Source organism: Nicotiana sylvestris, chromosome 2 (genome assembly GCF_000393655.2).
Source record: "Nicotiana sylvestris chromosome 2, ASM39365v2, whole genome shotgun sequence".
Classification (NCBI taxonomy): domain Eukaryota; kingdom Viridiplantae; phylum Streptophyta; class Magnoliopsida; order Solanales; family Solanaceae; genus Nicotiana; species Nicotiana sylvestris.
In genome coordinates this window covers 92914502-92986590 of record NC_091058.1, presented here as the reverse complement: position 1 = coordinate 92986590, position 72089 = coordinate 92914502, and the positions used below count along the sequence as shown (strand labels likewise).

The 72089-nt window shown below is 37.7% G+C and overlaps 4 protein-coding genes and 1 long non-coding RNA gene across 7 annotated transcripts in view; 2 read left to right on the top strand and 3 right to left on the bottom strand.

Moving 5' to 3' along the window:
• The window catches only part of LOC104240928 (chloroplastic group IIB intron splicing facilitator CRS2, chloroplastic), a 4672-nt gene extending 4120 nt beyond the window's left edge, over window positions 1–552 (bottom strand). Inside the window, exons 1-3 of one of the 2 annotated variants that reach the window (XM_009795831.2) lie at window positions 422–552; window positions 116–328; window positions 1–7 (exon numbers count right to left, since the gene is read on the bottom strand). The exon at window positions 1–7 is cut by the window's left edge and continues 78 nt beyond it. In XM_009795831.2, coding sequence (XP_009794133.1) covers window positions 1–7; window positions 116–316 — 208 coding nt within the window. In that variant the 5' untranslated portion in view covers window positions 317–328; window positions 422–552. The remainder of the gene's footprint in view (window positions 8–115; window positions 329–421) is intronic. The other variant, XM_009795832.2, reaches the window with a different exon arrangement.
• A 32317-nt stretch (window positions 553–32869) lies between these two features.
• On the top strand, window positions 32870–51268 carry LOC104240149 (plastidic glucose transporter 4). Its single transcript, XM_009794927.2, has 14 exons — window positions 32870–33122; window positions 33419–33689; window positions 34728–34842; window positions 35582–35649; window positions 35865–35997; window positions 36079–36178; window positions 36272–36384; window positions 46379–46472; window positions 46592–46745; window positions 47464–47610; window positions 47694–47767; window positions 49987–50075; window positions 50253–50367; window positions 50856–51268. Exons 2-14 carry the CDS (start codon window positions 33431–33433, stop codon window positions 51036–51038), a joined length of 1644 nt encoding a protein of 547 aa, XP_009793229.1. The 5' UTR covers window positions 32870–33122; window positions 33419–33430; the 3' UTR covers window positions 51039–51268.
• Window positions 51269–51982: 714 nt separating this feature from the next.
• Window positions 51983–55560, bottom strand: LOC104240148 (uncharacterized). Of its 2 annotated transcripts, none has more exons than XM_009794925.2 (4): window positions 55362–55560; window positions 52926–52986; window positions 52602–52815; window positions 51983–52416 (listed from the first exon to the last, which is right to left on the bottom strand). In XM_009794925.2, the coding sequence occupies exons 1-4, from the start codon at window positions 55473–55475 to the stop codon at window positions 52374–52376; spliced, it is 432 nt and encodes a 143-aa protein (XP_009793227.1). In that variant the 5' UTR covers window positions 55476–55560; the 3' UTR covers window positions 51983–52373. The 2 variants fall into 2 exon arrangements, with proteins under 2 accessions (XP_009793227.1, XP_009793228.1); XM_009794926.2 differs by having other exon boundaries at window positions 52602–52803; window positions 55362–55544.
• Window positions 55561–63151: 7591 nt separating this feature from the next.
• Window positions 63152–63637, top strand: LOC138885246 (secreted RxLR effector protein 161-like). Its single transcript, XM_070166167.1, has one exon. It carries the CDS (start codon window positions 63152–63154, stop codon window positions 63635–63637), a length of 486 nt encoding a protein of 161 aa, XP_070022268.1.
• Window positions 63638–66164: 2527 nt separating this feature from the next.
• On the bottom strand, window positions 66165–68694 carry LOC138886361 (uncharacterized). The gene is made up of 4 exons (XR_011405054.1): window positions 68634–68694; window positions 67258–67331; window positions 66955–67164; window positions 66165–66238 (listed from the first exon to the last, which is right to left on the bottom strand). It is a non-coding gene; the product is annotated as an uncharacterized lncRNA (long non-coding RNA).
• Window positions 68695–72089: the final 3395 nt, after the last annotated feature.

The following is a 72089-nucleotide window of genomic DNA, read 5'->3' as shown; positions in this document are numbered from 1 at the left end:
AACCAACCTAATTGACAATACCCCATAATCAAAAAACAAGAAAAATGCATTCTTTGAAGAACAATGTCAGTGAAAGAGCAAATTGAACTTTGGAAGAAAAAAAAAAGTAAATTACATTGTGGCGAGTTCCATGATACTTGTTACCGGGATTTCCCAATCCGACAATTAACCAAGGAGTGTACTCAACCTTAACTCCATTAGGCTCTGGGAGTGAAGCTGAAACTCTAAGCCTTGTGGGAACTAAAGGCTTTTGATAAGAAGGGATTCTTGAATATGATATACTGCAACTTTTTGGGACAGATACTGCTTGCAACATTGACCTGATGACCTTGAAAATAAAACGTACAATTAAAGGTAGCAGAATCGAAAATCAAAATCATAAGTTGGGGAAGAAAAAAAAACATATCAATTCTAAACATACCTCAGGTGGATTCTGTAGAAGAGGAAGGAGGGGAAAGAGAAGTTGTTTTTATTTCAGAAAAATTCGAAGAAAACGGGGGAAATAAAGGATTCGAGGCTGCTGAAGAAGAAGGGACTTTGTTTACAGAGTGACGTTGCCCGCCACCACCATTTATGGTTCTTTTCTTTGGATAGAGCGGATACTTTACGGATATGATATGTATAATTATTAAACGTTACTTAAAAGCATCTACTGTATATTTATTTATTTATTGGTCAAAAGTTGATTCTTTATTATGTGAACAGTATTTATTTACTTAAATTGTTGTAAAATAATTCTAATTTTTTTTTCAAAAAGTATCTGGAAACGTTTATTCAATCAAATAATTGTATTGTATTTCATAAACATGAAAAATAATATTTAGGAAAATAATTATAAAAAAATTATGAACTAATATAATAAAGACATACCAAAAGTTAATAAATAAATACTTTTAAATGAAAGCTTTATTTAAAATTTACTATCACAACAATCTTAGTGGATAACGTGCAATAAATTTTATTTTAATTATGACATAAAATACTTTCAAATTAATGATTTCTGATTAAGAAAAAAGTAATTTTGAATAGTTAACGACTTATTAAGAAAGTTTGAGGATTTACAAGGTTAGTTACACACAATTTCATAAAGTTCTATTAGGCGAGCCCCGTACGTAAGGCGTTGGGCGTGTCCGGGGCGTAAGCCCCGACGGTCGAGGCGTAAGTCTCACAGAACTAAGCCCCACACATAAGCCCAAGGGCGTTTTACGAGTGCCCCATCTCAAGGTGAGTCCCAGACGAGTCCCAATTTTGCCTTTTAAAACAGAGATGCCAATTACTCAAACCGGAGATTGCAAGTACGAAATATCTAATATAAAAGTTTGTGTGTACTTAGTAATTCTTTCAATATCAGATTTTCTAAATTTTCGCCATCCTTTATTCCATTAACTTTGAAAAAGGAAAATACTTTTCATTGTATTATCTTTCAAACTTCAGTATAAAATTACATGATCTCTTCATTGTAAAGCTTTAACAGTAAAAATATAAAAGGTATCAAATGTGTAGTACCTTAACATATGTATTAATAACAATAGTAGTTCAAAAATGTATCTATAGGAAAAGGAGGATGAGCGATCTAAATACTTAATGCTCATAATATCAGATCCAAATACTTAATGCTCATAATATTATTTTAATAATAACTTTTCTCGATTTAACTTTCTTTTCTTTTGAGACAACTGAATGAAACAAAAGATAATGTTTTTTTTTTTTATTTTGCTCTTCTATAAAATATAGTTACTGACAAAATGTTTGAAGCGATATAGCGTTATAACGCTAATGACTAATTTGACTAATTTATTTTTAATTTAATCTTATTTGATTGGCTCATATTTCAAGTATAATTTGACATTCAAAGAAGAAGAATGTCAGTTTTGTTACGAGACTAAAAGCAATTTATTATAAACCTGAACAAGATAATAGAGATAGAAAGAAGGAAGAGAATTTATTTCTTGTTTAATTGTGTGTATTTTCCTATTTATTACAAGACATTTATATAGGCATGAAAAGTGAAGAAAATATGTCATTAAGCATTTGTAAAAATCATGGAGAAGGAGTAGACATCCACCATAAGATTTATCTTATAACACTCCCCCTTGGATGTCCATAGATAATGTGCCTCGTTAAAACCTTATTAAGAAAAAAAACCTATGGAAAAAAAATCCTAATGAAGGAAAAAGAGTACACATGTTTAGAAATACGCCTTTTGATTGCCTCGTTAAAAACCTTTTACAAGGAAAACCCAGTGGGACATGTAAGGGAAAAAGAGTAAAACGCGTATTAACTCCCTCTTATGAGAGCATCAATTCACATTATTGAGCTTTCGCATCCCAATCTTGTACACTAGTTTATTGAAGGTTGATGTCGGTAGAGATTTGGTGAACAAATCGGCCATATTATCAGTTGAACGAATCTGTTGCACATTAATATCGCCATTCTTTTGAAGATCATGTGTGAAAAATAACTTTGGTGAAATGTGTTTTGTCCTATCTCCTTTTATGAATCCCCCCTTCAATTGGGCTATGCATGTTGCATTGTCTTCATATAAAATTGTGGGTAATTTGTCACATTTCAAACCACATTTGTCCCGAATAAGATGTATTATAGACCTCAACCATATACATTCTCGACTTGCTTCATGAATAGCAATTATCTCAGTGTGATTAGATGAAGTAGCCACGATTGATTGTTTAGTCGATCGCCAAGATATGGCAGTGCCTCCTGTGAGCACGTGATTTTTGCTTCGCGGAAACTACTCCAAAAGAAATCGAAAAAGTAAAACAAGTTACCTTCCGGTACAATTTTGAGAATTTGCGTGACGTTTTGATAATTATTCTGTCCGTAAACGCTCGCCTTGCTATAGTTAAAAATACAAAAATACATGTTGCATGCATTTAGGAATTAGTGGTACATTTAGGAATTAATTAACCATAATTTGGTTAAAAGAAAATCACAAAAAATATGCACGTGTATTTCTTGTCATTGTGTGATTTTATTTTTTAATATTGTGTGTTAATTATTATAAGTGTTAAATAATATGTGTGTAATTTTATTTTTGATTTTTATAATTTATTTAGGATTTTTGTTTAATTTTGATAATTAAAGAAAGAAGGAAAATGGGTGAAAATAAAGGAAATCAGAATTGGGCCACCCTAGTTGGACCCAAATCCAGGCCCAAAACAGCCCCCAGATCCGGTCCGATTTGGGCAAGCTTTGAGACGCCTCAGACGGCATCGTATTGGCCCTTTTAATCAGAGCCGTTGGATTAAATCGATCCAACGGCCAGGATTTCATCCCCTTACCCGTTACCTGAACCCGACCCGTTTTCCGGTTCGAACCGACCCCCTACTTATACCAAACGACGCCGTGTTGGTTAACTCCCCTAATCCTGACCATCGATCTTGATTGATCCAGCGGCCAGGATTAAACCACCCACCCCGTATATAAGACCCAATCCATCACCCCACGTCCCAAACCAAATCCCCCCTCGCCTACTGTTCATCCTCGTCCCCAGAAACCCTCCCTCACAAACCCTAGCCGCCTTAGGATTCCCCCACCGTAAACCCGGCAACCACGACTCCGATGACTACCAAAATAACACCCCTGATGCACCTAACCACCCTCATTCCAAATCCGTTAACCATTTACCTCGAATCACCCTACAGCTTCTCGAATCTTCAATCGAAGATTCGAGCAAAAACCTAACTCACCCCAACCAAGCCCAAATTCACACCGTTCATCTTCCTGACCTTCCTCACCCCCTAAATGACCTTGGTTCCGTTCGAATCTAACCAAAAAGGCTCGAACCCCTAATTCGAGCCCCAAGAACCCTAGAACTCAAATCTATGGGGATCTGTCCAAATCAACAAAAGGGACGGGGTCTAATAGACTTTAACCGAGGTGTTCTCAGTTGAGAACACTTCGATTAAAGTCCATTCGACCCCAAAAATGGTCGAGCCCGAGTTCGAGCCTGGGTCAGTATTGATTTCGAATCCCCGAGGTAAATTTTTTCCTTTCTTTTGTTCCCCTATGAATTCTATCTGTTTTTCATGTTTAGTTTAGTTTGTTTTGATTTTTCAGTCAAGTCTGTGAATCCTGAGGTAATGTTTAGTTTGTTTTGTGTGTTTTATTGATTGTTTGTTGTCTATTATAGCTTGTATAGTCGTTTAAATAAGTGTCGTCAATTAATTTGTTTGAAAATTAGAGGAAACAGGACAGTAGCTCATTAATACCCTCCATGTATGTTTGCCAGCACCACATCTGTATGCTAACTTATAATGAACCTGTTGAATATGTTCAGTTTTGTCTTTGAACTAGACTACTCATTCGTTCAGTAACCTCATGATCTTCATAGTCTGCTATGGAAGCCTGTTCATTACTGCTTTGGCCTTAGCTTGTTGACTGTTGACCTGTTTGCATTCTGGTTTTGAGTTGGTCAGGATTGGCTCCCAATATGACCAACTCATACCATTTGATTGGCACCCTTGTTTGATTGAGTTTGAATCATTGGTTGAACTTAGGCTGAGAATTGGGTATAACTGTAGAAGTTTAACATATCAACCTGAAATCAGTGTTAGGCTTAAGTTGATACAGTCAGTTTAGTGATTAGCTAAATTCAGAGGGGTTTATATACTGACTGTTAAGAGTTAGGGTAATACAGTAATATGCAAGGGTTAAGGGGTAATTTTGGGAGTTTAGTAGCATGTTAACAGGCTGTAAAGCTGAGGACTGCCTATGAGTCATTTGTTAAACTTAGTTTAATTGTCAGTGGGGTACATAACATAAGGGCATGGGTTTATTTGAATACTATAACCCCTCCCATGACTCTTGATTAAAAACAAATAGGACAAGCATGGGGAACAATATAGTGGGCATCAAGAAAAGATATTTAGGCATGGGCATTGTTGATTAGTTTAAAGGGGTATGGGCAGAGGGGAAAGGCAGCCTGGGGGCTTGCCATTTCTGGCTTATAAATAGGTTGATTTAGAGTTAAGAAGGGGTTGGACAGTTTTAAGTTTGGATAGAGAAAAGAAAAGCAAAAACAAGGCTGGTCTTTCAACCTTTAGAGGACAATATGTTTTCAGAGTGATATAGAGTTAAGAGTGTGCTGGATTTTGAACATAACAATCAGAGGCTACTGCTTTTCTGCATCTATTTCCTTCTCTGCTTTGCCTGTATTTGTTTTGAGGTGTTGTTGGGCTACAAACTGGGTTATTTGTCTTGGTGTTAAAAAATCTGACTGTTGGGTTGTGTTGCTGCGGATTGCTGTTTTTCTTGTTGTTGTTGTTGCTGTGTATGCTACTGCTGCACTGATCATTCCTCTTCTTCTTTTGCTTTCCTATACCAGGTATACAACTGATACACTGGTCAATGTAGGCTGAAATTTGAAACATGAATGCAAAAAATGAAGAGCTGAAGTTTTTTTTCGAATCTGTTTCAGTCTGCATATTGAACATTAAAGTTGTATGTATAATAGTTCATATCTTCTATTAGGATAATGAGGGTAGTCATCATGTATAACTAGACATCACGTATGGCAACTTAGTATCACCTTATGTATGTATGCTGGTATATAGAAAAGAAGTGATAGTGTAGTAAGCAATATCTGAAATTTTAGTTGTGTTTGTGATTAGCATGTCTTCTAACGCATGTTAAGTATTAAACAGTCAATTGCTAGTTAATCTCACTCCATTTAGTAGGCTGCCTCGCTATAGCTTGCAACAATACCATTAGAATAAAATAACACCAGTTTCCATTTCAACCTCATAAATGTTGGGTCTGAGTCGAGTGAACTAACAGGCCCTTATCGGAAAAGGAATGGCCTAGGTCCAGTCCATACAGTGTGCACTGGGCCTGGGCCCGTAATATCTAAGCGACTGCCCATATACGCGTTCATGTTTCGGATTTTGCAAATCATATTCGGAACCCGACTATAACTAACTTTTAAGCATGTAAATAAAGTTGGATCGTTCTTCTTCTTTCATTATTAGAGATAAACTCAATAGAAAACATAACCACTATAGGACGACCTTTTAAATAAAAATGAGACGAGCCTCGCCAAATAAAACGCACAGATTGCGGGGCCCTCACAAAAATGTATGTGTTTATTACTTAGAACTCGGGATAGGCCATTCAGCGAACTCCACGGCTTTACCCAAAATAATAATACGCTAAACGCTTTAGGCGTGCATTTTAATAAATCTTACCTTCTTAAACTCGGGTGCACATTTATGTGACCCAAATCCAAATCTCAACGGAGTCGAAATGTGTCTCTAATCACGGGTACATTGATTGTGACGTGGTCCGAGATGCATGTCCATGACGTTGCAAATTCCTTTTAAAAAATAAGGATGAGGTGAGCCTCGCCGAATAAAAATATAAAATTGCGGGGCCCTCGGTAAATATTTGCTTTGAAATTGCTTAGACTTCGAGATGGACCGTTTAGCAAAATTTTACGGCCCTACCCAAAGTAAATGATACGCTAGACACTTTAGGCGCGCCTTTAATAATTTAATTTTCTTAAACTCGGGTGCACATTTATGTGACCCAAATTCAAATCTCAACAAAGTTGAAATATGCCAACAACCACGGGTGCATTGATGTGACGTGGTTGGAGATGTATTTCCATGATGTTGCAACTCTTGATAAAAAAATAAAAAAAAATATAATAATGACAAAAGTAGTTAAAAGTTAAAACTTGCACATGCGCTCATAATTATATAAAATCAGATAAACAAGCCAAATATGACAGTGGAGCGACCGTGCTAGAACCACGGAACTCGGGAATGCCTAATACCTTCTCCCGGATTAACAGAATTCCTTATCCGGATTTCTGGTTCGCGGACTGTTAAACAGAGTCATTCTTTTCCTCGATTCGGGATTAAATTGGTGACTTGGGACACCCTGAATCTCCCAAGTGGCGACTCTGAAATAAACAAACAAATTCCGTTTCGATTGTCCTTTAATTGGAAAAACTCCTTCACCCCTTCGGGGGCGGAAAAAGGAGGTGTGACAGCTCTGGCGACTCTGATGGGGACGTCCACCCAGAACCACCGGTTCAGGGTTAGAAATTCGAGCTTAGAATAATTGTTTTATTTGGCTTTGTTTATTATCTGATATTGTCATGAGATATGTGCTTCATATGCAAATGATGTGTGTTACCGCTTTGATATTATTTGACTGTATATATAAACTGTGCCGAACCCTTCTCTTCTTACCTCCGGGGATGCTGCTCACTGGTTTGAGACTCCCTATTCTGTTAGTGTCATACCCAAGTAGAAAGAGGCTCGGTAAGTTACAAAGCCGAACGATCCCGCGGGTCCCCGGTACGTAGCCCCCTCCTCGGCTCGAGTTGTCCGCTCGGGTAAGCCAGTTCTAGAACAAAACCCAGTTTTGAAACTTAGTAAAACATGACTTCATGCCAGATCCCTAGTAGGAAACGTTTATTTGCATCACGTTGCATTTGACTTAGGGGGCTCAACACAGGGGTTGGGCCCGTCTAGGAAAAGCAACCTGAAACAAAAAGACCATCTTGCTGCATCTCGTTTGTTGGCGCATTTAATCTGCTTCGAACTTGCATGTTGACCGGTGGGTGAAAACGAGAATTTTGAAAAATTGAGAGCTGCTCATTTAAGAAAAAATCAATGTCCAAATAATGTGAGAACTCTGCCAAAATTTTGATTTTTGAAGAAAGAATTGGATTCGTGATCTAATTAATTTTTCTTACCCGAACTACGTTGGTTTGATTCTCACCGGATGTGAGATACGTAGGCAACCCTTATCGGGTCCAACTTCCCGTTTTTGCAAAAACGATCAGGAAAATGACAAAATATTTCTACTTTCATAAAAGAGTCAGGCGATGCCATTTTGCGAAAATAGCCGAATGTTCCCAAAAGGAGCGCCGGAAGGCTGCCTTTGCACAAACAGCCGCCTTTGGCCATTCTTCTTACCTTTTGGCCGGTTAAATCCCCATAGCCTTAAAATCTTCATCCCTGAAGAGCTGAAAGGCCGTGTTTGGAAAATCAGTCTTTCTTTTCTCAAAATTAAGGAAAATGGGAAAATTAGTTTTGAGCCAAAATAAAGATTTTGCTTTTTTTTTTTAAATCACCTTAATAAATGTGCATAATGAGCACGAGTAAGAGTTCATCTGGGGCCATTATAAACAGAATCCCTTTGGGCTTACACATGTGGTGGAACGACTTGGAAGAATCAGGGCGAGATACAGTCAAGATATACTTAGGAAACTTGGTTGGATTACTGGACATTGATCCACGATGGGACATTATAAGGGCTTTAATTTCATTTTGGGACCCAACACATAATGTATTTCATTTCTCGGACTTTGAGCTCACACCGGCGCTAGAGGAACTGGCATGCTACATCGGATGTCCTAAAATCCCTATGAGAGAGCAGTATTTTATTGCACCAAGGACCGTGACCATACACAGATTCCTAGACATCGTGAAGATCCGTAGAACTGTACACAACCCAGAGTTATCAGAAGGGTTTTGTAGTTTGGCATTCCTGTACGACGGGTACGGTCATCTTGGAGGGTTCAACAATCCCGAGAGTAAGATCTGCAGCGGGGAAAGCCGGCTGAAATGGGAAAGACATAGGTGTATTGCTTTTATGGTAGCCTTTCTGGGTTTTCTGGTATTCCCTAGAAAGGATGGGAAAATTAACATACAAATCACTGGGGTCACCAGCACTTTGCTCAAACAAGACAACAACACTCTGGTACCGATGATAATAGCAGACATCTTCCGCGCTCTCACTGTTTGCAAAACCGGAGGAGGTTTCTTTGAGGGTTGCAATATACTACTACAAATGTAGATGATAGAACACCTATGGCATCGCCCTCAGTTTCTGAAATATGGGTCATCACAAAAGACTTGTATAGAAGAGTTTTCCACAAGGGTCAACGGGTTCTGCCTGCCAGAAAAGGTCGCTGAATGGGTCACTCTGCTGCGTTCCGTCTCAGCAAACCAAATAGAATGGGCATTTGGGTGGCTACCCATAGATGAGATCATACACATGTTAGCCGCCAAATCTCATTTGTTGTTGATGGGTCTCCAAAGTATCCAGCCCGATGCGCCATACAGAGTATTGAGGCAGTTAGGGCAATGCCAAATAGTCCCAAGGGAAGAGGATCTCAGTAGCCAGGTGGTCGAAATCGGGCTTGGTGGGCAGTTCCCTGAAGCAGTCGTTCGGAGAATCTGGAATGAATGTCAAACCTTGAAAGTAGATACTTGTGTACACGACCGGGCCAAAGGCGAAGTGTCGCCAAAATACCTCACATGGTACAGAAGAGAGCTTGAGCACCAGAGACCAACTAAGAGAGCTTACGTCCAAGACTTTGTAGAATCGTCGCAAGGACAGTGGGGTTGGCTAGCAAAAGAGAAAAAAATATCGGGTCGAGATTGACAACCTAAAACAGCGAATTGAGGGGCTAAAGTACCAAAGCAGCTTGCAAATTGATGCTGATACAGGAGAGAAAAGCAAGTTGACTCAAGAAAACAAGGCCCTGAGAGCCCGAATCCGCCAAGACAGAAAGAATGCCGGTGACCAACAGAAAAATCGGTCCAACGAGAGGTTGATAGCAGAGCTGAGGAGTCAGGTCAGCAAAAGCCGAGAGGACTTGGAGAGATCTGAAGCTTGCATAGCGAGAATTCGGGTCAGATGGGCAAAAGGTACAATGGCCCGGAGGAAGCATCTGCAACAAGTCATAAGGGATTCTGAAATAAGCATCGGACTATTAAGAGAAACGAACTCCACTCTTTAGGAGTGGATCTTTAAACAAGCCCGAGATGCCCAAGCTGACAGAAGGCGTTGTTATTATGTGATGGACAGAATGGAAAAACAAATGGAGAGATTCCATGATCGACTCGCCGACAATGCTCAAGCACTGGGACTGAAAAACCGACGAATAGAGCAATTATTTAGCGAAAGGGACAACATCTGAGGTACGATTGACGAGATTGGGCACTACATTTATATGAGATGCTTGGCATGTGAGCAAATGCCTCATGATACCCTACTCGCCTCTGTCATGGGCTACGTTCACCAGATCATGAATGAGTTGAAAAGCTTACAAAGGGGTCTCCCACCAAAGCCCGCGGAAAGGCCGAACGATGCTTCGCGAGCACCTAAGTTGAAATCCTTAATGTATCCCTAGTTCGAGTCTTGTTTGTTGACTTTATGGGTCCGTTATCTCCCCATATATTGTTTTTTTCTTTTCATTGAGTCATGTTAAGAATTTTGGAATCTGTACTATTGTTGTTCTTTGTTTAAAATAAGTAGGTTGTAATAGCAAATTTTGGTGATGAATTGAATGATTCCAAAAGAATTTTGTGTCATTACTTTGTGGCAGAACTACGCCCGGTCTGATTCATGTGGGGACGTGATACGTACGCAATCCACATAAGATTCGACCACCAAGAAAGAAAAAAAAGAGAAAAAAAGAAAGAAAAAAGAGAAAAAGAGAGGAAAAGAAAGAAGAAAAGAATAATAGAGAGAAAAGCGGGGGGTTCTCAAAACACTTTAAAGGCACAAATAAAGCAAGCCGGGATGACGCATGCGGTTGAAGCAAAAACATGTTAGAAATGGTTAACTGCTTAGGAGCATTGCATCCACAACGTGCGATTACCAAATCTGTTAAACTCTAACGCTAACAAGTTTGTTGTTTTCCACATATACCAGACAGTTAGTTATTAAAGCGTTCTGGCAACACATCCTTATCAAACCAGATCTAAGGGACCTGTACCAATAATCATGACTACTTCAGAAAATAGTGCCGAGGAAGAAAGGCCAGTAAGCCAGTTGCTGAAAGAGGCAATGGAGAAGATAGAGAGGATGTGATTGGAGAAGAATGCGATGCAGTTAGCCTTGGCTAAAGTACAAAAGAGCCCTGAACCACTAGGGCATATGCCGGAATACCCTCACTCCGGCCTTTCAACAAGCCTCCCGAATCACCCCTATTATCAGGGGAGAAGCCCCTATGATTCCCAAGCTCCACCACCCCATCAACCTTTCCCACCACCAAATGTTCCCACGTTTATGGGGCCCACACCAGCCACGCTGCAAAGATTAACTAGTGAGCCATTGTTTCAGGCTCACGATGCACAATACCATCCCCCTGAACCCACATTCAATGCACCAGAACCCCATACCTATAATCCACACTTGGAGGTCCCGGCGGAGATTGAAAAGCCGGCTAAGGTTCCAGAGCAGGATGAGGTAATGAGGAAGTTCAAAAGCCTGAAGCAATCCTTCAGGAGCATGCATAGATTGGGCAACCAGGTCAGCGTGGCCTATAAGGATCTATGCCCTTTCCCGGACGTCCAACTCCCGGCAGGGTTCAAGATACCTAAGTTTGACTTATATGAAGGGCACAGTGATCCTATGGCACATTTGCGGGGCTTTTGTAGCAAAATGAGAGGAGTAGGCGGCAAAGATGAGCTACTGATAGCTTATTTTGGTCAAAGCTTAAGTGGATCGGCATTAGAATGGTATACCAGACAAGATCCCAGCAGATGGTACACTTGGGATGATCTAGCGCAGGCTTTCGCGGGTCACTTTCAATACAATCTCGAGATAGTCACTAACCGCCTCACATTACTGAGGATCGGAAAGAAGCCTGGGGAAAGCTTTCGTGAGTTTGGTTTCCGCTGGAGAGAACAGGCAACCAGGGTTGATCCTCCCATGAGAGAGAGGGAAATGGTGGACTACTTCCTGCAAACGCTGGATCCGACTTACTTTGGTCACTTGGTGACGACGATTGGAAAATCCTTCAATGAAGTAGTAAAGATAGGAGTTATGATAGAGGATGGACCGAGGTCCGATAAAATCCTGAATTACTCAGCGCTCAAGGCAACAACCCAGGCTATTCAGAGCGGCACGGGAGGTGCACTGGGGAGGAAGAAGAAAGAAGAAGTCGCCACAGTTGAGACAGGCGGTTGGTCCAGGTCCGGTAAACCATACCACAACCAACCCAGACTCCACAGTCCAAATTATCCATACTGCCCGCCACAACACTATTATTCACCTAAAGAGCCACACTTCTCTGTGCACCAAGCCCAAACATACACTCAGCCTCCGGTTCGCACGCAATGGCGCGCGCTGGCTCCCCAAAACGCATATGCACCTCCACCGAACACCTACCATCCACCCCAAAATGTCTATCCTCCACCGAGGGCCTACAGGAACCCTCCAGGGGCAGGCTTTGGAGGAAATCAAGCTTCTAGAAATGACAGGCTACAGAGACAGAGAGCCTTTACTGAGTTGGGAGAGACCTATACCGCCTTGTTCCACAAATTGAGGCAGCTAGGTTTGGTGAGTCCTGTCGAGCCTAGGGGGCCAAACCCCCACCCCAAAATTTGGACCGATCAATAAGCTGTGAGTACTGCTCGGGAATGCTAGGGCATGATACCGAAAAATGTTGGAGGTTAAGGCATGCAATACAAGATCTTATTGATGCCAACAAGATTGAGGTCCAGACGCCGGAGGCACCCAACATCAACCAGAACCCATTGCCAGTACACCACGAAGCTCACATGATCGAGTTGGTGTACAAGGGAGGAGAGCCGAGGAAACCCTCACTGACGGTGGTGATGATCCATGTCGCTCCGAAAGAAGAATCGACCGGTGGGGAAGTAGGGGTACAGTTAAAGGGGGAAGATGTCAAACCAGTGGTGATATTAGGGAAGAGTCCATCCACCGCAACAAGGAAACCAGAGCCAACCAAATTAGTAGTATCGGGAGCATCATCTGTGCCCGTAGTTGTTGTGAAGGGGGTCTGCAGGGAACCAGTCATTATAAAGACGGTGGTCCAATTACCAGTGATTGATAGCAAGGCTGTGCCTTGGAAGTATGAAAAAGCAGTGGTAATGTACAAGGGAAAGCAAGTGGAGGAGGATAGTTGTGAGGCGCAGGGACTGACTCGGTCGGGACGGTGTTTTGCTCCCGTGGAGTTGAGAAGGTCCAACCCAGCAGTAGCAAAGAAACCCGTGTCAGAAGAAGAGTCGGAGGAATTCTTAAAAAAGATGAAAGTGCAGGATTACTCCGTGGTCGAACAATTGAAGTAAACACCGGCCCAGATCTCGTTGTTATCACTATTGATCCATTCGGATGAGCATCGCCGGGCCCTGATAAAGATACTGAATGAAGCTTATGTGCCCAATGAAATTTCAGTAAACCACCTTGAAACGATTGCCAACAAAATTTTTGAGGTAAACAGGGTAACGTTCTCTGATGACGATCTGCCAGTGGAGGGCACGGAACATAATAAAGCTCTCTACTTGACTGTCAAATGTGAAGATTCGGCAGTTACTCGGGCGTTGGTGGATAACAGTTCAAGAGCCAATATTTGTCCATTATCCACCCTGAACCGGCTAAAGGTTGACAATGGTAGAATCCACAAGAACAACATTTGCGTCCGAGGATTTGATGGAAGTGGAACAGACACCGTGGGGGATATTATACTCGAGTTGACCATTGGCCCGGTCAAGTTTACTATGGAGTTCCAGGTATTGGATGTAGCGATATCTTATAACCTGTTGTTGGGACGACCATGGATCCACGCGGCCAAAGCGGTGCCATCCACCTTGCATCAAATGGTCAAGTTCTAATGGGACAGACAAGATGTCGTGATGCATGGGGAAGACACTACGTGCACCATGGGAGGCGCCATTGTACCCTTCATAGAAACCAATGATGACAAAGGTCCTTGGGTTTACCAGATTTTCGATGCAGTGTCAGCAAATAAGATTCCCGAGGGTGAAAGCATTCCACACCCCAGGGTAGCTTCCGCAACTATCATGATGGTTTCAGAGATGCTGGGTAATGGGTTTGTGCCAGCAAAAGGCCTGGGGGCTGAGCTTCAAGGGATTGTTCAACATGTCTCCTTGCCCAAGAATTTAGAGACCTTTGGATTGGGGTTCAAACCTACTGCGGCAGATGTAAAACGAGCGCGGAAAATGAAGAAGAGAGTTTGGGTTCTTCCCAAACCAATTCCGCGTCTCTCCAAATCCTTTGTTAGAGCAAGTGCCAAGGGATCACCCGTCCCGAAAATTCTCAGGCCATTGATTGGGATGGACGGGGATTTGAATCAGAGCTTCGAAAGGCTGTTCGCTGATGTCCATGTGATAGAAGTTGGAGAGGGTTCCAGCAGAGCAGACCTACAGTTTGTGGGGCCTAAGGCCAATACCAACAATTGGACGGTTACTCATCTTCCTACCCGGGGGGAGTCCTGGTAGTAGGCTTTGATTTTTCTTTCTTGTTTTTTCGGATTATTCCAGGGTGTAATCCAAATGTCATTTTATTTTTGTAAAGTGTGAACCCTGTTATCCCGCATTTTTAATAAGATTCTCTTTTCTTGTCTCATTTTAATTTTGTTTTGTTCTTTTCTCTTTCTGAACAGTTCTCTTTTTACTGGTTCTAATGACATGGCATGCACAACGGATCTTCGACCTAGTCTAATAAATCAATCTGACTCCGACTTAATTATACAAGAGATCGGTTATGATGATGAGTCCGAATATGACGAGGATGAGGCCTTCGAAGAAATAAACCGATAATTGTGCCAATTCGAAGAGAAACCCAAGCCTAATCTGAATGATACTGAAGCTGTAAATCTAGGGATGCAGATGACGTCAGAGAAACCAAAATCAGCATCCACATTGAGCCAAACATCAGGGAGGAATTAATCAAAGCCCTTATTGAGTTCAAAGATGTTTTGCATGGTCATATGATGATATGCCGAGATTAAGCACCGATCTAGTAGTTCACAAAATGCCCACTGACCCGGCATACCCTCCGGTCAAGCAAAAACTGAGGAAGTTTAAGACGGATATAAGTGTGAAGATCAAAGAAGAAGTGACCAAGCATCTGCAGGCAAAAGTTATTCGGGTCACTCGATATCCCGAGTGGTTGGCCAATGTGGTACCTGTGCCGAAGAAGGATGGGAAAATCAGGGTATGTGTCGACTACCGCAATCTCAACAAGGCAAGTCCGAAGGATAATTTTCCATTGTCAAATATCCATATCCTGATCAATAATTGCACTGGACGCGAGATCGGATCCTTTGTGGAGTGCTATGCGGGGTATCATCAGATCTTAATGGACGAAGAAGATGCGGAGAAGACGGCTTTCATTACGCCGTGGGGAACTTACTGCTATCGAGTGATGCCATTCGGATTGAAGAATGCTGGGGCAATGTACATGAGAGCAATGACTATTGTGCTTCATGACATGATACACAAAGAAATCGAGGTGTACGTAGATGATGTGATCATAAAGTCCTGGTGTCAAAAAGACCATGTAGCAGACCTAAGGAAGTTCTTTCAAAGACTGCGAAGGTATGATATTATGCTCAACCCGGCCAAATGCGCCTTCAGGGTTCCATCAGGAAAGCTGTTAGAATTCATCGTCAGTCGACGAGGTATTGAGTTAGACCCGTCCAAGATCAAATCCATCCAGGATTTGCCACCGCCAAAGAACAAAACGGAGGTGATGAGTCTGTTAGGGAGACTAAATTATATCAGCAGGTTCATCGCTCAACTCACGGCGACTTGTGAACCCATATTTCGGTTGCTGAAGAAAGATGCTGCGGTAGAATGGACGGCGGAATGTCAAGAAGCATTCGACCAAATCAAGGGGTATTTGTCAAATCCACCTGTGCTGGTCCCGCCTGAGTCGGGGAGACCATTAATTCTTTATCTGACGGTCCTAGAGAATTCGTTTGGCTGCGTGTTGGGGCAACACGACATTACAGGAAGGAAAGAGCAGGCCATTTATTATCTTAGCAAGAAGTTTAAAGTATATGAGGTCAAGTACACTCAACTCGAGAGGACATGTTGCGCCCTAACTTGGGTAGCTCAGAAGTTGAAGCACTATTTGTCCTCATATACTACTTATCTCATTTCCAGTTTGGATCCATTAAAGTACATCTTCCAGAAACCTATGCCTACAGGGAGGTTAGCAAAATGGCAAATTTTGCTCATAGAGTTTGATATTGTCTATGTGACGAGGACGGCCATGAAAGCCCAAGCGCTGGCCGATCACTTGGCTGAGAATCCTGTTGATGAAGAATACGAGCCATTGAGGACGTATTTTCTGGACGAGGAAGTAATGCATATAGGTGAGTTGGAATTACCCGAGGAACCAAGTTGGAAGCTTTTCTTTGATGGAGCCGCAAACGCGAAAGGGGTTGGAATAGTAGCGGTACTCATTTCTGAAACAGGACGTCACTATCCTATTACAGCTTAGCTACGTTTCTATTGTACCAACAACATGGCCAAGTATGAAGCATGCATTTTGGGTCTGCGACTAGCTGCAGACATGGATGTCCAGGACGTTTTGGTCTTGGGAGACTCGGACCTCCTGGTGCATCAGATTCAGGGTGAATGGGAAACACGGGATTTGAAACTCATACCATATTGACAATGTTTACATGATCTGAGCAAGCGATTTCGATCAGTGGAATTCAGACACATCCCAAGAGTTCACAATGAGGTTGCCGATGCATTGGCCACCTTAGCATCAATGCTATACCACCCCGATAAAATTCATGTTGACCCATTGCACATTCAGGTTCGTGATCAGCATGTTTATTGCAACATGGTAGAGGAGGAAGTGGATGGAGAGCCATGGTTTTATGACATAAAGGAGTACCTAAAGATGGGGATATACCCGGAGCAGGCCACCAGAGACCAAAAAAGAGCCATTCAGCGTTTGTCAAATGGTTTCTTACTCACTGGAGGAGTGTTGTACAGAAGAACCCCAGATTTGGGATTGCTAAGATGTATAGACGTCGGTCAAGCCACGACAGTTATGGCAGAGGTGCATGCTGGAGTTTGTGGGCCACATATGAGCGGATATGTATTGGCAAAGAAGATTCTTCGAGCAGGGTACTATTGGCTCACTATGGAGCATGATTGTATCAATTTTGTGCGGAAGTGCCATCAATGTCAAATACATGGAGATCTGATTCATTCTCCGCCGATGGAATTGCATACAATGTCAGTGCCATGGCCATTTATCGCATGGGGCATGGATGTCATTGGGCCTATTGAGCCGGCAGTGACCAACAGCCATAGGTTCATTCTGGTGACCATCGACTACTTCACCAAGTGGGTTGAAGCTAAAACTTTCAAGTCGGTAACCAAGAAGGCAGTGGTGGATTTTGTTCACTCCCATATCATCTGCAGATTTGGGGTCCCAAAAGTGATCATCACAGATAATGGTGCAAATCTTAACAGCAATTTGATGAGGGAGGTATGTCAACAGTTTAAGATTGCACACCGCAATTCTACCCCATATCGTCCCAAGGCGAATGGAGCAGTTGAAGCAGCCAATAAGAACATCAAGAAGATACTGAGGAAGATGGTAGAAGGATCTAGACAATGGCATGAGAAATTACTCTTTGCCTTGTTGGGTTATCGCACTACAGTCCGGACTTCCGTAGGTGCAACTCCTTATTTATTGGTATACGGAACTGAAGCAGTAATACCAGCAGAAGTCGAAATTTTGTCCCTCCGAATTGTCGCTGAAGCCGGGATTGACGACAATGAATGGGTCAAAACTCGACTGGAGCAGTTGAACTTAATAGATGAAAAAAGATTGGCAGCAGTGTGTCATGGCCAGTTTTATCAGAAGAGAATGGCAAGGGCATACAATAAGAAGGTGCGTCCCAGAAAATTTGAAGTAGGGCAGCAGGTATTGAAACGGATCCTCCCACATCAGATCGAAGCAAAAGGCAAGTTCGCCCCAAATTGGCAAGGGCCTTATATTGTGACCAGAGTGTTATCCAACAGCGCTTTATGTCTAACAGATATCGAAGGAAGATGCGTCGACATGGCTATCAATTCTGATGTAGTCAAAAGATATTATGCGTAATTTCTTTGATTATGATAGTTATTGGTTCGTTTGTTTGTACTTGGTACTTATTGGATAATGAAATGACGGAGACATTCTTTCTTCTATCCAAACACTTTTAACATTTGCTTCCCCCCTTTGAGCCTTATTTATTCTTTCATACCCCTCTTTTGGAGTCACTAATGGGAAAAATATATGGAAAAAGAAAAAAAAAGAAAAATGAAAATAAGATAAAGGTCATAAGAAAAACAAAGGAATCATGGGAACTACGTTTGACCTGATTCCTCAAAGAGGATACGTAGGCGCTTCACGGCTCGGTCATAGTATGCATAGTGTGCATAGTTCAACATAGTGTAACAAAAAAATAAAAATCCCCCAAGCAAGAAAATTGGGGCAGAAGTTATGTTTTAAAGTTTCAAAAGTGGTTTGATTCCAAGAGTTGTAATGTTTCACCCAGAAGTTATTCTTCGAATTTTTGATAGATTTTCTTTTAACCCCACATAAAACTAATATCGATGTCCAAAAAGACCTCCCGATCAGTATCCGAGAAGTGCCAAGTCATGCAAACGGAAGTCGGGAACAACACTATGATCCCCAGCAAAGAAGAGGATCATAAACTGGAAATGAATTGATAGCCGAAAAGAATCTCCAGAAGAGATAGTCATATCGGCAACACTCCAATCCCCCACTGAAAAAATAAAATAAAATGAGAGAGTTTTATTGGTGAAAACCTTCACGGGCACCATAAGGCGAAGAAAGATGAGAGAAATAAAACGAGAGAGTCTTATCGGTGAAAACCTTTACAGGCACCATAAGGCGACGGGAGCTGAGAGAAACGAGAGAGTCTTATTAGTGAAAACCCCTCGAAGGGCACTATGAGGCGATAAGCTGAGATCGGCAGAAAGAATCCGCATATGGCAAAAATTGGGCGTCTGGTCATTCCCGGCAGATGAGGCCATTAGGAAGATTGATTGATACAAATAGACTGGGTCGATTAATCCGTAATGCACGACATGATCGTTGGGACCAGTCATACAGCCCAGATAAGTTCTTTCCTTTTCTTCTCCCCCAACGTTTGTTTAGAAAGATTTTTCTCTCTTTCTATCTTTTTATTTCTTTGTCTAAAAAGATTTTTTTAGAAATTTGTTTTGAGAAGGATTCTTCAGAGTTTACTACCAGTGGCCAAAATGGTACAAAGCAAAATGCGAAGGGGACAGGCCAAAGTCAAGGCAATAAGACAAAAGGCGTTTGTTGCAAGACCAAATGACAAACCGGCCTAGAAAGTTAAGGAGAACATGGAGAAAAGCTGGAAAGAAACAGTTGAGAAACTTATGGATCAAGTTCCAAGAGGATCCCCAGCAGAATTTCGATAGATCACTAACCAAGTTCCAGGGTGGTCAGACATCACAGAAAGGGAGAAGGAGAAAAGGACAAAGAGAGGACTGATCCGCAGCAAGATAACCCCAACAGTCCTATCCTCAATAACGTTATCCCCAGATGATAACATTTTATGCCCTGCAGTGCTGAGAGAAAATAAACTTTTAAGGGAGTAGTTTTGGAGTTGAAGAGGACTCCCCCAGCATGTTTTGAAACAAAAGAGCAGGGAAGGGATAAATGGAAAACTATCCCCAGTAGAAATATCATCCCCAGCAAAAATATCATCCCCAACAAGCAACTTTATCCCCAACCAGTTTTGGGAGCACAGAGCAAGGGAAAGGGAAAGGAAAAATCATCCCCCAGCAGGAGTGACACGATCACTCACCATGTTAAAACTAACAAAATTTTCTTTGATTTCTACATGAAAATAAAGGTTGATGATGGCAGAAAGACACGCCACAAGGAAGGTCACAAAAATCGGGGCAGAAAATTTTCTGCCGTTGTCAAAATTTTCTCGGAGGAACGAGGAAACAAATTCAAATACTTTTCATGTCTTAGATAAATAGGCGCTCACCTGTATAATGAGAGGAATATTTTCATGTCTTAGATAGATAGGCGCCCACCTGTATAATGAGAGGAATATTTTCATGTCTTAGATAGATAGGCGCCCACCTGTATAATGAGAGGAATATTTTTATGTCTTAGATAGATAGGCGCCCACCTGTATAATGAGAGAAATACTTTTCATGTCTTAGATAAATAGGCGCCCACCTGTATAATGAGAGGAATATTTTCATGTCTTAGATAGATAGGCGCCCACCTGTATAATGAGAGGAATATTTTCATGTCTTAGATAGATAGGCGCCCACCTGTATAATGAGAGGAATATTTTCATGTCTTAGATAAATAGGCGCCCACCTGTATAACGAGAGGAATAATTTTCATAGTTTTAGATAAATAGGCGCCCACCTGTATAACGAGAGGAATACTTTTATGCTTTAGATAGATAGGCGCCCACCTGTATAATGAGAGGAATACTTTTATGTCTTAGATAAATAGGCGCCCACCTGTATAACAAGAGGAATACTTTTATGCTTTAGATAGATATGTGCCCACCTGTATAATGAGAGGAATACTTTTATGTCTTAGATAAATAGGCGCTCACCTGTATAACGAGAGGAATACTTTTATGCTTTAGATAGATAGGCGTCCACCTGTATAATGAGAGGAATACTTTTATGTCTTAGATATATAGGCGCCCACCTGTATAACGAGAGGAATACTTTTATGCTTTAGATAGATAGACGCCCACCTGTATAATGAGAGGAATACTTTTATGTCTTAGATAAATAGGCGCCCACCTGTATAACGAGAGGAATACTTTTATGCTTTAGATAGATAGGCTCCCACCTGTATAATAAGAGGAATACTTTTATGTCTTAGATGAATAGGCGTCCACCTTTATAATGAGAGGAATACTTTTATGCTTTAGATAGATAGGCGCCCACCTGTATAACGAGAGAAATATTTTTATGTCTTAGATAAATAGGCACCTACCTGTATAATAAGAGGAATACTTTTATGTTTTAGATAAATAGGCGCCCACCTGTATAACGAGAGGAATACTTTTATGCTTTAGATAGATAGGCGGCCACCTGTATAACGAGAGGAATACTTTTATGCTTTAGATAGATAGGCGCCCACCTGTATAACGAGAGGAATATTTTTATGTCTTAGATAAATAGGCGCCCACCTGTATAATGAGAGGAATAATTTTATGTCTTAGATAAATAGGCGCCCACCTGTATAACGAGAGGATTACTTTTATGCTTTAGATAGATAGGCGCCCACTTGTATAACGAGAGGAATATTTTTATGTCTTAGATAAATAGGCGTCCACCTGTATAATGAGAGGAATACTTTTATGTCTTAGATAAATAGGCGCCCACCTATATAACGAGAGGAATACTTTTATGCTTTAGATAGATAGGCGCCCACCTGTATAATGAGAGGAATACTTTTATGTCTTAGATAAATAGGTGCCCACCTGTATAACGAGAGGAATACTTTTATGCTTTAGATAGATAGGCGCCCACTTGTATAACAAGAGGAATATTTTTCAGTCTTTGCATTTTCAGGTCTTGAAACCAGCAACTCACCAAAAAACGGAAGGTCGAAACAAGAGATCCCAGCGCACATTCAAGCGCATGAGCCAAAAGGGAGATAAAACAAATCTCGAGAAGAACGGCTTTTGAACATCAAGTTATTTCCAGCATAGCAAAAGCTTAATGAAGGAAGCCATATCCCCAGCGGACAGAACCAGACAATGAGAATTGGTATTCAGAGAAGCAAAAGGCCGTTATCATCCCCGTCAGTTCTCGGAAGAAAGAAGCATTGGAATAGACACAAGCCGACAAGAAAGCAAGGCGTCAAGAACAAATGGAAGATAGATGGGATCTTGTAATCCGTTATCTAGCCTAGCTTCTTGATTTTTCTTTTAAACACGGTGTAATAAAAAGATCGGTAAGCAGTAGTAACGGCATGCAGCAGCAGTAACAGCAAATCGCAGTCCCATGGTAGTCCCAGCCACCAAAACTTCCCGAACTACATTAACCTGATTCCCTTTTAGCCAGGGATATGTAGGAAACCTTTGAAGTAAAGGTTCGGTTAAATCTTTTCAAAAAATGCTTCACACGGAGTCTTCCAACGAGCAAAGTCGCTCGTGTCTGCTCACTTTATCTTTGCACGAAAGCTCTTTGCGCTTTCGGACAAAGAGGGGCAGCTGTGAGCACGTGATTTTTGCTTCGCGGAAACTACTCCAAAAGAAATCGAAAAAGTAAAACAAGTTACCTTCGGGTACAATTTTGAGAATTTGCGTGACGTTTTGATAATTATTCTGTCCGTAAACGCTCGCCTTGCTATAGTTAAAAATACAAAAATACATGTTGCATGCATTTAGGAATTAGTGGTACATTTAGGAATTAATTATCCATAATTTGGTTAAAAGAAAATCACAAAAAATATGCACGTGTATTTCTTGTCATTGTGTGATTTTATTTTTTAATATTATGTGTTAATTATTATAGGTGTTAAATAATATGTGTGTAATTTTATTTTTTTGATTTTTATAATTTATTTAGGATTTTTGTTTAATTTTGATAATTAAAGAAAGAAGGAAAATGGGTAAAAATAAAGGAAATCAGAATTGGGCCACCCTAGTTGGACCCAAATCCAGGCCCAAAACATCCCCCAGATCCGGTCCGATTTGGGCAAGCTTTGAGACGCCTCAAACGGCGTCGTATTGGCCCTTTTAATTAGAGCCGTTGGATTAAATCGATCCAACGGCCAGGATTTCATCCCCTTACCCGTTACCTGAACCCGACCCGTTTCCCGGTTCGAACCGACCCCCCTACTTAAACCAAACGACGCCGTATTGGTTAACTCCCATAATCCTAGCCATCGATCTTGATTGATCCAGCAGCCAGGATTAAACCACCCACCCCGTATATAAGACCCAATCAATCATGCCATACCCAAACCAAACCCCCCCTCGCCTACTGTTCATCCTCATCCCCAGAAACCCCCCCTCACAAACCCTAGCCGCCTTAGGATTCCTCCACCGTAAACCCGGCAACCACGACTCCGATGACTACCAAAATAACACCCCTGATGCACCTAACCACCCTCGTTCCAAATCCGTTAACCATTTACCTCGAATCACCCTACAGCTTCTCGAATCTTCAATCGAAGATTCGAGCAAAAACCTAACTCACCCCAACCAAGCCCAAATTCACACCGTTCATCTTCCTGACCTTCCTCACCCCCTGAATGACCTTGGTTCCATTCGAATCTAACCAAAAAGGCTCGAACCCCTAATTCGAGCCCCAAGAACCCTAGAACTCAAATCTATGGGGGTCTGTCCAAATCAACAAAAGGGTCAGGGTCTAATAGACTTTAACCGAGGTGTTCTCAGTTGAGAACACTTTGATTAAAGTCCATTCGGCACCACATCTGTATGCTAACTTATAATGAACCTGTTGAATATGTTCAGTTTTGTCTTTGAACTAGACTACTCATTCGTTCAGTAACCTCATGATCTTCATAGTCTGCTATGGAAGCCTGTTCATTACTGCTTTGGCCTTAGCTTGTTGACTGTTGACCTGTTTGCATTCTACTTTTGAGTTGGTCAGGATTGGCTCCCAATATGACCAACTCATACCATTTGATTGGCACCCTTGTTTGATTGAGTTTGAATCATTGGTTGAACTTAGGCTGAGAATTAGGTATAACTGTAGAAGTTTAACAGATCAACCTGAAATCAGTGTTAGGCTTAAGTTGATACAGTCAGTTCAGTGATTAGCTAAATTCAGAGGGGTTTATATACTGACTGTTAAGAGTTAGGATAATACAGTAATATGCAAGGGTTAAAGGGTAATTTTGGGAGTTTAGTATCATGTTAACAGGCTGTAAAGCTGAGGACTGCCTAGGGGTCATTTGTTAAACTTAGTTTAATTGTTAGTGTGGTACATAACATAAGTGCATGGGTTTATTTGAATACCATAACCCCTCTCATGACTCTTGATTAAAACAAATAGGACAAACATGGGGAACAATATAGTGGGCATCAAGAAAAGACATTTAGGCATGGACATTGTTGATTAGTTTAAAGGGGTATGGGCAGAGGGGAAAGGCAGTCTGTGGGCTTGCCATTTCTGGCTTATAAATAGGTTGATTTAGAGTTAAGAAGGGTCTGGACAGTTTTAAGTTTGGATAGAGAAAAGAAAAGCAAAAACAAGGCTGGTCTTTCAACCTTTAGAGGACAGTCTGTTTTCAGAGTGATATAGAGTTAAGAGTGTGCTGGATTTTGTACATAACAATCAGAGGCTATTGCTTTTCTGCATTTGTTTCCTTCTCTGCTTTGCCTGTATTTGTTTTGGGGTGCTGCTGGGCTGCAAACTGGGTTCTTTGTCTTGGTGTTAAAAAATCTGACTGCTGGGTTGTGTTGTTGCGGATTGTTGTTTTTCTTGTTGCTGTTGTTGCTGTGTATGCTACTGCTGCACTGATCATTCCTCTTCGTCTTTTGCTTTCCTATACCAGGTACACAACTGATACACTGGTCAATGTAGGCTGAAATTTGAAACATGAATGCAAAAAATGAAGAGCTGAAGTTTTTTTTCGAATCTGTTTCAGTCTGCATATTGAAGTTGTATGTATAATAGTTCATATCTTCTATTAGGATAATGAGGGTAGTCATCATGTATAACTAGACATCACGTATGGCAACTTAGTATCATTTTATGTATGTATGCTGGTAGATAGAAAAGAAGTGATAGTGTAGTAAGCAATATTTGGAATTTTAGTTGTGTTTGTGATTAGCATATCTTCTAACGCATGTTAAGTGTTAAATTGTCCATTGCTAGTTAATCTCACTCCATTTATTAGGCTGCCTCGCTATAGCTTGCAACAATACCATTAGAATAAAATAACACCAGTTTCCATTTCAGCCTCATAAATGTTGGGCCTGAGTCGAGTGAACTAACAGGCCCTTATCGGAAAAGGAATGGCCTAGGTCCAGTCCATACAGTATGCGCTGGGCCTGGGCCCGTAATATTTAAGCGACTGCCCATATACGCGTTCATGTTTCGGATTTTGCAAATCATATTTGGAACCCGACTATAACTAACTTGTAAGCATGTAAATAAAGTTGGACCGTTCTTCTTCTTTCATTATTAGAGACAAACTCAATAGAAAACATAGCCACTATAGGACAACCTTTTAAATAAAAATGAGACGAGCCTCGCCAAATAAAATGCATAGATTCCGGGGCCCTTACAAAAATGTATGTGTTGATTACTTAGAACTCGGGATAGGCCGTTCAGCGAACTCCACGGCTTTACCCAAAATAATAATACGCTAATCGCTTTAGGCGCGCATTTTAATAAATCTTACCTTCTTAAACTCGGGTGCACATTTATGTGACCCAAATCCAAATCTCAACGGAGTCGAAATGTGTCTCTAATCACAGGTACATTGATTGTGATGTGGTCCGAGATGCATGTTCATGACGTTGCAAATTCCTTTTAAAAAATAAGGATGAGGTAAGCCTCGCCGAATAAAAAATTAAAATTGCGGGGCCCTCGGTAAATATTTGCTTTGAAATTGCTAGACTTCGGGATGGACCGTTTAGCAAAATTTCACGGCCCTACCCAAAGTAAATGATACGCTAGTCGCTTTAGGCGCGCCTTTAATAATTTAATTTTCTTAAACTCGGGTGCACATTTATGTGACCCAAATCCAAATCTCAACAGAGTTGAAATATGCCAACAACCACGGATGCATTGATATGACGTGGTTGGAGATGTATTTCCATGATGTTGCAACTCTTGATAAAAAAAATATAATAATAACAAAAGCGGTTAAAAGTTAAAACTTGCACATGAGCTCATAATTGTATAAAATCAGATAAACAAGCTGAATATGACAGTGGAGCGACCATGCTAGAACCACAGAACTCGGGAATGCCTAATACCTTCTCCCGGGTTAACAGAATTCCTTATCCGGATTTCTGGTTCGCGGACTATTAAACAGAGTCATTCTTTTCCTCGATTCGGGATTAAATTGGTGACTTGGGACACCCTGAATCTCCCAAGTGGCGACTCTGAAATAAACAAACAAATCCCGTTTTGATTGTCCTTTAATTGGAAAAACTCCTTCACCCCTTCGGGGGCGGAAAAAGGAGGTGTGACACCTCCACATGTAAATACATAGCCTTTTTGAGATCGAGCCTTGTGTAGGTCAGATAAATACCCAGCATCATCATAACCGACAAGATCAGAACTGCAATCATTGCCATAAAATAATTCCATATCGACAGTCCCTTTTAGCTACCGCAATATGTGTTTGATTCCATTCCAATGTCTCCTTGTAGGAGCAGAGCTATATATTGTTAAGACATTAACTGAAAAAGTTATGTCAGGCCTTGTAGAGTTAGCAAGATACATTAGTGCACCAATTGCACTAAGATATGGTACTTCAGGACCAAAAAGCTCTTCATTATTTTCTTGAGGTCGGAATGGGTCCTTATTTACATCAAGTGATCGAACAATCATCGGAGTACTTAATAGATGTGCTTCATCCATGACCTTTTCTGTGTACAGATTGATGAACAAAAGTCACATTTGCCAAATGTTCAATTTGCAAACCAAGACATAATTTTGTCTTTCCGAGATCTTTCATATTGAATTCTTTCTTTAAATAATCAATTGCCTTTTGGAGTTCTGCAGGAGTTCCAATAAGGTTTATGTCATCAATATATACAGCAAGTACAACAAACTCTGATATTGTTTTCTTTATAAAAACACATGGGCAAATAACATCATTTATATAACCTTCCTTTAATAAATACTCATTAAGGCGGTTATACCACATTCTTCCTGATTGCTTTAGACCATACAAATATCTTTGCAATTTGATTGAAAATATTTCCCACTACTTTGAATTATGTGCATCGGGCATTTTAAATCCCTCGAAAATTTTCATGTATATCTCATTATCAAGTGAACCGTAAAGGTAGGCTGTAATTACATCCATTAAATGCATGTCAAGCTTTTCATGAACAGCAAAGCTAATGAAATAACAGAATGTTATAGAATCCATAACAGGAGAATATGTCTCTTCATAATCAATACCGGGCCTTTGTGAAAATCCTTGTGCAACTAGACGTGCCTTATATCTTTGTACCTCATTTTTCTCATTCCTTTTACGTAGAAAGACTCATTTATATCCAACAGGCTTAACACCATTAGATGTTTGCACTACAGGTCCAAAAACTTGACGTTTCGCAAGTGAAGTTAATTCTGTCTGGATAGCGTCTTTCCATTTTGGCCAATCATCTCTCTATCTACATTCATCGACAAATTTTGGTTCAAGATCCTCGTCTTGTTGCATTATTTCAACAGTAACATTATAAGCAAAAATGTTATTAATAACAATATTATTTCGGTTCCATCTTTTCTCCGTTGAGACATAACTTATTGAGATCTCTCCATCATCATCATTTTCAGTACCTGAACCTCCCTTGAGCTCTTATCATTTGTTATGTCTATGTGGTCTTCTTGAGCTACTACCTCTATATTATGATCACTTTGATCATTTACTCCTTTTCTTTTCCGAGGATTTTTATCCTTAGAACTGACTGGTTTACCACATTTCAAGCGTGGTTTAAACTCAATTGCTTTAATTGATTGTCCTGCCGGGATATCAACTCAAACTGGAGCATTAGCAGCTGGAATATATGACTTAGTCATCCTTGGTAGGTCAGTGAACGCATCTGGTAGTTGATTTGCAATATTTTGCCAATGAATTATCTTTTGAACCTCTTGTTCACATTGATTTGTTCGAGGATCTAAATGAGATAGTGATAATACATTCCAATCTATCTCCTTTCTCAGCTGCTTATTTTCTTCCCCTAATGTTGGGTATACTGATTCATCAAAATGACAAACAGAAAATCTCTATGTAAATAAATCTCCAGTCATAGGCTTCAGATATTTTATAATAGAAGGAGATTCATACCCAACATATATCCCCAACCTTATTTGGGGGCCATCTTTGTGCAATGTGGTGGAGCAATTGGAACATATACCGCATAATCAAAGATTTTTAAGATGGGAAATATTTGGCTCCTGGCCAAAAGCCAATTGCAATGGGGAGACTTTATGATAACTTGTGGGCCTTATCCGTACAAGTGATGCCACATGCAAAATAGCATGACCCCATACTGAAATGGGAAGTTTTGTTCTCATAAGCATTGGTCTAGCAATTAATTGGAGGCGTTTGATCAATGATTCCGCTAGACCATTTTTGTGTATGAACATGAACGACCGGATGCTCAATTATTATCCCAGTTGATATACAATAATTTTTAAATACTTGGGATGTAAATTCACCGGCATTATCAAGACGAATTGTCTTAATTTCAAAATCTGGAAATTGTGCTCTTAGTTTTATTATTTGAGCCAACAATCTCGCAAATTCCATATTGCGAGTTGATAGTAAGCACACATGTGACCATCTTGTAGATGCATCTACCAAAACCATATAATATCTGAATGGTCCACATGGAGGGTGAATGGGCCCACATATATCACCTTGTATACGTTCCAGAAATATAGAGGATTCCATCTTAACTTTAATCATTGATGGTCTAATAATTAATTTTCCTTGAGAACATGCAACACAAGAGAATTCCTTAAATTGAAGAATCTTTTGGTTCTTCATTGAATGTCCATGTGAATTTTCAATTATTTTATGTATCATAGTAGAGCCAGGATGACCCAACCGGTCGTGCCAAATAATAAAATTATCTTGATTAGTAAACTTCTCATTTACTATGACATGTGTTTCAATCCTGCTAATACTTGTATAATATAAGCTAGAGGAAAGAGCAGGTAACATTTCAAGCACATATTTCTTACCCGAATTTATTGTAGTAATATAAAGATATTCAATCTTTTCATTATTTGTAGTCTCAATGTGATATCCATTTTTGCGAATATCTTTGAAGCTTAATAAGTTTCTTTGAGATTTACTATAATATAATGCTTCACTAATAGCCAAATTTGTTCCTCCTGATAGTAATAAATTGGCTTTTCCAGAACCTTCGATTAATCTTGTACTACCGGAGATTGTAATAATATTGGCTTCTTTCATTACCAAATAAGAGAAATATCTCTTATCTCTTAAAATAGTGTATGTTGTAGCACTATCCAGAAGACATATATCATCTTTATTAATCTTGAGTCCAACTGAAGACTGGGAAATTCTCATATTCTTTATAAAAAAAATAATCAAAAAGTACATTATAAGAAATATGAAAGACAAACAAACAAAAAAAAACATTAAAAATTACACTAGGAAGGTAGAGACTAGCAACACATGATGCATTAGGAAACACACTCAAGAAAAATAAACTAGTTGCAAACATAAAAAAAAATGACAACTTTTATTATAGCCTTCATTCCCCAGTAAGATGGTTAGTTCTTCAGTTAATATCCTCAAAGAAGTCTTCAGCTTCTAAATGAGTAATATTTGCTAGGACTCCAAAATCATCATCTTTATATGCAAGATGTGCCTCGGAATCATATTTGTTTGAGGGACCTGCTTCATCATCATTATTTTGAAAGGTCAAATGTGCCTCCATATTATTTTCTTTCTTTCTAAGGGAGGCTTGATAAAGTTTGACAAAATAATCTGGCGTACGACAAATGCGTGCCCATTGACCTCTCATACCATAACTCTATCTTTTAAAGAATTATTTTGAGGATTCTTACGTTTATTTCCACCATGACAACGATAATTATTTCGCCCCTTTCCATGTCCACGTCCACGCCCACGACTATTGCCATGACCACGACCACAATAATAATTTTATCTTCTTTCAGACTTTTGAGTGGTTGTTACCATATTAACTTCAGAAAATGGTACATAACCAGTAGGACGGGCTTCATGATTTTTCATTAAAAGGGTATTATGTTGCTCAGCCACCAGGAAGCATGAGATTAATTCAGAATATTTCTTTAAACCTTTTTTGCGGTATTGTTATTGCAATATCATATTTGATGCATGAAAGGTAGAAAGAGTCTTTTCTAGTAAATCCTCATCATTCACAATTTACCCACATAATTTAAGTTGGGAAGTTATCCTAAATATAGCAGAATTATATTCACTTACAGTTTTAAAATCTTGTAACCGCAAGTGAATCCATCCATATCTAGCTCTTGGCAATATTGTTGCCTTAAGATGGTCATATCGTTCCTTCAAACTGCTCCATAGTTCAAATGGATCATTTAGGGTTAAGTATTTAGTTTTTAATCCTTCATCGAGATGATGACGAAGAAATATTATAGCCTTTGCTTTATCCTGGCTTGATGTTTCATTTCCTTGTATAATAGTATTTTCAAGAGTTTTTGCAGCAAGGTGAATTTCAGCATCAAGGACCCATGATAAGTAATTCTTTCCGGTAATGTCTAGTGCGACAAATTCAAATTTTGACAAGTTTGACATATTGAAACTAATCACAAAATAAATGGGTTAGAAAGAATAAAAATAATTTTTAATGAAAATATACTTCTAAAAAAAATCAGACAACTAATTAAGAAGTTGATCACTTCAAACATGTAGTATAAATAGAAATGTAAGTAACATACAATACATATGTCAAATAAACAAGAATTATAGAGTACATGAATAAACACAAACAAATATATTCAGTATGGTAAAAGAAAAGCAATTTATTATAAACGGAGACTTGAGGAATAACCATATATGGTGATAAGAGTGAATATATTCAAATATTACTCTCCACCAATTGTAAAGCAATTTAAACTACTATATACAATTATTATTTAGTCACCTTAGTTATCACTACTTTATTTTGTTAGTTTAACACACTTAAAATCTATATCTTATATTTTCTTTAACAATAAGCAAGGTAAGAGAATTGTGTAACATGATCAACTAAAATAAATGCTTAACAGTATATGAATTTGTTAATAAATAGCATATTGGTGCATATATATTACCATAAACTAAAAGAATATATAGTGATATACCTGAAGGAGAATCGAACACAACTAGGATGTGATTGTGAAAAATAGAGGTGGCAATCGTGCTGATAACGTGTTATGGTACTAAAAGCATTTTATTATTAACTTGAACAAGATAATAGAGATAGAAAGAAGGAGGAAAATTTATTTCTTCTTCAATTGTGTGTATTTATCTATCTATTATAAGGCCTTTATATAGGCATGAAAAGTAAAGAAAATATGTCATTGAATATGTCATTAAACATAAAAAATATGTCATTGAATATGTCATTAAGCATTTGTAAAAATCATGGAGGAGGAGTAGACATCCACCATAAGATTTATCTTATAACAAGTTTGTCTAATATTCATTATAGAATTCAAATAAGGTGTGTTAACTTCCTTTCAATCAAAATAATATAAAAATATTGAAAAGTTAGAGATATATATTTTTCTAATTTAACGATTCTTTTTTATTTAAAATATTTGCATAATACAAAATGACAATTCCTTTTCCTTTTTTATATTTTTTCTGACGATTTTCTTAAGATGTTTCTTCCTATTCACAAAATGACATTAATTTTCCCTTTATTTTTTGATGATATTTTAATTTTGTTCTATTAACGGAATGACATTCCTTTTTCTTTTTAATTTTTTCGAAAATTCCTTAAAATATTATTTCTGGTTTGACATTTCTAACAACCAAAACACATCTATAAAAAAAATTCTAAATTAAATCAAATATTGAATTTTTTCCCAAATTAAATGTTGATTGTTCTACTTAAATTATTGTGGTATTCAAGCTAAGTAAAAATATTATTTACGAAAAAATAACTAAAGTAGTAAAGAGCTAAACAAAGGGCAAAAATTATATCTCAAAAGAGTTGGCTTCCTAAAAGCTAAGCATAAAGGCCAAATGAACTTCAAGGAGATCCACCTATTACGTGGGCCCCACATTTTCCTTTTCTATGTTAAGGGAAAGTGATGCAAGTTGAGCGCGTGAAGAAAAAATTAAGTGGGACCCACGTGTATTTGGAGATATGTTTGCAATGACCTAATTACCCTCTGACAAAGAGCTTGCCTGATTATTCTTGACTTGGTTTATTTGGCAATTCACTTAAACCAGAAGCTCCTCTCGATTCCCATTTCTAAAGAGTGAGTAGTAATAATAGTAATTTATAAAACTTGACCTCCTTAATGTTAAATGTCAATGGTGGTCAAATTATTGACAATTAAGCTATACAATTACTGACGGGATTTCAGTACTGAAAAAGTTATTTATGTAATAAATAAATAAAAATATAAAACAAAAAGATAAAAGAACAATGCCTAGACATAAAAAGATCTTGGCTATATGAGATTTATGCACAACTTTAAAGCTTATTTTTGGAGGAATTCTATTTATTGTATAGATGTGTATTATGATTTCATAACCTATGTACTCATCTTTCAATGGCATGTTCTTCATCTCTCAGTTGGCTAAGAATAGCCAATACCATCCTTCAAATATCACATGAAAGCAAGTTGTTTCTCTGAAGAATCAATTCAAATAGACATCCACCTAATTTTTAAAATTAAAAATGATATATAAACGTTTAATATATTATATATAATTAAAAGGTAAAAAGTGAATTAATTTGGTTATGTGCGCAATCCGTATGAGAAGTCACTATATGGGTGGGCCGACCCATAAGCTGGACACGGGCCCATGATGGTCATAGTAACGCCAGTTTTACTTCCAAATTTCACGTGTGATGAATCAGCAATGCCGAGAGAGCAGAGCGCCGTCCACGTCACGGCCCGCGACATCTCCAACGCTAACCCAAATCTAATCTGAAATCCAACTGCATTCTATCCATAACCCCCTCCTTCTACTTTCTTCTTTTTTAATCCCCTTTTCCCTTATTTAATCCCTATATTACGATTTAAAGCTTCTACTATAATCTCTTAACTACTGATACTACAATTAACAACATTTTAAATTTGCTAGCCATATTTTTGTGTAAATATAAAAATGCCTACCACTTGGCAATTAAAGAATAAAAAAACAAAAATCAAGGGAATAACAGAAAAAGAGGTGAATTCTCCACCAACTTCGTTGTTAATAACTACAGTAAGCAAACAGAGGTCTGGATTCTAATCGGATTTCCCAAAGCCACTCTTGTCTCAATTACAAGTTTACAAATATATTTTGATCAGACGCACAAGAGAACAAATACGAGTTCAACAAGCTAACTCTAGAAGCTGCTTTGATTTCATCAACTTCATTTCTTCACTCGGCATATTTCCACTGTATTTGATCCTAATTCCAGTTGTTTGCCTTTTCAATTATCAATCTCAATGCCATTTCCCTTAATTGTTTTTTTCATACTGTGGACTGTCGAGCTCTTTAGGTTATCTTTGCTTCAAATCTGGTTTGATTTCTGATCTGTCGTGCTTGAACTGGATAAAATTACTTGTTTAGTGTTGACGATGAAATGAACGTTGTTTGACTGATAATGATGGTGGAATATGGGCGCCTGTGTATTGCTTTGTTTATTGCCGTTTATTTTGTTGACTTTTCCGTTATATCTACGTTTTCTCCGCAGGTAAACATAAAAATGCAAGCTTCAACTTTCACAGTCAAAGGCATCATAGGTTTTGGCCTTCAGAATCGTAGGATTTTACAAGGCTCTGGTGACTTGAAAAGGAATACTTTATTAGCTTCTAGAAGTCTCCGGATGCCGGAGAGAGGTAGTTGCTTTGGAGTCAATATGGACTCTGCTTCCATGGGGATCGAACTTGGCCGTGCTAGGAAAACTGTTCAAAGTGTCTTTGGTTCATCGGCAAAGGCCAGATCACACCGTGTTCGAGCTTCTGGTACATGTCTCAAGTCTCCTTTTTTTAAATTTATTTACTGAATCAACATTATAGCTTCGGTTGATTGTTGTTTGCAGTCACTGCCTTAACTTTCTGCTCCATTTATGTGTGGAATTCTGAATGTCCTTGTGTTTAATAAAAATATGATATTTTGGTATCATTTGTAGAGTATGCCCCTGTTCGCTGACATGTAAGACTTATTGTGGTAGATTTTCTTCCTTGACGAGATTAGGGACACAATGATGGTCTAGTTAAAACTTGTCTCAGCATCTCATATGGACTGTAGGGATTAGCTCTATTGGATTAAACTGTGAGGCAGTTTGTTGCTGTCTTCACTTACAGATCATTTGTGGAACTGCTCCACATTGGCTCAGTTTCTGCTTATACCTGCGAAGGAGCACTAAATTATGCTATGTTGCAAACATAAGGTGGAAACCTGCTCTAACAGTATATCACCACATTTCTGATTTGGTGAAGGGACAAGGATGGGCGACTAAAATTGGGTAATAATTGGGCCTGCTGTTGCTATGGTGCTGTACTACTGGTATGGTGGTAAGGGTTAGTTGTAATTTGGTGAGAATGATCAACTTTAGAAATTGGTGGGTTTCAGTCCTAACTGGTTGCATGCACAGGTTATGAGTAGGAGATGCCATATCCGGTGGATGGTTATAACGCAGGGAAGATTGTTAAAGAACATTAAGTTTTTCATCCGGGATGGAAACCGAGAGAAAAAATACCTTTTTCTTAGTTTTGGATCTCATATCATGAAACAACCAAAACATGTAGGTTTAGTAAACTTAACTTCACTTTTCCACCTGAGCTTTCTGTTCGAGTAGGTTGTGTTTAGGTTTCATTTTGGAAAAAGGAATATTTCTCATTGTTTTGCCATGTGAATTAAGCATCAGTAGAGTATGTTGTACTAAGAATTTTATTGGAATAATAAGCTGCAACCCGACTGCCTCTCTTTGAATGGAAAAAAAAAAGTCCTGCATGGTGCCATGAAACTTGCTAACAATCATGTCTATTGGTGCATGGCAGGAGGAGATATTGAGGATGCAACACCTCTCAAAGTTCAAGGGCAATCATCTGGATCAGTACTGCCCTATGTGGGTGTAGCTTGTCTGGGAGCAATTTTATTTGGGTATCACCTAGGGTATGATGACATTATATTGATTGAAGAGCATTCGTTTACTGTTATTTTGCCTTACATATGTTATCATAGTTGCCGCTTCATTAAGGTAAGGGTGTCCACAGGTTTGGTTTGTTTTACACACCGGTTGGAAGTAGACTGTGAATGCTGGTTTGGACCTACACCATAACCAAAGAAAATGCAATCACAATATTTGCTTAGTTGGTCTTGGTTGCCACTTCAGCTGTTTGATTGTATGAGCTAAAAATTTGTGTATTCTCGTGAGCGGAACTCAAAGTTTTGTTCGTAGTTTGCATCCCCTATCAACTTTTTGAATTTTCTCTCTCCTCATATAATTAGAACTTATGAATTTCAAGGTATAGTTGTAAGTTTTATGCTATATAAATAACAAATGGGGCCCAAAAAGGGAGGCAAACAACTTGCTGAACTTTAAATGGATCCTGATACCTTCTCGATAACAACTGATCCAAAAGATGGGAAGTTGAATGATAAAAATTCTAATGGGATAGGGGAGTGTTTCTACCGCCATACTTAGATATTCTAAAAATAGATGAATTGGTTCAGTTCTGGTTGGCTGTCTGCTATATCTTTGAGTTGGACTGGACCAAACATTTTTAGTTCAGGCATTTTCCAAGCCGGCAAGGGATCTTTATTTCATGAATATTCTAAGCCTTGCAGTTTATACTTGTAACCTCTGTTTCTATTGTGCTATTTAGTGATAACTGTCATTTTTCTGGTTCAGGGTGGTGAATGGTGCCCTTGAATACCTAGCTAAGGATCTTGGGATCGTCGAGAACACTGTTATACAAGGCAAGTTTTAATTGAATGGTTTTCTTATGTGAAATATAGTTCCAATGGACTACTATCCTGTTTTACTGGTTCCTGAGCTGCTGGAAAGGGTCAGTTCCTCTATGAAGCCTATCTGTCACAGAGTTAATGTTTTGGCTGTGTGAGGACAAAGTTTAATTTGGCAAGCCTTGTTCAGATATAGGAGTATCAAACTTTTATTTGATTGCTTTGAGTAGGATGGATTGTTAGCTCAGTTCTTGCTGGCGCCACTGTTGGTTCATTTACTGGGGGAGCTCTGGCTGATAAATTTGGCCGAACAAAGACATTTGTATTGGATGCGATTCCACTTGCAGTTGGTGCGTTTCTGTGGTATGTACCTTAATAGTTAAAGCTACAATGTCTGATCATTACCATTGATAGAAGTATCTGATATGATGTCAAACCTTCCAGTACCACTGCCCAGAGTGTGCAGGCTATGATCATTGGTCGCTTACTTACTGGAATTGGCATTGGTATCTCATCTGCTATTGTGCCACTTTACATATCTGAGGTGTATATCTTACTCAAAGTTACACCTTTTTGACACTATTTCAATGGATTTACTTTTGTTTTCCTAGCATCCTGACAAACTTTTGGTGCTTAGATTTCACCTACAGAAATTCGCGGCACACTTGGAACTGTCAATCAGCTATTCATTTGCATTGGAATCCTTGTTGCACTAGTGGCTGGATTGCCTCTGTCTGGAAATCCTTTGTGGTAATTTCTCATTACTTATGTTCACAGCAGAAAACTTTAACTTTTAAATGATTGGTACATGAAGTCATCCATAGGCCTTCCAAAAGATTTTGACAGAAGAAAATTCCAACAAGATGGCATGAATGATTCTATCTGGACCTGATTAGTCCAGAACCAATAGGCGTCTTAATATAATTCTAGACAAGTTTGAGATCAAAGTTGGGGTAGTTGGCAGAATTTATCACTTTGATGCCTCATTCTCTAGTCTGCTTATGTATCTTCTGTTATTTTTAACCTTTATGTATTTTTCATTCTTTATAGTCATGAATCTTCTATTGATAATATTAAAACCTAAATACATATTAATTTTAGTTCAGTTACTACTGTATTTCTATTCTTAGTGGCAGGCTTCTAAGTTTTTCAAATTTAGTACTTATGCAATTTATTATTTATTTTTTTCCCAAATACTTCAAACTTTGTAGGTCTTGCATTGATTTTATGGTCTTTTTGTCACGCCCCGAACCTGGGCCTGGACGTAACACGGCACTCGGTGCCTGACTACATGTGACTGAGCGAACCAACTGGCTGGCTGAATCAACATGTGATATCATAACATACTATATGCGGAAGATAAACTAACACATGCCGATGTACTGAAAGTCTGGATGATATAAATCAAAGTGCGGAAATACTAATACAATTCTGAAACATATTTGCAGCCAACATGGCTTAACATGAAAAGACTGAGACTCTGTCTAACCGTTACTCTAGTCTATGAAGCCTCTATTGAAGTATTGAAAACACTGACTATCTGTAAATATTAAAAGTCTGTAAAGTAATGATCATGCCCCGAAAGAACTGGGGATCACCAAATAGCTGGTACGAGAATCCTAGCTCTCGGAATCATCAACCTGTAAATCATTACCTGCATCGTGAGATGCAGGCCCCGGGCAAAAGGGACGTCAGTACATTTGAATTGTACTGGTATGTAAAGCAACTGAAAGAATGAATTATAAATGCTGAAACTGAAACTACGCTGATAACTGAGAATTTATAATTGATAACTGAACTGATAACTGGTAATTGAACTGATAACTGATAACTAAACTGATAACTGGTAACTGATATGATAGCTAATAACTGAACGGTAACTAATAATTGAACTGAAAGGAAGTAAGGATATGAATACTCCTCTTCTGAATGATGAACAACCTGTTTATCTGAATATTAAACTGCGGCCTCAGGCCCAATATATCTATGTGCACAAGCTGTGGCCTCGGGCCCAAGTATACGTATACATAACTGCGACCTCAGGTCCAAAATGCATAAAGCATAAATTGCGGCCTCAGGCCCAAAGATGCATAAAGCATAAACTGCAGCCTCGGGCCCAAATACAAGTGTTCAATATTCAGGGATTTAAAATCAGGAACTGAGAATCATGCTGCAATATATGATAGTGAAATACTAAATCACATTGAGTTACATAATACTGGAATACTGGATCACACTGAGTTACATAATACTAGAATACTGAATAGGACTAGACTAAGACGTGTATTCTTGAACTGATTATGAACACTGAAACTTCAACTGTTTATGACATACTGAGTAATCTATACTAAGACTGGGGGCATCAAACCCAAGTCTATATTGAATACGCACTGAGCTCACAACGTTCAGAATGAAAGTCATGAACGAGTTATAAAGCTAGAGAATAGAAGTTCTACAACTATTCAAGGAACTGGGCTTAACTATATTTCTAAGGCAATTAGTAACGTCATAAAAGAAACGTAGTGTAGGGAGAATCATTAACATTCCCAAACATAGAAGTTAGCCTCACATACCTCAATTTCGCCCCTTATTGATACTACAATGATCCACAATACTAAGAACCTTCAATCTACAATAGCAACATCCAATGGAACCCAATATTAGTAACAAATTCCATAACTTAAGCCATTTAGGCATATTATCAAACACTTGGTGAGTATAAAGCTTCATAATCCCTATTAATGGTGTTCCTACACCCAATAACCCATTCTCTTGCTCTTGGATAAATTCTAAAGTCTCAAATGGTTATAATCAATATTATTCTTTATTACCCATAAGGTAAACAACACCCTTAACCAATAGAGTTCCATTAAATAAACATCTTTCACTCTCTATAATAGTTGGGTAATTAAGCTGGGAACTTATGATTTCCAATCACCATACCAAGAGTTCCAATACTTATTCATACTCATTTTCCCTTAATAAATCCATATATGTAAGTCTAAGGGTGTAGAATTACCTTTTTGGAAGAATCTTGCAAAACCCTCCTTTGAGTTCTTGAAGAAATCCCTTGAAGATCTAAGTATTTTATGTGTAGATTTCATCAATACTAGTGTATAAATGATGAAATTCACACCAAGATAATGGAGATTACTTACCTTGACGATGGGAGGGGTTGGAGGTCTTGAGAGGGTGGAGGAAGACCCTAATTCGTCCAAATAAAGTGGGGAAAATAACCCCCGAAGGCTTTATATCAAAATAGGGTCGGGTTGACAAAAAACGCAGATTTGCACAGTCGCGGCGCATGGGGCGATGCATGGGGCGGCGTGGTAATGAAAAATGTGTTTAGAAATGAAATTTGGAGGTGCTCTGTTAATTTACACGGCCGCGCCGCATGGGGCGGCGCGGTTGTGTAAAATTCTGCGCTGTTTTGGTAATTTGGTCATAACTTCTGGTAGGAGTGTCCAAATGACGAACAGTTTGAAGCGTTAGAAACTAGACTCAAAGATCTTTCATTTGATAGGTTGTGTATCACATAAAACCTTATATAAATGTAAATATGCTCGTGCAAAGTTTGGTCTTGTGCGTACTCATTTGGAATTTTAGTCTATCATGTAATTTTCCAACTTGGCTTAAACTTAGATCTCTCCTTGGACCCCAAATCACTTATGATATTCCTCGTACACTTATTATCACATCCAATTGATAATCATCATATTAATACTCATTTAATGCATCCACAACTGATTCAAATTTGCGGGGTGTTACATTATCTCCCCCTTGGGATCATTCGTCCTCGAATGATTATCCTGGCTGTATCTTCGGCTAACTCCGGACCTTAAATGGGTTTGGTGGGAACATGAACTTTCATTAACACTTGCATACTAAACTGAATGAATACATGATTACTGAATTGATGAGATACTGAACTGAATAGGTACTAGACTGAATGACTACTAAACTGACTAAATACTGAAATATATGGAGATTGTAATTTAAGGTAATGAGAAGGTTAGATATCTTTGAAATTTCTCTAAAATACCTACCAACTAACAGAGCATAATACTAGCTTCATCGGGCATAATAATACGCATAACATGATACATATACATGAACACTTGTCTGTTATGGATACGTGAATTCTGAAGTAACGTGGATACATGAATACTGAACTGGCACGAATAATCCAATGCTGAACTAACGTGAATATCTGATCACTGAACTGACATCAATATTTGAGTATTAAGCTGGCATGAATATCTGAGTACTTGGACTGACATGAGTATCTGAGTACTGAACTGACTTTAGTGTTCTAACATAAGACCTGAATACTAGAAACACAACTGTCGTGACATGAGATTTGAATAATGGAAACTTGAATATTATAACATGACACGTGAAATACTAGTGTACAACCGCCAATTCTGGTGAAAACTCTAACTCGTTACTTGCCCGATGCTTCATAGGATCCTATATGACCCGATATATCTGGGATTGAGCTTTCCTTTCTTCCTGAATCTTATAACACCTTTCATAGGCAAAACGTTTAGAAACACCCAATCATCAACTTGAAACTCTAGGTCTCTATGTTGCATGTTTGAATAGGACTTTTGGCGACTCTGAGTTGTTTTCAAATGCTCTTGAATCAACTTGACATTCTCCATAGGCTGATTGACCAAATCTGGTCCCAGCAACTCCACTTTGCAACTTCAAACCAACTAATTGGCAGTCTACACCTTCGCCCATAAAAATCATGCTTTCAAAATGGGCGAGATAATCCTACTATAAGGTCCATATTTACCATCTCCACTAAAGGATGTGTGTGTTCTGAGGTAAACACTTGGTTTTCTGCTGCTCGACTTTCACTTGCTGCCAATTCAGACACTTGGCCACAAAGTCTGCAACTTTCTTTTTCATGTCGTTCCACCAATAAATCTCCTTAATATTATGATACATCTTTGGAAAATCTAGGTGGATAAAATACCTGGAATTATGGGCTTCTAACATCTTCCTCACTCGCTAAGTCCATCTATGGTTGGAACACACAATCTATCATGGTACCTCAAAGTACCATCATCTCCCCCTTGTTAAAAAGCCATTGTCTTATGCATGTGAATCCCCTCTTTCAGCTACAATAAGTAGGGATCATCAAACCATTTCTCCTTCACTTCCCCTACTAAGGAGGAATATGTCCTATTCTAGACAACAACTCTACTATCTTTGGAGTACGCAAATTGAACTCCTAGCTGGGCTAAGCGGTGAACTTCTTTCACCAAAGTTCTCTTATCTACCTCAATCATGAATTACACTTCCCACACTTGATTATTTTCTTAAGCACTTCCTGAAAACAATTATAGTATTGTTGTGAGCTAAGTCACTGACCACTACTCGGAATATTAGAGTCTCGTGCAATGGCACTGCCCTCGTAATACATAACTGTGCATGATTTTATAGCTTATCTATGATCACTTTATCATCAATAACTAAGTTCGGTGGTCATTCTACTCACTTTGTGTTTCTTACACATGCTAGACATATTCCTTGTGGTAATTATACAATTTTCCCTCATTATCGAACTGATTTTCTTTTTCATATCCATGCTAACTATTCGGGTTTCAAATCTCTAACTGGACTTACTGAAAATTTTTGCTTCACCCCTTAGACCAAAGGTCTTATACTTGCGGATCCTTCTTTTTGTGTTGGGATCCAAATAACCTTCCTTATTTTCTGCAATTCTTTGCACTCTGCGTCAATGACGACTCATCTCCCAACTTACTTCTGAGCTAGGAAAAACTAAATTATTCACATAACGAAAAGCTAATATATTCACACCTATCATACACAATCTTAATAATTTAACTCTGCTCACACTGTCAATCTTGGGGAAACCCCTTTTCTATAATACTTAAAGGGTATTCTTCTATAGTTTGCTCTCTCACTGCTAGCTGATTTTTTTCCACTGCCACTGTACTTCGGGTTTAACTTAAACTCTTTGGGTTCTAACATGTGTTTGGTGTTTCAAACTGTTACCCACTCACTAGAGATAACCTGGCTAAGTGAATCAAATTTTACCTCTACTAGCTCTGCTGAAATTGCTAATTCACTATATTTACTCAAAACTTATTTACTATTCTTTTACTAACCACCTGCTAGCATCATATTTTCTTGCTCTACTTTGAATAACTAAGTGAAGCATAAGGTTTATCCTAACCTTCCTCATAATCTGACCATATTCTTTTGCCGTACACTATCATTCTTTTTGAACTATGCACATGGATCACACTTGGGGAAATTTCATCTGTCTTAAATAAAATTGGAATATCTAACCCCAAACTTTCTATACACTTCAAATTCATTACAGACTATAAACCTCCGGCCTAACACATAGTCACATCATGTGAAGGGGAACTGTCATATATTTTATCTCACAATAATAGCCACTTCGTATACAAATTTGCTGACATGGTACTTTCTAGTTCTGATTTGAATAAATCTAACCAACTTAAAATCATTCCCTAAAATTCAATGTCGCCTGCTCTTGGTTCTCATTTCGACATCATATTATTCTTAGCTATATTTCCCTTAGGCTCTTTTCTGTCCAAAACTATAGTGATCAATTCTATGCCTTTTTGGGTTGAATTCTTAACCTGTTACACCGTGAGGTCTGACATGTGGATACACTGCCATACACATCTGATAATCACTTTATGCACCATCCGGTGAGTTTTGGGTCTTAATACCTAAAACATGAGAAGATTTTGCTATAATCACTGTTACTTACATTTTCTTTGAGCATCCATATGCATCACTGTATACTCCTAAGTCTCCAGAAATTTTGAAACACTAAGAATTGAATTGGAGGTCTGGTAACTGAATAACAAACAACTGGCATACTGAATAACCATAAACCTGCTAACTGAAAGACTGTATAACTGGTAACTGAGTTAAACTGATAACCATAGAACATAATGACTACTTTTGTACTTTCTGATAAGGTTATGCTCTAATCTGTACTACTATCCATTGCATCCCACTTTCAACATCCTCTCAACTCTTATTTGTTACCAACATGTACTCCATAGATATACCCCAATGTGCAATTGTCCTCTCTAGAACCATAGGTTTCTCCTGCGCGTCGCTTGGGCATCCAATACATTTGGAATTCGATAGGAAGAGAAGGTAACTGTTCCACTAAGCTTCATGGCACGATCTAGAGTAGAAAGAAGTGAGACAATCCTGAATGTCCTCGTAGTTAACCATGAGTGGCCGCCACACACATATAAAGGAAACTCCACTGGACACGACTTCATAGACTCCCTAGGACTTTTGAACCTGTTGCTCTGATACCAAGCTTTGTCACGCCTCGAACCTGGGCCTGGACGTAACACGACACTCGGTGCCTGACTACATGTGACCGAGCGAACCAACTGGCTGGCTGAATCAACATGTGATATCATAACATACTATATGCGGAAGATAAACTAACACATGCTGATGTACTGAAAGTCTGAATGATATAAATCAAAGTGCGGAAATACTAATACAATTCTGAAACATATTTGCAGCCAACATGGCTTAACATGAAAAGTCTGAGACTCTGTCTAACCGTTACTCTAGTCTATGAAGCCTCTATTGAAGTACTGAAAACACTGACTGTCTGTAAATATTAAAAGTCTGTAAAGTAATGATAATGCCCCGAAAGAACTGGGGATCACCAAATAGCTGGTACGAGAATCCTAGCTCTCAGAATCATCAACCTGTAAATCATTACCTGCATCGTGAGATGCAGGCCCCGGGCAAAAGGGACGTCAGTACATTTGAATTGTACTGGTATGTAAAGCAACTGAAAGAATGAATTATAAATGCTGAAACTGAAACTACGCTGATAACTGAGAATTTATAATTGATAACTGAACTGATAACTGGTAATTGAACTGATAACTGATAACTAAACTGATAACTGGTAACTGATATGATAGCTAATAACTGAACGGTAACTAATAATTGAACTGAAAGGAAGTAAGGATATGAATACTCCCTCTTCTGAATGATGAACAACCTGTTTATCTGAATATTAAACTGCGGCCTCAGGCCCAATATATCTATGTGCACAAGCTGTGGCCTCGGGCCCAAGTATACGTATACATAACTGCGACCTCAGGTCCAAAATGCATAAAGCATAAATTGCGGCCTCAGGCCCAAAGATGCATAAAGCATAAACTGCAGCCTCGGGCCCAAATACAAGTGTTCAATATTCAGGGATTTAAAATCAGGAACTGAGAATCATGCTGCAATATATGATAGTGAAATACTGAATCACATTGAGTTACATAATACTGGAATACTGGATCACACTGAGTTACATAATACTAGAATACTGAATAGGACTAGACTAAGACATGTATTCTTGAACTGATTATGAACACTGAAACTTCAACTGTTTATGACATACTGAGTAATCTATACTAAGACTGGGGGCATCAAACCCAAGTCTATATTGAATACGCACTGAGCTCACAACGTTCAGAATGAAAGTCATGAACGAGTTATGAAGTTAGAGAATAGAAGTTCTACAACTATTCAAGGAACTGGGCTTAACTATATTTCTAAGGCAATTAGTAACGTCATAAAAGAAACGTAGTGTAGGGAGAATCATTAACATTCCCAAACATAGAGAGTTAGCCTCACATACCTCAATTTCGCCCCTTATTGATACTACAATGATCCACAATACTAAGAACCTTCAATCTACAATAGCAACATCCAATGGAACCAAATATTAGTAACAAATTCCATAACTTAAGCCATTTAGGCATATTATCAAACACTTGGTGAGTATAAAGCTTCGTAATCCCTATTAATGGTGTTCCTACACCCAATAACCCATTCTCTTGCTCTTGGATAAATTCTAAAGTCTCAAATGGTTATAATCAATATTATTCTTTATTACCCATAAGGTAAACAACACCTTAACCAATAGAGTTCCATTAAATAAACATCTTTCACTCTCTATAATAGTTGGGTAATTAAATTGGGAACTTATGATTTCCAATCACCATACCAAGAGTTCCAATACTTATTCATACTCATATTCCCTTAATAAATCCATATATGTAAGTCTAAGGGTGTAGGATTACCTTTTTGGAAGAATCTTGCAAAACCCGCCTTTGAGTTCTTGAAGAAATCCCTTGAAGATCTAAGTATTTTATGTGTAGATTTCATCAATACTAGTGTATAAATGATGGAATTCACACCAAGATAATGGAGATTACTTACCTTGACGATGGGAGGGGTTGGAGGTCTTGAGAGGGTGGAGGAAGACCCTAAAATTCGTCCAAATAAAGTGGGGAAAATAACCCCCGAAGGCTTTATATCAAAATAGGGTCGGGTTGACAAAAAAACGCAGATTTGCACAGCCGCGGCGCATGGGGCGATGCATGGGGCGGCGTGGTAATGAAAAATGTGTTTAGAAATGAAATTTGGAGGTGCTCTGTTAATTTACACAGCCGCGCGCGCATGGGGCGGCGCGGTAGTGTAAAATTCTGCGCTGTTTTGGTAATTTGGTCATAACTTCAGGTAGGAGTGTCCAAATGACGAACGGTTTGAAGCGTTAGAAACTAGACTCAAAGATCTTTCATTTGATAAGTTGTGTATCACATAAAACCTTATATAAATGTAAATATGCTCGTGCAAAGTTTGGTCTTGTGCGTACTCATTTGGAATTTTAGTCTATCATGTAATTTTCCAACTTGGCTTAGACTTAGATCTCTTCTTGGACCCCAAATCACCTATGATATTCCTCGTACACTTATTATCACATCCAATTGATAATCATCATATTAATACTCATTTAATGCATCTACAACTGATTCAAATTTGTGGGGTGTTACACTTTTTATCAGGGAATTTCTTTGTGCCTTGTTTTTGGTTTTCCTTGAGAAAGAATTTGAAGTAAAATGATTACTTCTAATCAGCAATGGTTCTAATTGCTATTAGCAGTGCCATACTCCAGCTTTTGGTGCTAAAGCAGAGAGCAATACTCTGTTTCTGTAGTTTTGACATGCAGTGATCTTTTTGGAATGTCCCAGATGCCAAAAATGTTCATGCTTAGGGAATATTTCTCTAAACAACCATTTTGGATATTATTGGAAGCACCAAATCAAGTTGTGTACCTCTGAATTTTAACTTTTGTAATTGAAGCCAGAGCAAGCAGGCCCCCACAGGATTACCTGTTACAACAACAACAACAACAACAACAATGGCCCAGTTAAATCCCACTAGTGGGGTCTGGGGAGGTAGCGTGTACGCAGACCTTACCCCTACCCAATGAGGTAGAGAGGTTGTTTCCGAAATACCTTCGGCTCAAGAAGACGAAAAGAGGCAATAGATCAGTACCATCAAAAGAAACCATGAAACAAAGAACAACATCACCAAAACCAGAAACAGGATTACCTGTTAATGTTATTTATTTGTTTACTTATTTCTGGGCCTTACTGGATATTCTACTTCCATATATCTCTCCTTAGCCAGTTGAATGACTGACTATTTCTTATTGGCCTTTCTAACTGATATCTTTTGCATCTACCTTGTTTACAAATGAATAAGGTTCAACAACTAGTAGTTGCCAGACCTCAGAAACACTAACGAGCATGGATTTGTCTAACCTTTGCAGTTCTTGTGATGATTAAATTTTTGGGTTAATGTTAAATCCATTAAGTTACTTGTCTCCCAATTCATATGTCAGGTGGAGAACAATGTTTGGTATAGCACTTATTCCATCTGTTTTACTTGCGTTAGGAATGGCATTTTCTCCAGAAAGTCCTCGGTGGCTCTTTCAGGTTTTCTCATGAGATCTTTCTTTCTAGCTTGAAATCTTCGTTATGGATTTCCTTTCTACTGCTAAAATCTATGTCGGAGACTTATAATCTTACCTAAACTATTCACTTTTATCTGGCAGCAAGGAAGAATTTCTGAAGCTGAGACATCTATTAAAAGGCTATATGGCAAAGAAAGAGTTGCTGAGGTTATGGGTGATTTGGAAGCTTCTGCGCAGGGTTCTTCAGAACCAGATGCTGGGTGGCTTGATCTTTTTAGTAGCCGCTATTGGAAAGGTATATCTTTGATCGATAAGTATTGGAGATAATGTTGATTATACGTGACTGTTTAAGCGTCTGAACCTCAGTTCTCTATATCCTTAGGTCTAATAGTTTCCTGTCATATTGTTAAAGAACGTACTTAAATTTCTGTACATTTTGTCATATTGTTAACATTTGGCTTTTGGCTGTTATCTTGTGCCACCATTGTCAGGAACTTTTAAACAGTGGTGTGTAGTTCTGTTCTGCTGCAATAAAGAAAAACTGTCTTTCAGTTATTTTGCTTAAGTTCCAAACCTTAATTATCACTGAAGCATAGGTTTTAGTCTGGTATGTGTCTCCTTTTCTTTTCTTCTTGTTATTCCTCGATCAACTTTGCCTTTTTTGTTTTTTGGGGGAGGGAGGGGCAGTGTTTGGGTTTAAATATGTAGAATAATGGGCCTTAAATTCTGTTGTCCTCCTCAATTCGTGACCTTCATAATCTTCTTGGTTGGAAGAGAACTGTTACTGACAACTTAATTATTCTCCAGACAATAAGAGCCTAAGTTTATGCTTGTACGCACACATTTCTCCACCTAAGTTTGTTCGTAATGTGCTATTATCAGTCTATGGTCACTCGTTCCTTAGTTCCAAATGTATTTGATAGTTTGAGCTCCTGATATTTCTGTGCTATATTGTACAACCAAAATGAGACAATTGTACCGCCAAAATGATCTAATTGTTGTCGTCATTGCAGTTGTTAGCATTGGTGCAGCTTTGTTCTTGTTCCAGCAGTTTGCTGGGATAAATGCTGTGGTCTATTATTCCACTGCAGTGTTCCGAAGTGCTGGAATTTCATCTGATGTAGCAGCCAGTGCTCTGGTTGGAGCAGCCAACGTCTTTGGTTAGTCTTCTCCTCAAGAGTTCCGAGAACATCTGTTACTAAGTATAGAATATATTTTTCTAATTAGGTATATATGTATCCAGGGACAATGGTGGCATCCTCTTTGATGGACAAACAAGGAAGAAAGAGTCTGTTGCTCGTAAGCTTTACTGGAATGGTACGTCACTTTGAGTCCTTGATGGAGTTTATACATACAACTTACTTGGAACTGAACTGCCTTAATCCTTTAAGGAGTGATATTTTTACTTTTAGTCGATTATTACATGTAATCTCTTTAAAGATTATGGTAGCATTTGGATGGACGCGCGCACACATATTTACATATGAAAAAACAGAAAAATCTTCATCGAAACAGAACATTCAAAATTTTTGTTTGTTGAAGGACCTTGTACTTCCAGAAGTTCTAACTATCTCTAGCACTAGCAACGTTATACCCTGTCATAGTGTGATGCAATTCATTTACGCAGTAGAGACAGTGACGAATCTTATCGTTTGAATTTAAGTGATAAATAAACCACTTTTTAAATCATTTTCTGTTATTGGTTATGGTTTGTAAGAACCTAAAGAAATGTAAAACTCAGTTTATATATTCATGATCAAAATTGATATTCTTGGTTAAAAACCTTATATCCTTGCTTAGAGGGATATCTAGACCACTTTGCTTGGGCCTGTTTGGAAATAACTGTTTTGATTTGGAAAAAACCAGCCATTGTTTTTTCCCCCATAAAACCATAATGCTAAGTTGGTGTTTTGAGAAAATAATTCTTACAGCACACGACCAGTTCTTCCAAAACCAAATGCAAAATCCTAACACAAACATTGTTTTCTTTAGAAGGAGACCAAATTTATACAGGACCAAACCGTTTTCTAATCCAAATGTCAAATGTCATGGCATTTGATTTCTCTTTGTGAATCTTAGACTTCTAAGATGATAATGTGAAACTTAGAACCATAACCATAACAGAGAATTTCACAGACCTTAACCTACCTCGTAGTTTAAGATTTTACAGTAGCCTCCCTTATTTCGATTTTTCTGTAACAAGATTGATTTAAATGATAGAATATTTCTATTATTCCAAAGATGTCCTTGTGTATCCTTGACTGAAAATGGAGAAGCGTGTAATTCTCCCAATTAATAGACAAACTGTAAGTATATGAACCTATAAAATAGGTTGTGGGTGTGGAAGTTCACACCATGCAGATTTCTCCGCTTCATTTAAGTGAGATGGAACACCATTAGAAGCTAAGGTCCAGTGATTATATACCTTCAGATTTAAATCTTCATTTTTCTCCACTCTATTATACTTGATTTTACCCCAAAGTTTAGGATAATATCAACTAAAAAAAGGACAGCCCAGTGCACAAAGCAGCCCGCATTCACGCAGGGTCCGGGAAGGGACGCACCTCTAGGATAATATCAACTGATAATTGTTTGACGCCTGCATATTTCTATGAATGCCATAGCCATTTCACGTCTTAGTGGAAGCCTTATTGTTGCTCGTGAACGAACTTTGGGCAGTCCATTATGGAAATGAGGAACTGAGTTCAATGTGATATAATTAAATAAGTGATAAGCATCTTACAATTTTCTTTTTCTCTTTTTCCTTTTTGGCTCTCTTAATTCTTATTTAAATTTTCTTGTCGAGTTTCTATATTTATTTTTTAGCACACAGATAGTACTATTTTTCCAATATATATAGCATAAATGATTTTTATTTAAAATTGAATAGAGCTTCTTATTACAAATATAGCACCTAATAATCAAGGTAAAAATGGCGTCAACTTCGGGATGTATAACAAGTTATTATTTGAATTCAATTTCGTTATGAATAAGGAAGTGAACATAATATCTCAACCCATGATTAATGTAAGTATTAGAAATGTAACCTTGATGGATTTGTGAAAATTTTCTATTCAATAATTAATATCCAAGAAGGGCACTTTTATGAAAAATATAAAAATCTTATAATTTCAACAAGTTTTGTTATGAAAAGATCAAAATAAGGAGTGAGTATAATATTCCAAATCACAAGGGAAGTTAGTCTTATAAAGGTAAACTTGAGGTCTTTGAAATACTCCATAACTATAAGCATCCCGCAGAGTAAATTCCAACATGAAGCTCTCTGGGATAGCTTGCCTAAGACTTGCACGGTCTTATCCTAAACAATCCTTGGCAGTTGAACTCATTTCTTTTTGCATCTAGTTGTCAATGCTAAGATGGTTCTTTAGCAGCATCCCATGCATGCATATGCTGAGGCCTGAGGGACATGACGCTTTTATCCTCCTGATTTATGGCTTGTTTCTGATTTATTCTATTTTAGCTTTATCTTGTTCTATCCATCTTATTCTGATTCTCATCATATTCTCCTTTCACAGGCTGCATCAATGATGTTGCTTTCCTTGTCCTTCACTTGGAAGATCCTGACACCATATTCTGGCACACTAGCTGTTCTTGGTACTGTCCTGTAAGTATCATGTGCTTCCCTGCTGTTAGATCATTACTCCTCCTTTTTTCCACCAGAGCAATTTCTTCTGTTATTTGGCCCTTTTTTTTCCATTGTCAATGCAAATGATTTTTTGTTTTTAATAAGGAATGCAAATGAAATGTATATATATATTTCCTGTTACCTTTTTTCCTTCAGCTACGTGTTGTCCTTCTCACTTGGTGCTGGTCCTGTTCCTGCTCTTCTACTTCCTGAGATATTTGCCTCCAGAATTAGGGCAAAAGCGGTGGCTTTGTCTTTGGGGATGCATTGGGTGAGTCTTCTTTTTCCTTTTTTTGACAAACAAAAGGTTATAACTGCTATAAACATCATTTATGGTGTTCCGTGATTTAGCTGGAAGCAAACTTTTATGCCAAAGTCCTAACATCACAATAAGCTGAAATGTGTGCTGACAGAAGTATGCTCGAATGTCTTCCGAGTATATTTCTCAATGCCATGCCTCTCGAGTAATATAGCATGTCAGGGTGCTTAGAGAAATATGCATTTTATTGAAGCACCAAACACAGTAGTCCCTTGGCTCTTTGATTTTTAGTGTATCGTTTACTTCTTTCGTTTAAGAAGTATCTTTTGCTTTTGATTGTTATTTTCCCAGCATGAGCTGTAGGAAGATAAATATGAAAAACAGAAAAAGTAGGAATTGATTGTGGTGGTATTTGCAGCATTGTAAGATTAGTCGAAGGTTCATTCACTCCATGTTTACTTATTGTCTCTAACAGCCAACTCATCTTTCTCCTTGAACAGATATCAAACTTCTTTATTGGCCTGTACTTCTTGAGCATTGTAACTAAATTTGGAATCAGTACGGTGTACCTGGGATTTGCATCCGTTTGTCTTCTTGCTGTCATGTATATAGCCGGTAATGTCGTGGAGACAAAAGGGCGATCACTGGAGGACATAGAGCGTGAGTTAAGTCCAGCAATATGAGTGGTACCATATGAACAGCTGAGTAATTTCAGCTTCCGCCATCCAGTGGTGTAGATTTTGAAGAGATACTGCCCAGTGGAAGTCTGTTGCGAGACTGGAGTTGTATCACTTACCCTTTAGCCGTCTGTTTGATTTTCTTGTACTTCGGCATCAAGAATGGTGCGACATTGTAACAAACATGCAACTGGTATGAAAGATTATCCACGTATAAATGAGTATTTCAGAATCCATCTCAAGACTTTCTCAGCGTTAATTATTTGTGTACGGTGAAGCTTAGGTATGCAAGTTGCTTGATAGTTTTATTCCAAAATGAGAAGTCTCCAAAGCCATCGCCAAACGTCTTTTCAGCCTTTGATTATTTACTACTGTACTTACTTCAGTGAAGCTTAGATCTGTTAACAATGAGGTGTCATCTGACAGTCACTGCCTACCTGAAATAAGTTATTTTGACCAGAGGGACGGCAATATTATACTGGACTCCACTGTGTTCAAACCTTTATACCCGCAGCTGAAATCAGTAATTCTTAGGCAGTATTAGCGAGATTAGTTGCTGAAATTAAGTATACATGACGAAGAAGTTTAATTGGATCCATCGTTGGATGTTGCATCGGAAGTTGAATCCACAGAAGGTGTGTACTAAAAGGCAGCCCAGTGCATTAAGCTCCCGCTATGCACAGGGTCCGGGGAAAAGTCGGACTACAAGGTGTGTACTGCACAGCTAAATAAGAAATCTCAGTCAATTATCTAAATGACTAAATAAATACCTAATAACGAATTGAACTCCACCCAGTATAGATGCGACAGTGTTCTGAAAATTAAAAACACCCATATAGGTTGTTTAAGAAGATAGTCGTCAGTTCCAGACAAACCAGTTTGAGAGCAAAAAAGGGACTGGGCGTTGTTGACATAAAGAGGAGACAACATACTCCTAGTCAGTTAGCTGGATATTCAGACTATATGATCTCTTGTTTCTTTCTTTCTTCTTTTGCAAGAAAAACACTATCGATTAACAAGCAAAACACATCCAAATTTACAAGTGAAATGTTCAAGCCCTTAAGAATCAGAGCGATTTAGCAGAAATTGGTTGATCTACACCTAAGTCGAGACTTTTTTTTTTAAGTCGAGACTTAATTCCCATTTCCTCATAAACCTAGAGATCAATATACATCTTGACACTTCAAAGCTTGGGTTTACAAGGGAGATAATTTAGTCAGAAATCATCTTAATTCATACAATCATCTTATATTTGACCCGTAGATCAAAGACGCTGCCTCCAATGGATTTTGGAGCAATCTAGCATGGTAGCAGCATTGCAAACTCCAGAAGGTGATGTCTCTACATATTGGACTTCCTTTCCCATCTCTCCTTGGTATCAAGCCTACAGTTGGTCAAATATGCACGATTAATAAAAGCATAAAGTACACAAAGTCAAAAAGCAAAAGAAAGGAAACATAACCAACCAAAATGCCACACTTATGGTACCATACTGTTAAATTTGCTTTGGCATTAAATCCAATTGTTTGCTCTAAAAGTAACAATAGCAAACATTTTGAAAGATCATACCCCCAATGCAACTTCTGCCGCTTTTTTGACAGTGAATGTCCTACTAGATTGTCTTCTTGTGAGGATGAAAGGTCCGTCAGACTGCTTATGGACAATGTAATTCTTGGATCTTCAGCTGTTTTAATTGATTTTTCACCCATTGCCTCCTTGCATTTGGCATTGTCATCTTTACCATGATACTTTCCCACCTCGGCAAGAGTTCCTGAAAACTTCTCTTCATCACAATGTTAACAAGAAATTCATAGTCAATAGAAAATAATAAAACAAATAGGAAAAAATATAGTTGAAAATGTAAACAAAGTGTGGAGGAATCAAACAACACACCTTTTGATTTATCCTTGACCTTTGATCTTGCTTTTATTTTTAGGCGTCTTCGGTGCAACTCCTGGCAAATCCAATGCATATGATATTTAAAAGATCAATCCAGTCATACTAAGATGAAAGAAAAAAAAATAACGATGCACACACATCTCTATATCCAATTTCCATATGGTTAATTGATGTTGTCCCTAACCTGTAGCTCAGCAAGCAAGTTCTTTTAATAAGTTTTATAATAAAACAGTACCAAGTAGGTACTGAATGTATACAAAGTGTCTGGAGTTGCCTCCTATCAATGTAATGAGTCGAAGAAACCCAGAATGTCTTCCAATTCAATTACAAGGTTTTTCCTGCACCTAAAGTACAAATTTGTAGACACCTATATTTTACATTTTCCATGGCCAATGTTTCTTTCAACTTCCAATAGGTTCAATAGTATCCGATAGCATGATTTAACACAGAACTTACCATCCCTGTTGCCAAGCTCGGCAAGCAAGTTTTGAATCTCTCTGACAGATCATTCATTCAGGCCTCATTTGTTTGCACTTAATGGAGGTCTGAATCTTAATCATTCAGATCTCAAACATTAAGCGTATTTGTTTTTAAAGCCTGAATCTTAAACATTTAGATCTTAATCAGTGTGTTTGTTTTTAAAATTTGAATCTTAACCATTTAGATCTTAATCAGTGTGTTTGTTTTTTTTACTTCACAACCACTTTATGGATCTGAATAGGTCTGTATGGTTAAGATCTTTAACAAAGACTTAATTTCATTAAGATACTATCATACACATTCATTACTAACTGCCGCCACCGCCTACCATTATCAACTACTACTACCACCACCACCACCATCCTCAACCATAGCTGCCACCACTACCACCACCCATCACCCCACCACCATCAGCCTCAATCATAACCACACACTCACCCACCTCAAATTACCACAACTAACCACCCCATTGCCATCAATAATCATAGCCGGCACTGTCCACCATTATAAACTACCACCACCCACTATCACCTTCCTCAATCACAACCACAGCGACCACCCACCATTATTAACTATTACCATCCACCACCACCATCCTCAATCATAATCGCTATCACTACCAATTTATTAAAATTTTATGTTTATTAATTTTTAAATAAAGATAAATTTTATATATTCAGATGTTAAAAAAACAAACAATCTTAATCATTTAGTATTCAGGTCTTAATAAACATCTTAATATTCAGATGTGTATTGAATCGATGTCTTAATCTTAATACACTTCTTCATATTCATATATGTATTCAGATTTAGACGTCTTAATCTTAAAAATAACAAATGAGGCCAATGTTGTTGTTGACAGTATTCTTTTGATATATTCTTTTTAGAGCGCTTTTATCATCTCGTAACTATGTATCCAACCGATTGGCCCAAAACCACAATAACCCTTATTCCACGACTTAGAGAAAATGTTTAAGGGACCATTAATTGGAACATCAAAATATATATGTGGAGAAACATTGAGAACCTTAAAAGCATCCAACAATCACTTATAGCATTCTGAGCAAAATAGTGCGATGTATTTTAACATATGGAACATCTTCTTTTCCAAGTGAAATTCCCCTTCATAATTTGAAAACATTTGCAAGTACTTAATTCCACATGCTACATAAAGGAAGTGAGGCAGACAACTCAATGTATTTCCACTTAATACCCTTCTATTGATTCTAGTGTTTTCAGCATAACCAGTCAATGTATTTCAACCTTTTCAATTTTGCTTTGGATACTACTGTTAGCAAATGTTTATATTGCATAATTCAACATAAAAGAGCGAACAAATGACACTGCTAGCTCTGCATCCTCTCATACAATAAAAGAGACCTCCAATATCAAGACTTACAACTTCCTCTAGTCCTATGTATTCAGCCAATGTATATGTAGTTCTAAGCAGGGGCGAAGGCACACTTGGGTTAGGGTGGTCAACTGGCCACCCTTTGTCGGAAAATTACACTGCTTATATAGGTAAACTATTAGATTTTGGAGGTACATAACATGTAGAACACCCTTTGTCGGATTATTTTTTTTACTTATTTCAAGTTTGAACACCCTTGATAAAATTCCTGGCTTTGCCACTAGTTCTAAGGTTATACAAGTTTGGTTACTTGCTGCATCACAGACTTCCAAAGTAACATCAACCAAATTTCCTAGCAAAGCACAAGTTCAAAACTGGAAATAAATGAATAAAGTGAGGAATAATCTAGAAAAACAACCAACGAAAAATCCTGGTTTTCCCACCACATTCAGCAATTACTACTTTTTCAGAGAGAAAAAAGAAGAATAAATGGAGCTAATTTTTAAGGTGTATGATTTCAAACAACAAGGTTGGTTCAATTTAGATATTTTATCGTATGATAAAATCGACTAAAGTGATGCAAAGGACAAAGGGGTTACATGAAACTTGGAAATTTGAGCAGGGTTGAGACCCTTTTTGGAGGTAAAATTGGGCTGTAAAGATGGTGCTGATGCTATCGCAGCTTCTCTCCTTCCGTCGTCTTCTTCCATCATCAACCAGGTGGAGACCCGACTCTAACCCGTTTTGCGTGTGGCAATTTGTTCGGGCCTTTGGGGTTCAATTACTATAATGGGCCTCGATAGTAGAGATCCCAAACCGGGTGAATTTAAAAATGCCACATTTACAAGTGGTAATTGAAAAATAGTCATAGTTTCAAAAGTAATCGAAATTAAGTCATTTTTAATGTAAAGATAAATCTGAACGAAAATACTGTTCGAAATTCGAAAAATATTCCAGCATATTATGCTGGAAGGTGCTCTAATCTTCAGTATATTATACTAGAACTTTCCGTATGATGAAGTTCCAACATAATATATTGGAAGTTCATACACAGGTGCATCAATCTCCAGTATGCTATGCTGGAACTTTTCGTGTTGCAGCAAAATAGTGGTTATTTTTCAATGACTTTGCAAGCGCTGACTATTTGTCAATTACCAGTCCAAAAACTGGCTAGCCCGTGCTATTTTCACCCCTAGACTGTATGGGTGATTTACACAAAAGGAACTTTTAGGAGCTGGTCTTAGCTGAATATCCCAAAATTAGCGGTATTTAAAAAATAACTTCGAAATCGCATATAGTTCTTCGGGAGTTTATCTACCTGATTAAATTATTCATTAAAGTCTATCGAATTGTCATACTTTTGCTCTTTAGGATTTTTTTTACCGAATGATAGAGTTTATGTTGTTATTACTCTATCTATTTTTTAAGTTGTTTACTGAAGTCTATCAGATTGACATACTTCTATTTTTCAGATATTTCTCTACTGAGTTGGTAGAGCTGATGCTATATTTTTCTCCACCTATCTGTTAAGTTGTTCATCAAAGTGGAATTTCTATTGAAATTTCACATATAGAAAATTTTTCAATCTCCAGTGTATTATGTTGGAGTTTCACCTCTAAAAAAATTTGAAATTCCATATCAATTACTGGAGTTCTTACGTGTTTTAGATAGGGGTAATTTTTGTCCAGCTTGTATCTTTGCATTAATGAGTGGCTAGTTTGTAAATACAATTTGAAAGGTAGCTAAAAAGTGACTATTTATCAATTGTTCCCTATTTTTTTCGGATCAATAGTACTCTGTGTGGTCCAAAATATTTACGGAAAAAGGTCAAATACGTTCCTATACTATTGAAAAAGGTCTAATATTGCCCTTCGTTATACTATCGGCCCAAATATATCTCTGACATCATAAAAGTGGTACAAACCTATCCTTCCTCCGTTAACTGCCTCCCTATGACAACATTTCATTACTACCTCACCATTATACTCCCATTTTCATCCCTTCCCCACAACCTTTCTTTCCCTTTCGTTTGAAGAAAATCACATATCAAAGATATACAAACAAACTATATCAAAAGAAATGCTAATAGCTAAAGATAATATAAAACAACGTGAACCGAGAAAATTCTGATTTTGCTATTCAAAATTCATGCTTATACGAACGAAAATACATTTTGTTTTATATAAAAAACTAAGCAAAGATATAGGCAAACTAGTTTAAGGTTTCAAAATTGACCATGGTGAAAAAGAAAATTAACCTAAACACGAGAGTTATTTTTTTTGTTTCTTTCTCTTCGACCAAATTTCTGGAAGGCTACCATTTTTTCTCTCTTTACGTTTTATGTTAAAATAAAAGTGCTACTAAATTTTCCCTAAACAGGTCTTACAAATTCAGCGGCAACACAAGGAAATGTAAAATAAAACACAAAATTGTAAGATCAAGTGAAAGGTACGTACAATTCCAGGATCGGCCGGAGAAGCAACATGTATTTTGAAAAGCAACAGAAAATAAAGGCAGTGAAGTCTTCAAAATAATGATAGAACTTTAAAGTAATTGAACTTGGTAGCTGCAAACAAGGTGAAATGGTGGGGTAGCAATAAAATGTGTTCATAGGGGAGGCAGTTAACGAAGGAAGGATAGGTTTGTACGACTTTCATGATGTCAGAGATATATTTGGATCGATAGTATGACGTTAGGGGTATATTTGGACTGATAGTATAACGGAGGGTAATATTAGACCCTTTTTAATAGTATAAGGACATATTTGACCCTTTTCCGAAATATTTATGTGTAGATCGCAGACAGCTATTTTTACTCCTTATCCCAAATTATCTTATTCATATTTTATTCAATTTATCTTACCTTGTTTTATTCTCTTCTATGCAAGACAATTAAATTTTTCTCTACGAGTTTAAAATCTATTGTCTTCTTTAGGATTGCCGAGTAAAAATGCAAAAAGAATAGAAAAAATTTGGGAAAATACGTATTTGCAACATTTTGAATTTAGTTTGAATATGTAACTTTAGCATCATATGGACTAAGTACGCAAAAAAAAAAAAAAAAAAATATCAGTTGGACTTCCAAGGATGTGTTAGATTTTTTTATTTGACCCTCCGATTTAGTTTTCATGTTCCGCATTCCAACCTTGCAAAATAAAGAGAATGAGACGAACGATGCGTATGCGTATTGTTATAGCGTGGAATTTTTGGCACAAATCTGGATTAGTCAAATTTCAAAGTGGATATCGAACACCAAATAATGTTATACCCAAAAAGGCGTGTTACTGTTTGTATATATATGTTAAATATTTAGGCGTGGAAGAGAAGCAAAAATACTATAGCAGGCAGAAACTTGACAAACTGAAGTTGAGCAGTTAAAGAACCGACAATGAAACGGATAACGTTCAACACCAGCATATTAGTTAAAGCCTTTGCCTAACACTGAAACGAGACACTAAATATAACAAGAATGACTATTTACACTTTACTCCTTACTTTATCTTATATTTATATTTAACATCGTACTGTATTAAAAGGAAGACCTGCTCCCAATGCACATGGACATGCACCTGCATGCAAATTTATTTATTATTATTATTATTATTAATAGTAGTAGTATTTATTTATTTTTATTTTTCTAATGCACACACAATTTGATATGTAGATGTTGCACGTTTAACCTTCAATTTAGTTGTCCCTCCAATAGCAGGTTTACCGGGTCATCATATTTATGATTGATGAAAAAGAGGATGTGTAGCCAATTCCTTGCTTATGGAAAAAGAGAAAGAAAAAAAGAAGCCAATTCCCTACTCGACTTCTCAAATTAAAGATTTGCACTACGCTATGTGATAAAGCGATAACCATGCGCTATTAGATTTCACCATTTATATATAGTAGTAAGAACTCAACCTACTATATTAATTTAGGATCCAACAGATGCCGGAAGGACTACTCTCCAACGTTAGTGAAGCTTCTTTAATTACTTGGCTCCAACAGATGCTAGCAACAACATCACTTGGGTTAAGTAATGAGTGAGAGAACACCATCCTAGGAACGGTTGAATTAAGGATCATGAGCTTTTGAATCAAATTCCATCCATTTGGTATCTATTTGTAAGGAGATTTGCATTTAACTTCTTGTGCTATTCTGGTGCTTGGTTCCGTAAGATTCAAGAGAGAAAAACAAAGATTGAAAAATACAAGGAGAATTAATTAATAGTCGATATGTCATTTTCTTTGCTTGTTTTTTAATTTCTTCTTTTTTAGGTAACTAAATCTTTCATTAATCACCAATAGAAAAGTTACAAACCGGCCCATAGCGAGCTTAGCTTAAACATATATTCTAAAATATTCTTAGAAAATACAGTGCTGTAGCATAGCTTTAATTAATTACTGGAGTGTTTTAACACAATAGCAAAATTAATTTTTTGACACGTTTATTTAATTAATTATTTAAGAATTAATTAAGTGTCGGTCAGTAGTTAACGAAATTAACTGAAATCTAAAATGCCGAACGTTGGTTTTCCCTTTTGAACAGACACCTCTTCCTTTCAAATATCCGTTCACATTACGAACAGAAATCATACCTCTTCCGACAATTGCCTATAAATTCCGAGGCATGGCTTCCTTTTCACATACTGAAAAATACAGAACTTCATTCTGAAAATCATGCATTCTACTTCGCAGTTTCTCTTTCAAATTCGTAAGTGTGATTTTGCTCCGTTCTTTGAATTTGTTGGTATCCTGCAGTTTGTATTGCCATTGTTGCAGGAAGGTTTATTTTGTTTCATCCTGGGAGGATTTAATCCATTACCTTGGCAACTTGTGAGGGGGTTAAAATTCCTTAAGGACGCAAAAGAAAATTGTGGACTCGGAATATTTCTTATCGTATACAGTTTTTCCAGTTTCTTCTAACAGTTTTCTAATTTCTGTTTTAACACAGTAGCGACAACAAGCTTAAGGAATTTTAATTAACGTTTCTGTGTTGAAATCTATATTAAACTGTTATCTATATTTTGTATACTGTTTTGGAGACTAAAGCCTTGGTGCTTTCTACTCCGCTATATTTTTTACTCCGGTTTAAAGAACATAAAAACTTTACCGGGGTATTAAATTTGAATACGGTTTGAAGAATATAATAAACTTCACCGTTTATATTTTGAATGTTTGGTTTGGTATTCAGTTTGAATATATAAAACCTTCACTGATTTTAAAAAGTTCTGTTTGTTGCCAACTTTACAGAAAAATGGCAAATGAGGATCAAACTAATGCTAATGGAACGGGTGCTACTGTTATGAGTGTTGCTGCCTCGTCGAGCCGTTCAACTCCGGCTCATGCTATGGCACCAGCAAAAAAACCCGGAAAGTTTTCCTGAATTGACTTCAAACGTTGGCAAATGAAGATGCTCTTCTATCTTACTACGTTGAGTTTGCAGCGATTCATCAAGGAGGATCCTCCGGTCGTGGCTGAAGGCACCCCGAATGACGAACGATTTGTTGTAACTGAAGCATGGAAACATTCTGATTTCTTGTGCAAAAACTACATTTTGAGTTGTTTGGAAGATAGCTTGTACAACGTCTATATTGTCATGGAAACTTCAAAAGCGTTATGGAATGCGCTTGAGAAGAAGTACAAGACTGAGGATGCCGGAATTAAGAAGTTCGTGGCTGCAAGGTTTTTCGATTTCAAGATGGTTGACACTAGGTCGGTCATAACTCAAGTCCAAGAATTATAAGTCATTGTACATGACCTCCTTGCTGAAGCTATGACCCGAATCAATAATTGTATTAATAAGATTTATCTTGTTATTAATTATGAATTTATTATTGAAAGGTATGGTCATAAATGAGGCCTTTCAAGTCGCCGCTTTCATTAAGAAATTACCTCCGTTGTGGAAGGACTTTAAGAACTATCTAAAACACAAGTGGAAGGAGATGACACTTGAAGATTTGATTGTTCGTTTGAGGATAGAAGAAGACAACAAAAATGCTGAAAAGAAGTCACGTGGAAACTCGACAATAATAAGGGCTAACATTGTTGAGGAGGCGCCACAAAATAAGAAGAGAAAGAAGGCTTCTGGACCAAAGAATTACCCAAGCAAGAAAAAGTTCAAGGGTAATTGCCACAACTGTGAAAAGTTTGGGCATAAGGCCGTGGACTGTCGTGCACCAAAGAATGATGTACAAAAGAATAAAAAGAAGAAGAATCAAGCTAATATGGTTGAAAATGCTGAAGAAATGGAGGACTTGTGTGCCATGTTGTCTGAATGCAACTTGGTAGGAAATCCTAAAGAATGGTGGATTGATTCTGGAGCCACCTGCCATGTTTGTGCTAACAAGGAGTTATTTTCTTCCTATGCCCCTGCAGGACCCGACGAGACAATTTTCATGGGAAATTCGTCTACAGCCAAAATTGAAGGAGTTGGCAAGATTGCGTTGAAGATGACGTCGGGAAAAATTATGACATTAAACCAATGTACTAAGTAAGAATGATGTGTATGTAGGAAAATGTTACCTAAATAAGGGCCTTTTTAAGCTAAATGTAATAGCAATTCCTATCAATAAAGTTAATGCTTCTTCTTACTTACTTGAGTCAAACACTTTATGGCATGCACACCTAGGTCACATTAACTTCAAAACATTGCGAAAAATGATAAATTTGGAAGTATTGCCAAAATTTGATTGCATTAATTCCAAATGTCAAATATGCGTGGAATCAAAGTATGCTAAGCATCCTTATAAGTCCGTTGAAAGGAATTCAATTCCTTTAGACTTAATTCACACAGATATTTGCGACATGAAGTCAACACCATCTCGCGGTGGGAAAAAGTATTTCATTACTTTTATTGACGATAGTACGAGATATTGCTATGTTTACTTACTTAATAGTAAAGATGAAGTAATTGATGCTTTCAAGCAATACAAAAGTGAAGTTGAAACACAACTAAACAAAAAGATCAAAATGATAAGAAGTGATAGGGGTGACGAATATGAATCTCCTTTTAAAGAAATATGTTTGGAAAATGGCATTATTCACCAAACAACTGCCCCTTACTCTCCACAATCTAATGGAATTGCGGAGAGAAAGAATCGAACGTTGAAGGAGATGATGAATGCATTGTTGATAAATTCTGGTTTACCACAGAACTTGTGGGGGGAAGCTATACTTACAGCTAACCGAATAATCAACCGTGTACCTCATAGTAAAACACAATCCATTCCTTATGAAAAATGGAAAGGAAAGAAGCCCAACTTGAAATACTTCAAAGTGTGGGGGTGTTTAGTGAATGTACAAGTTCCTAAACCTAAAAGGGTTAAGATAGGTCCAAAAACGGTTGATTGTGTATTTATTGGATATGTAACCAATAGCAAGGCATATCGTTTTCTGGTTCATAAATCAGAAAATCTTGAGATCCACGTTAATACGATAATAGAATCAGATAGTGCTGAATTCTTTGAAACTATTTATCCATATAAAAAGGAAAGTGAATTGTCCTACCAAAAGTCAAAACGACCTCGGGAGAAAACAACAGATGGTATGCCTAATGAGGAAAATCCGAGAAGAAGTAAACGTCAAAGGACATCTACTTCATTCGGTCCTGATTTTCTGACTTTCCTACTAGAAAATGAGCCTCGAACCTTCAAGGAAGCAATGTCTTCCTCAGAAGCACAATATTGAAAAGAAGCTGTCAATAGTGAAATAGAATCCATATTGAGCAACCACACCTGGGAATTGGTTGATCTTCCTCCAGGTAACAAAACTTTGGGTTCTAAATGGATTTTCAAGAAGAAAATGAAAGACGATGGTGCTATTGACAAATACAAGGCAAGACTTGTTGTCAAAGAATTTAGACAGCGAGAAGGTCTAGACTATTTTGACACATACTCGCCGGTAACAAGAATTACATCCATTCGGATGCTAATAGCATTAACCACCTTGTATGGTCTTCAAATCCATCAAATGGATGTAAAAACAGCCTTCTTAAATGGTGATCTAGAGGAAGAAATATACATGAACCAACCTGAAGGGTTTGTGATTCCGGGAAAAGAAAAGAAGGTGTGACGACTTGTTAAGTCCCTTTATGGACTAAAACAAGCACCCAAGCAATGACATGCAAAATTTGACCAAACAATGTTGTCAAATGGATTTAAGATTAATGAATGTGATAAATGTGTTTACATTAAAAACGTTCCAAATCATATAGTCATTGTTTGCTTATATGTTGATGATATGTTAATAATGAGCAAAGACATTGCCGACATTCAAGCTACTAAGTGTATGCTTGCTAGTAAGTTTGATATGAAAGACTTGGGAGTTGCCGATGTAATTCTAGGAATTAAAATCCAGAGGACTCCTCAAAGTATAGGTTTGTCTCAATCACATTACATGAAAATGGTACTTGAAAAATTCAAACACTTGGAATTTAGAAGTGCAAGAACTCCAATTGACTTAAACCATCATCTTGTAAAGAATAAAGGTGAAAGCACGTCTCAATTGGAGTATGCTAGTGTGTTGGGAAGCTTAATATATATCATGAACTCTACACGCCCTGATATAGCTTGTGCAATAAGTAAACTTAGTCGATTCACAAGTAATCCCAACAAACATCACTGGGTGGCAATGAAACGAGTTCTGGGATATTTGGAATATACCCAAGACTATGCTTTGCACTACAATAAATATCCTGCAGTTATCGAAGGATATAGTGATGCAAATTGGATAACCGACTCAACAGAAACAAAATCCACAAGTGGATATGTTTTGACTGTTGGTGGAGGAGCAGTGTCTTGGAAGTCTTCCAAACAGACGTGCATCGCTCGCTCTACAATGGAATCAGAGTTTATAGTTTTGGATAAGGTCGGTGAAGAAGCTGAATGACTTCAAAATTTCTTAGAAGACATTCCGTTCTGGACAAAACCTTTGGCTCCTATATGCATACAATGTGATAGTAAGGCTGCAATAAGACGGGCAGGGAGCGTTATGTATAATGGAAAGTCTCGTCATATACGACGAAGACATAAAACCGTTAGACAACTACTCTCTAGTGGAATTATCACTATTGATTATGTAAGATCAAAGGATAATGTGGCAGATCCGCTTACAAAAGGCCTAACTAGAGAGGGAGTTGAGAAATCATCTAAGGGAATGGGACTATGGCCGAGGACAAGTCATCATGGGGGTAACTCTACCTAGAATTTTGGATATTCCGAGATCTAGGTTCAAGGAGCTCAAACAAAGTTGTGATTGACCGATTCAACATTGTCAAAGAAAAATCGTTGGTCCCTTCTTGTGACGAAGACAATGTTCAGTAACAAGGATAGAACTTTACACGTTCTTTAATGATTACCTAAGTTTGATGTGGTATTTATCAAATAGTGCCAATCTAAAGGATTACACGTTTAGGAATCACATATGTAAGTGTGGAGTGGAAGTTGCTTCAATGAGAATTCTGTAAGGCCAATTCTCTACGCACTTATGAAACCAGACAGTGTTCATGGCTGAAATGAACACAATAATGAGACCCAAAAGACGGTTAAGGGTTGGTTGTGTGACATATGGTTGTCTAGGTATACACTAAAGTTCAACGATTCAAAGATATCAAATCTATCAATTGACCGAGTATATCCGACATATGCTCACTACGGAAAGTTCAAAGGGAAACCTACTTATCCAAATGCAATTAATCCTTACTTGCAAATTACACAGCTTTCATCTATGTTCGTTCTTGTTACAGTCATTCTCATTCATGTGGGGGATTATTGGACTTTAAGCCATTGGACTTTAAAGACTAGAAGTGTGAATTGGAAAATAGTGGGAAATAAAATGGAGGGAAATGAAAATTTGAATTAAGTGAGCTTTGTCCATCATTGGTGAGGGACAACTACATTTGTGTGTATATATATAGGATCACTTCTTAGAGCTCTTAAAAGGAGTTGAAGAGAATGAAGCCTCGCGCCGTCGTCGTCGCTCGGCTCGGCTTCGGCTTCGGATTTAGATTTGTCAAATGATCGATCAATGACGGCACGAGGCTTCATTCTCTTCAACTCCTTTTAAGAGCTCTAAGAAGTGATCTTATATATATACACACAAGTGTAATTGTCCCTCACCAATGAGGGACAAAGTTCATTTGACAAAACTTACTTGATTCAAATTTTCCAAATTTTTCATTTCCCTCTATTTTATTTTCACCATTTTTCAATTCACACTTCTAGTCTTTAAAGCCCAATGGCTTAAAGTCCAATACTGGAGTAGCTCGGACATTGCAGACATAAGCAATCAATCTGCTTCGCAATGTTCTCCCAATTGGCACTAGATCTGCTTCTCAAATATTCGTTGGTTTCTCTCCATCCAAATGGCATGGATACACTCGCCATACACCATCTTATATGCTTGAGTTCTTCCCTTGATTGCCCATTCCACAAATTGTTCCCAGTGCATAGGTATCTCGACCACTGCTTGTTCCATATATATATTCCTCGCAAACACACATTGAACAAATAGATGCATCAGCAGAACACATGTACAACTTAATATATATCATAGTTAATCCCCATTTAACAAGCCTATCATAGGTTAGTAGTCTTCTCTGCAGTTGGTAGTGAATCTTGCCTTTGGTCGATCGAGCTAGTAGCATTCTCGAAGGCTAGACTTTTCCATTGGTGCAGCAGCTTTCTTTGCTTGTTTTGCACTGTCGTCTAAATGTGTCATTTTTGTGGCCAAGAACAATGTACACCACGTTTCTCCCCATTTATTCGTACAACCACCTAAAATTTTAAGTGGCCAATGTAGTAGGTGTGAAACTTATAAGTACTGTTGATTTTAGTTAAGTAATTTAGTTTAAAACCAAACAATTTACCAAAACGAAGACAACCACCTCCTGAATATCATAATAACAGGATATTCATTATTCAATGGTATTTGGTTTTCCTGAGCGGTTTGAATAAAGAATGGCACAGATCAAACAACAATAATAATAATATCTTTTTCCTCTAAGGTATATAGGTGACCGCCATTAATATATTTAATCATGTATTGGAAGTACCTTTTGCTCCTCAAAGTTTCTCAATATCAATTAACCCTTCCAATTAAACTCTTTATGTACGTCAACTTGTCAAAATAAGCGTGCCTTGCACTTTCATTCTAAATAGTTAACAAGAGAGGAGTATGAAATTTATATATATAACTAGTTAACTTATCCGCATTTCACGCAGTTAAAAATGAATCAACTAAATAATTTTTTTATAAATTTAGTTAAGCGAAGAGCTAAAATTTTCATAATTCCACAAAGATAAAATTTATAGATGTAACATAAGACATACATACGGGGAAAAAAATAAACAAAAAATCACTAAAGAAAAGTTACATATGAAAAAATAAAATAGAAAGATAAATCTAGAGGAAGTATCGCACTTTTTGTAGCTCTATGATAACAGTGTGCTGGGGAGAAATCTTCTCAACTGGAAGAGAAACACTCCATACCTATTTAAATATTGTCATAAATTATACTCAGAAGAATTGTATTATAAACTATACTCATAAGCCCTCGCCTCAGTAACAGTATTCAGAGACTTTTGATATTTTAAAAATAAGAAAGTATAAAAATGTCAAAAGAACAAATAGGTATTCAATGTAAGAGAGTGCCATGTTACAAGTACTAAAGTAAAGTATCGAATAAAAAAATTGGGCCATAAAAGAAGACATAAATCGATGTTTTATTAATACGTGATAAATAACAATTATAGTGTTAGAGGAAAGTTGAGTAATCATATTTAGAGACGTTTGTGCTATGTAAATAGTAAGGTAACTGTAAAATAGGGAAAACACGTTGTCTTCTAGTTTTTAAAAATTAAATAGTAATGATAATGTATTACTATTATGAAGTACATTATGAGATTTTTAATAACCTAAAGAATCCGTATAACAAAACTGTGACATTCAACATATTGTCATGGGTTTGAAATCTTTTTGGCTTAATTCAATATCATATAGACTCTATAAAATAGAAGCAGAAAAAGAAGAAGAAATTTAACTGAATGACCAAGACAAGAGATATCATTGAAGCATCGACTTTTGGCTATCATATAAACGGTGTGCTACTTTTGGCTATCATTCCAACACATGTTACATATATTATTCACCAATTAAGAGATAATAAAGACTTATGATAACAAATAAATGCAGAAAGTCTCAATTACCTCATTGAAGACTGAACAATCAAGACTAACAATGTGAACAAAGTACATATATACACGTGCTTGCAAATTCCAGCATGACCTTCAAAGAAAAATGCAGTGCTAAATTTGGGTTCTCTTGACATTTTATGAATGTGCAAGGTTACCATAATAAACTAAATAATTTGCTAGTTGACAGCGGGCGAGAAAGAAACAAATCCAACATATGGAATACTGCAAAAGAACATAAAATGATTCACAAAATTAGTAAAATTTCACCGTGGCTCAAAAGAGAAAACAAAGACATATAGGCAAAGAATAACTTACCTTGTTCGTGTTTTGGACATGGCCTGTAGTTTCTTCCTTTCACTAAATCGAGTTCAATTTACCACCTCATGGACCTAAAATATAAATTATACTATTATTATTAAAAGAAAGAAAAAAGTCTCCCAGCACAAGAGTTCTTCATAATATGGTAAACATAAATAAAAGAACACAATAAAAAAGAAGCCCAAAAAAATTTAATAATTGATGATTTCGAAGTTTCATATAGAATTGCACAAAAGAATAAACTCATCATGGAAACTTCTTGTCACGACCCAAACCGAAGGGCCGCGACAGGCACCCGGTGCCTTACTCAACCGAGTACCAACGCAACATATTTTTCTTATCATATTATCATGAGTAAATGAGCCAGAAAACCCGTCATGAGATAACAAGAATAAAACATAAGGGAATACTCAACATATGAAGACCCACCATGATATACAATATATGTGACATACGGGCCTATAAGGCCGACATTACCATTAGTAAACTCGAAACATAGGCCGACAAGGCCATACAAGTATCCATACACCTGATATTTGTCTACAAGCCTCTAAGAGTACATAAAATCATAAAGGTCGGGACAGGGCCCCGCCATACCAATCAATATATATCCAAAGCATACTGACCAAATAGGCAACTCCGGAGCAAGTGGAGTGCACCAACACCTTCGCTGAGCTGATAGCCTACTAGGAGGACTGTCAAGCTATCAATCGGGACCAGCGGGAATGAAATGCAGCGTCCCCAGGCAAAAGGGACGTCAGTACGAATAAAGTACCGAGTATGTTAGGCAGGAAAGCATAAACAAGAACAGTAATGTAAAGAGAGAGATAGAGGAGATACAACCTGTAACATCTGAGTGCCTCTGGGGGTTACTGATATGAAATGCATAATACATATATATACATAAACTTTTTAAAACATTCGCCTCTGTGGGCATCATCATCATCATATCGTACCCGGCCTCAAAGAGGACTCGGTAAAAGCGTACCCGACCATCATAAGGTTCGGTAGAATCGTACCCGGCCACGTGGAGCTCGGTAAACCCAACTGATCAGTGGTTGCACAATAGGTGCCGTACCCGGCCGACTATAGCGCGGCTCGGTAGAGTAAAATAGATACATATATATAATGCATGCTCAACTCATGGAATCACCTTCTAAACCTTTTGGAGTGACTTAAGAGCACTATGGACATCCATACCCTCAATATGAACCTTAGTAGGATTCAAGGATCATACACACTTGCTTAGAATAATTTTATAAGGAAAGAACAACATGGACAACCTTAGTTGCTAGGAGTAGATCCGTTATGAAGTAGCGTATTCATTTCACTTTAGATCATGCCAAAAGAAAGAAGAAAGTGCCTTAACATACCTTAAACCCGTTGAGTCCCTAATCCCTTCCAAGCAACTCTTCAAACAAGTCAACTCAATCTATCATAGTATAAGGAGATTCAAAATCAGTGCTGAGCAAAGGCTAAGTCTATAACTTAAGCTAGTAGCTCGTTTACGTAAATTTGGGCAGCATCTCCCTTGTAACAAGGGCCTCCTCCAATACCATATACCAACAACAATTACCAGAGCAATCCATCAATACATAATTATCAATATCAAGACACCATATAACAACAACAAGTCACAACTACATTACGACGAGCGGCAAGCTCCGATTGGAATCCGTATACCCCTTATCAATCCTTATAGACTTCTTACTTCAACATAAAAGTATCATTAACATGATAATGAAGTCATTAATCAATGATTCCAGCCTTAAACCATATATTTATAACAACGAAAATAATCCACAACTTCAACTATCCTCAATTAGCAACTTTATTCACTAGTTCATGTCTAGCCCATCCATTTAACTTAATCAACATCAAGATAACCTTAGGCACAAGCAAGATCACAATATACATACCTTATACAGTAACTTCAAGTCAAAATCCAAGTTATATTCAGTTTACAACAACCCTTAATAGCAATACAACACCATAGAAGTGACTTAAGCTAATCCAAGTATTATCTTGTAGTTTATCATCCTAACAACTTAACCAACATACAAGAAAGATTAAGCACAATTAGTAGGCTGTTATACTCACCTTAGACAGCAGCAAAAACTTGGAATTTCATCCAAATACAGCCCACAACAATCCTCAATGACAACACAACCTCAAAGAGGTGTTGTTCTTCACTAGAACTAAGTTTTGATGTTGAAATATGGTGTAATCACTTTGGAATCACTTCAAACCCTTGTGGTATATGTTTAGGAGGGTTAGGAGAAGTTTGGAGATGAATTGTAGTTGAAAAATGAGCAAAAATAGGCGTCCAAATCGTTTATAAATTGAAGTAGGTCAACCACCGCCTAAGTGGGTCCCATTGGGAGCTGCTTGCGCGGTCTCGCGAAAACACGAATATCTCTCTACTCCAATGTCGTATTGACGAACGGTTTAATGAGTTAGAAACTAGACTCGTTGACCTTCAATTTGGTAGGTAGAACAACCCATGATTCTAAGTATATTTAGAGAAATTCTCAGATACATTTGACCTAAATTTCAGCAAATTTATGAATGTAACTTGTGATGACCTTTGCCAACTCTTGTTGCACAACTTGCTTGCCTTCAAAATGTAGAAAATGAATATCATACGAATAAAATAACTCATAGAATAACCTACTTATCATGTTAATAACCCTAGTCTCACCCCAAAGTACATGTTATAACATTCGAAACTTGTCGACTTTCGACGAAACTTATTTTCTTCAATTGGTTTAGCTTCTAAGATTTCCAACCCTCTTGGTACTCGTTATTCATGATCTTAAATATTTGTAACCTCCAAGGTAACACGATTAACTTACTTTATTTTCTTCCAAATATAATCTCATTTCCGAGCTTACATCAATGACTTACGACGTACTCTCATGTATAAAAACTTGGGGTGTAACACTTCTTTCAGGGAAAGAACACATAGTTTCTCGCCATGGTGGTAGATACCTCTTCCAATTTACTCCCTGATAATGGCCAACTATACCTTATAAAAAGGAATAAGCGGACGTTGTAAATATAATCTGAGTATTTGCCCAGAGTCGAACCCACAAGGAATTAATCTATCAATTACTCTTGTTAGATTCACTAAATTCTACGTAATCAACTTCCTAAATGTTTTGAATAACAATTGAAGATATTTTTACTAACTATAACTGACTGGAATGAAGTAACTAAAGACTAACTATGATTAAGTTGTAAACAATTAAGAGAAGGATCTAAGGTTGTGATTTCCCCTATTGATGTAATCCCTTTCTGTTATGTTTCATACAGATTTCCATAATCATCTATATCGATCATGAGCACTCTTACTACCTAAATCTCTCCCGAGTAATTACGACAATTTACTAGACGCACTCTCCCGAGTTACGCTAGATGGCCTTGATTATAGCTCCCTTTAGATCACACCCAAGGTTTTATTATCCCTAATCCCGCCGTTAAACCCTCGCTTATTGATCCCTCATATACTTTGGGAGTGGTGATGTTCAACAATTACCTAAATATGCACTCTCTCCCGAGTAATACGTACTAAATAGGCACAACTAATTGAGGATCCTATCAATTAACTACAACAAAAACGTAGTTGAACAAATAGAGATTAACTGGGAAAACTATATTAACATAACACGAAGTTCATCCTTCAATAGGTTCCATCAAAACCCTAGACTAAATATTTAGCTACTTATAGCAAAGCAAGATAAAACTGCAAAAGTATTCATAATGTGCAATTGAAATAACAAAGAGAAGATTGAAAAACTCAAATGGTTGATTGCTCTTCTCACACTTGTTCTTGCTTTCCAATTCAGTCTAAAAACCTTGATAAATGTCCTTTTGGGCGAGCTGGACCTCTTATAGGTTAAGTAGAATTACCCCGAACTTCCAAGTTTACCCCTGAATTATATTTTTCCGAACTAGACTAGCGCGGTCGCGCTAGTGGGCGCGCTACTGACCATGCATATGGCATAGTATTCTGCCTCAAACTCCTGGGCTAGCACGGTCACGCTAGTGGGCGCGCTAGTCTGGGTCATCATTTCAGCCCTTCTTTCTCTCTTCTTTCAACGTACTCAGCTTCGAGGGGCTTCCCTTGCTTCATTTTAGCTCCAAATACAGTTCTAAGTCCTCATACGCGCAATTCGCTCCTGCAAAATATGAAATTCATAATTAGAGTCGATTTATCATCATTTAACTATCCTATAACAGTGAAATATAGTCAAGCTGGGGCATAAACAGTCGCAAAATTACCTGAATTTAGCCTATTATCACTGCCTTTTTTGGATCCCCTGAATTTTCTGATCACTTAGCATCTTATTCATGCTAAGCTTTTTAAAGAAGAAAATGAATGCAGATTAATTGCCACCATTATGTTAAATGTTGTAACTTTCCCATAAACCAAGAAGGTGTCGTTTCATATTGCAACCATTATTTGTATTAATTGTTGCACCCGTTTCACTCCTTTTGGAAGAACATGAATTTTGACAACATAATAGCAATACTAAATTGAAGTTCCTATTATGATAGAGAACATAAATAAATGGAAAATAATAGGGGAAACACAAGAAAAAATGGGAAAAATGATCTCTTCCTCTCCCTTATTTAATATTCATAATTAATGTATATAATAAAAGATGTAATTCAATTCCAAAATTTCCTCTTCTTCCCTTATTTAAACTCATACCAATACTTATGTAGGAAAAACAATTTAATAATGGAGATTGTACTAAAAATAGGATGAAAGTCCAAAAAAATAGGAAAAAAGATAAATAAGAATGCTGGCATTAGAGGACTGC

Coding starts and splice junctions, on each gene's coding strand:
- LOC104240148 (XM_009794925.2), bottom strand. CDS start 55,475: ATGATGGAAGAAGACGACGGAAGGAGAGAAGCTGCGATAGCATCAGCA. Junction 52,987..55,361: donor CTCAAATTTCCAAGTTTCAT/GTAACCCCTTTG, acceptor TGGATTTGCCAG/GAGTTGCACCGAAGACGCCT. Junction 52,417..52,601: donor CGGCAGAAGTTGCATTGGGG/GTATGATCTTTC, acceptor GACCAACTGTAG/GCTTGATACCAAGGAGAGAT.
- LOC138885246 (XM_070166167.1), top strand. CDS start 63,152: ATGGTACTTGAAAAATTCAAACACTTGGAATTTAGAAGTGCAAGAACT.
- LOC104240149 (XM_009794927.2), top strand. CDS start 33,431: ATGCAAGCTTCAACTTTCACAGTCAAAGGCATCATAGGTTTTGGCCTT. Junction 36,385..46,378: donor CTGTCTGGAAATCCTTTGTG/GTAATTTCTCAT, acceptor TTCATATGTCAG/GTGGAGAACAATGTTTGGTA. Junction 50,076..50,252: donor GCTGTTCTTGGTACTGTCCT/GTAAGTATCATG, acceptor TTTTTCCTTCAG/CTACGTGTTGTCCTTCTCAC.